The sequence below is a fragment of the Haliaeetus leucocephalus genome, unplaced genomic scaffold (genome assembly GCF_000737465.1).
Source record: "Haliaeetus leucocephalus isolate CR32 unplaced genomic scaffold, Haliaeetus_leucocephalus-4.0 Scaffold932, whole genome shotgun sequence".
Classification (NCBI taxonomy): Eukaryota; Metazoa; Chordata; class Aves; order Accipitriformes; family Accipitridae; genus Haliaeetus; species Haliaeetus leucocephalus.
The window spans coordinates 6,385,214-6,457,302 of NW_010973368.1; the positions used below are offsets into that span (position 1 = coordinate 6,385,214).

Sequence of the window (72,089 nt, forward strand, 5' to 3'; positions counted from 1 at the left end):
CAGATAACATAAATATACATATGAAAATATGGGAAATTCTGATTTAAAGAGTATTTTTTCCTGCTTGCTACTTCTTCTTCAATTTTTTTATAATAGGCACTATCTTAGAACTAAAACACTTGACGTATTCATGTTTCATGTATATGACCTAAAATGGATGCTCCTTCTCTAGTCAAGTGACATAGTGAGGCTCACAAATCTTTAAGGCCTTAAGGATTTGGACAGGATGCTCACTCAAGTGTTTCCACTTCACATTAGCTCTGTAAGACACATTTAAGCTGGTTGGATTCATTAATACGAACATTAGAAGCACACAGGTATATACAGTGAGTCAAAAAATGCATCAAACCATGGAAGGGATATTCACTTTAGCTGAAGTTGACTTGCCTGTGATCAAAGTCTTTAACCAACATTTAGGTCTTTTGTTTGAAGTTTATATTTGGGAAAGGTTTATTATGCCTCAGGGATTCTCTTCTTTGTTAGAAAGTAAGATCTTGAGCAATAGTCAATCCTCTTGAAATACTGCTCTATAAATAATCCATTTTCTAATTTTTTTTTTCCTTCTATCATGGACACTATCCATTCCAGAAAAAAATACAAATCTTTGGAAGTAGTCAGAGTCTAATTTTTGGTAACAAGTTATTTATTAATGATGCTATTTTCTAATAAAATTGTTATTTTATCACATCTTCTTTCACCTGATTTATACAGCTGTGAAATAAGAAGCAAGTCCTGAAAGGTTTTAATTTCTTCTAGAATACTGAGTAGCTCCTTATAGCAACAATTGATATACAGGTCATAATCACTAATGGCCAGACTACAGGAATATTCACACAACTCAAAAGTCTCCTTTTAGTACTTTTGGGGGTTATTTCTGTGATGTGAACTGGATAATCTAGAGAGAGTTATTTGTCTGGTTGTTCCAAGGGCTTGTCAAGCATGCTGTAATGAACATTTCTGCTTGGGACACTTAGATGTAACATTTTCCATGGCTTTCCTTTTGGTGATTTGTTTTGTTCTTTCTTACCTATACTCACAAGCAGTTTTCAGATGTAGGGTCCTATAAAACTTATGGTAACAAAAGATGACAAAGAGGAGGAAATTTCTAAAATACAACTAAGTCACAAAGTGAGTTTGTTTAGGAAGTTGCCGGACATTCTTCCATTTAAATATTTTTTTTGCCTGTAGCAGCTATTCAGCTGTCCTTTTAATTTTTCACCTTTTGCCTTTTGCCTGTTCATTGAAACGGGAGCTGCATGTATAACTGATGCATTCACAACCAATTCATTCAGGGTTCATGTGCTACATACAGATTGGCATGCTTTCTTCAAGCACACACTTTTTTTGAACAGTGCAATACTGTGCAGACTCAACTGCTGTTCTTGTAGCTCTCAGTTTCTCTCTCCCTTACCTTTCTTAAAAGTTGAGGAGCAGTCAGATATTAAATTAGTCCCACCATTTATAAAGGGATTTGCTCATATTGCTTAAGATTTCGTCAGGGTAGCGTAGGCTATTGTATTAAATACAGTTTTAAGTTTCCTTGGTCTAATGTAAAGATTCCACCATGTATTAATAACCAACATTAGAATAAGAAGACACAGAAGAGGTATATTTTCCTTTATTGTTTATTGTAATACAAGAAAAACAAATCTAGAAAGCACATTTCATGGAGCACCATATTGTAACAAAATTTTGCTGGCTCTCCTACAAAGTATATTTTTGACATTTAAACAATGACACACACATAGTCAGTACACACAGGCATCTACACCCTGGTGGTCTTATTAACGGCCCCAAAGAGACCCCTCTTTCAAATACAGAAACACTAAGGTGCACAGAGGAATGCCAGTGTGAGGGCATCTGAACGCCAACTGAGTTAATTACTCTTTTGTTAGCGATCTTCATAAGCACACAAGCCTTCATTGTCTCACCCCAACCTCTCTTCACTGAAGCCTCCAAATTGGGCCCAAAGATCACTGAATATGTATCCAGCACAGACGTGGTGTAGAGTTGAACAAAACTGGCCAATATTCCCTACCTGATATCTCTTATTGCTTTGGTTATAGTACTGAATGAAAGTCTTAAAAACTCTTAAACCTACACTCCACATCACAGAAAAGCCACTTTCACACATACAGAAACATAACCTCTGTCCCCACACACACCTGAACGCACAGCACTGATACCTTTTTGAGAAGCTTGGTGGGTTTCCCCACCAAGATCACCTTCATAAAAATGATTGCATTTTGTTTTTCAAAGAGTTCAGACAGTTGTTCAACAATATATTTCATAATATATTTCTTTCTTTTTAATAGACAGGGCATGTTTTCCTGCTCCCTTAAATTTATGTCATTGTCTACACCAGCAAGAGCAAAATGCTATCGTTTTCATCTAAATAATGATGCTAAGCACAGAACAATGTAGAATGATAGCCCAGAATAGCTTTTTACCTTGCTCAAAATAAAAAAGTACTGGAAGTTTCCCATACTAATGTTGAGACACAGTATTGGGGTCTCTATTATATACAGAAGCCTTCCAGAATACTTTCAGGCACCTATTTTCTGAGCTATTGCTCAATATGTATGTCACACTGAAGCACCTCAAGTAATATGGTTTAGTGCCCTCAAATAGTGAGAATAAGAAACAAAAGCAAATCTAGCCTCACAGCAGACTAGACAAATTTGAAGTATGATGCTAGCTGGACCCAAAACAACCCGCTGTTACAATAATTTTGGGTATCTGACATATGGCCACTTATATCATTAACTGAAGACAATGCATGTAGTTTAATTTAAAACCTTTTATATAAAATGTTTTAATTTTGTCAACAAAAAAAAAAAAAAAGAGTTTGTATTTCTATCAGCCACTTATAAAAGATATTTTTTTCCTCTAAACCCATTTCTCTTTGAAATACTTCCCCTGCTTTCTGACCACAATTTTTTCTGGGGAAATTTAAGGATTTGCAAAATGTATTTCTGTCTTGATAATCAGTGAGGCCGAACTATCTTTAAGTTTTGGGCAGGGTAATGCATTCATGTTGCCAAGAAAGAAATTAAGTTATTGTGTATTTTTTCTTGTGGAAAATCCTTGTGGATTTCCCATTTACAAGAGCCAATTTTATAATTCCTTTATACTATGTGATAAACAGGCATCTATGAATAACAAGACAAAATAATGGAAATTCAAAAGGAGAAAATGGACTTGAAAAATAACTGTAACTTCAGATATGCAAAGGGGTATTAACTAACTGAATTACTCAGACTCTCTCCTCCAAGCTAAAGGTATGTTTCAACAGCTGTGCTAAACATTTGGCTAGCATTTCCTGGATAAACAGTTCAGACTTGAAGAAGAGAGAAAGAAAAGACTTAATAGTTTAAGTTTTACAAAGGCTATGGAGTTGCTATGGATTAATAAAGTTTCAGGCAACTGAAGAATAGGATATAATAAGGAAAAGATGTGCTGGGTATATCAATACATATTTTCACTTGGAGTAATGTCTACAGCTTTACTCACCTGAGTAAAAGGACAGTGTAGTAAAAACAGAAGAGATACAGAGACAGGCAAAGAATATGGACCTGTATAAGACTGTGAATTATTGTTTGGCTTAAGAAAGAAACAAGGTATGTAAATTTCTGTATAGAGTATATAATCACTGACATACAGAAGAAAAATTAGGATCACTCCTGTTTATACTGTTTTAACGTACAAGAGCAAGAGATGAGAATGACATTGAAAAGCAGCCAATTCAAATCTGAAAAAAATCAATCTGGTTTTATTTGGTTTTCTTTGTTCTTAAACATGATGTGTTTTGATTTTAGTATTCCCCACCTCAAGAAATATTAGATCTCAAAACTCAGGATCAGCCTCTCATAGGGATTATGAGACATCAACAATCGCATTACACAAGACAAAAATAATAAGGGCTGAAGCTAATGAAAATTCCAAGAAATTATTGCACCTTCCCCTGAAGCATCTGATACAGTCAGAGGTAGGACACCGGATTAAACAAACCACATAGTTTGGCTATGTTACTGTTTCTATGATATTAGGTTTAGAAATTTCAGTTATATATCCCAGTTAGTCACAAAAATGTATAACAATCTTTCACACTGAGCAATGAGTTACAGTAACATTAATGAATGAGAGGACAGAATTATTATTATTATTATTGGTCTTAGACACCACTTATATGTGCATGCATATGTATATACATACATAAAAATATATAGTATACATATATATGCATATGTAAATGCATACATACATATATATATACACACACACACACACACGCAGAGACATATGCCTTCTGAGAAGTGGGGCTCACCAGAAGGTCTGAAGACCATTCTTTACACCCTTCTCTGATACACATTACCAAACTGTGTAAGTGTGTGTGTATATGTTTACCTGTGTGGAGGAAAATGTGAGAAGGAAGGGAAGCATGAACCTGAATATGGGAGAAATCACTCATGTTACTGTCATTATTTCAGATCTGTGCTTGAAAACACATTTTCAAATGCCTTGTACATTGGCTAAGTTGACCAACAGCCAAGCAAGAAGAAATACACAATATTAAAGGGACATTGTGAGAATGAAAATATTTACGTATGTATTTTCTGTTCTTTCCTGTGTTAGTATTAATATGTCATGTTCCTGACAACTGGCAGGAGGAGAAAGTAAAATAACTAATTTGATTTTTGCCATTTACCCTGTTTATCTGTTTCATGTTTCTGCCAAAGTTGAGAGAAAACTTGGATAGTCCATCTCCTTATGGGTTTTCATTTATCAGCTCTAATGGGTTAGCTCATTGTAAACTTGCCTTTTCATCAGGCTCAACTAAATCATTTTAGTTTTAGAAGTACCTAAACTTAATGTATACTCTAAGTTGACAGTATCTCTTTAAACATAATTAATAATTCAGACCCATTCATAGGAAAATTCTGCCATCTTTTACACTTATTCACATTAATTCACACTATTTGTCTTCCCTGTTTCTCTGGGAAGGCTTTCGAGAACAGAAGTGAAACAAACTATCACCTCATCTGATAGCAGAACTGCAGCTAATCAATTCTGAGGCTGCAAACAACTTAACTTCCAAGGAAACTAACATAGCTATAAACTAGTTGCGGGTATCTAAGATAGCAAAAATCAGCATGACTACATTTAACAGGGTAAATGACAGGATAGGTTTCCATTTCAATGAGGTAAAGTTGTGTATAAGTTCCCCCATCCCCCAAATACATCTGTAAGGTCATTATCTCAAATAAAAATAAAAGAGAGAAATAAGTTATTTTTTTAAAAAGCTAAAAATGAAATTACCTTCAAGCCTATTGCTAGACAGAAAGAGATTGAGGCAGGTAAAGAAACAGAGAAGAAAACCAGAGAATATTGATAAATACACATTGTCAGCTCTGAGAACTGAGGGTTGGTTGGGATCAGCTTTTTGTCTCATGATGCACGCTCTAGGTGGTTCTCCCTGTTTTGTTACAAATAGTCCAGGTGTTTTAGTTTTCAAATTGTAATGGGCTTATTTGATCACCTTTGCCTTTTTGGTCCAACTCCATAGATTTTAACATCTTTCTCAGCAGGCACAGGCCTGCATACTGAATACAAACATATAGATAGAATTACTTAGTTAATATGCTGTCCAGAGGCATCCATACAGAGCACAAATACCAGCATACAATGTTTCACCTTGATCTGAGCAGCCAGTCTGCATGCAGGATGAATTGCATGGTGGTTCCTGTACTCTCTGAACAATAAAATCTCTAGGAGAGAGGACAATTTCCGCACTTTACTGCATTTCTATGTAAAGTAATTGCAAGCCCCCGGCTCCTCCCAGGTTGCTTGCATTGGCTACAGGAGGGTAAAGAAGGCTTTCTGATGAAATGCACAGCATTGCCCTTCCATGGATTGGCTCAGCCCAGGGCCAACACTTCATGAGTCAGGTTCCTGGGAGACAGGTCTTATCTTACCACTCTTCCTGCTCGCCAGCAGCACCTTTTCACAGAAGCATTCACCTCTTCTGTCCCGTAGCAAGCGCAGGAGTGGGATTTTTTTCATACAATAATGTTTCTGTGGAGTTAGTTTTTTGTTTTGTTTTCTTAATGTTCATTTGACCTTGTTATCAAATGTGTTCTCCTGCAATCATCTGAAAGGCCTTATGCAAACCAGCATATGTTTTCTTTTTTTCCCTTTCACATCACCTTAAAGGGACACTTCTGTTGACATAGCTTCGGCAGAGAATGGTTTTCATCTTTTGCTGAAGTTTTGTTCCAGCCAAAGCCGAACCTCCTGCAGATTGTAGAAAAAGGGGCCTTTGCCTCCCAGGTAGGCGATTTTTTGTCTCTGCACAATGCATACTCGCTCAAATGAAACCCCGTAGGCCACATTGGCATTGTTGTCCATGCAGTCAGCCACCACTTGGCACTGAGGTGGCAAGGAAAAGCGCTCTAGGAGCTGGTGAGCAGCTGCACATCGGTCTTCCTGGTTCCTGTGTTTCTTAACTTCAAATGAAGAGGGAGAGATTCCAGGGGCAGCCCAGCCATCTGACGGGTGAGCCTCATCGATGTAGACCAACAGAAAGTCAGCCACACCAGAGAACTCCTCCACCAGCTTGCTGAAGGCCGACAGCTGGCTTGTGAATGGTGGTCAGGTAGCTGAACCAAAGTTGACCACCAGTGGCCGCTCGGAGTTGGCAAAATCCAGAAGGTGGCATTTGGTTCCACACTTGCCACCGACACTCTGCCAGCTGCTACTGCTGCCATCACTGCCCTTGGCTATGTGGATTACACTGGAGTTTGGGGCTTCTCCTCCCAGTTTGACCTGACGGCAAAATAAATTAAAACATAGCAAGTTAGTGTGACTTGCTTGTCCAGTATCCTTACAACTATAAATAGAGTCGTCTGTTCAAAGAGTATACCTAAATACCTGCATGGACACTAGCATGGGGATATAGCAAATCATCAAAAGTAGCAGCTTCAGAAAGTTCATCTAGTCCATCTCCACTCACAGTACAGGGAAATGTGGCATTCCAGACAGGTATATTACTTCGTTATTGTTAGAAAACTTCATCTGAGATCTGTCTTGTCCTGTCCACTACACACATAGTCCTGTCCACCTATATGTATCTGCAGACTCTTATTTGCTTTCAGACAGACTACCTCTAATTTCTTCTAACTTTTCTCTGTGAGTCAAATTTTCTAGACATGATTTTTTTTCACTGCCATCCTGAGTTCTCTCCACTTGGTTCACATCTTCCTTGAAGAGCAGTGTTCAAAACTTCAAAAGAGTTTTTGTTAATTCTCAGAATAATGAGACAATTACTTCATGTATCTCACAGGCTACACCTGTTTATATATTCCAGATGTTTGCTTTTTATGAAACATCATGACTGTTTTGGAAAAACAGTAGCCTGTTGACTAGGGGTTAGCTAGTGAGAAGTTATAATGCCTAGGTCCCTTTTTCTGCCTTTCTAGTTGCTCCCCATCATAGACTTGGGTACTTCATCAGTCCAGCCTGAATTTGGTGTTTTGCACTTGGACCCATTGAACTGCATCCCACATTTCAAGCCGTTTTCCCAATTATCCAAAATCATTCTGCATTGTATTCCTGATCTTCACAACACATGCAGTGCCTTTCAATTTTGAGAGGTTTGCAGGTTTCATACAGGTATATTCTCTTCCATCCTGCAGTCCAAGAATGAAAATACCAAGTACCAAACACAAGAGAGATCTCTGCAGACACCCACTCAATATTTATCATTCTGTTTTGACAGCGGACCATCCAATGCTGCTCTCTCCAAAAGGTTTTCTAACCACTTTGCAGTAATTTCATCAGTGATTGATTGACACTGCTCCTTCTACTGCAATGTTTCCCTAGAAAATGATTGGGGAAAAAGCAGCAGGAAAAGGGGAAAGTTCATATGATGGTGTAAGTAGGATGAAGTGAAAACGAACTGTTCTCAGCTCTAACCCCAGATCTAACTCAGACCCAACAGGCAATTGTGGATAAGTCATTGTGCCTGACCATTTCCATTTCCCTGCCTATAGAAAAAAGACAGAATATAAGCATCTCACAGAAGGGACTGCCAGAATAAGGTGGAGCCTGCAGAGGGCTCCAAGATCCTTAGCTGATAACTGCTATAGAACCACAAAATATTATTACATAAGACAATTAGTTTTTAATGAGCTCTGCCACAGCAATTCCTATGTCTCTTCAACATCAAGCTCTAGTACAACAATTATCCTTTTATATTTCCCTGACTCTTTCTATCTCTCTCTGTCTCCTGTCTATTTGATTACGTTCGGAAGTGTTGCTTTGAACGAAACTTACAGGGCCAAATTCTGAAGTCTTTCATATTTTATTTACTTCTTTATGAACCTACACTCCCATTGAAGTCAACAGAAGTTAACGCTGAATAAGAACTGTGTAAAAGCTGAATAAGTAACTGATTTTTAGTGCACTTCTATTCTATATTACATTACAGGGTATCCTGATGAGTCAGATACAGTAAGAAGCTGAGTTAACAGCTGAAAAGTTAGCTGATACAATTACTGCTACACACAGATCCAGAGGCAAGTATATTGTAGATACTGGATCCTCCATTTCTTCCTGGGAAACCTGGCTGCCTTGAACAAATCTACAGTTATTCATGACTCGGCATTATTTCATCAGAATAGCAATAGAAGCAAGAGTCTAACCAAAGCAAAGTTTGTAAGACACTGCCCTTAAAGTTGCCAGACTTCACAGCCACACGAGGTCTCACAGCATGTTGGCACATGCTATAAACATCATTTTGACTATTTTCTATAGGGCAAATTGAGACACAGTTGTGCTGCCATTCACTCAGAGATCAGCAAGGAAGAGAGCTACAGAAAGAAAGACTGTCCGAGACCCACAAATCTGTCCAGGCCAAGCACATGGTGATCATGCCACTGGGAGCAGGGGATGTGCAGCTGCGGCTGCACCACAGGCAAGGGAAGCAAGTGATGTCCCAGGAAAGCACAACCTCTTGTGGCCCCTCTCCCTGTAAACCTGCATCTGCAGCATTGCTGTCTGCTAGAGCCCTGGTAACAGTTAGAAAAAAAAAGCCTTGTGCTCATTTGCCTTTGAAAGCAAGCAAGGCTTGAAATAGCTGCGTTTAGGACCTGCTGTGTGAGTGTGCTGTCCGTTGAACTCAAGGAAGGAAAAGAGCCATATCCAGTTTTTGAGAAGAAGGATCTATCTGGAGAGAGGCAGGCTCAGAGACTCAGGCTGTAGCATTTAAGAAGTAGCATTAAGCATCTTGCAGCATTTAAGAAGTGCTGCTACAGGCCACCTACACCTTAGCAGGTCATAGGTACTCTTCTGTGCAGCTGTTGAACATCTCATTTCTCTCTGCCATTCTGTGCAGTAAGATAGGCAAAGCAGGAGTGAGTAAAGTAAAGGGCCAGACTTGAGCAAAGAAATACACAGGTCAAGATCATGTGGCAGCCATATAATGATCCTGAGGGCTGCATTCAATCCATAAGCCAGCTAGACAACTCAGCATTTTGTGACAAGTTGGTAACCACCAAAAAAGGGCACCTCTCAAGAAACACATCTGCACTTCTGCACAAACACTAGATCCCTCTTTACCTAGAAAGCTTAACTGCCCTTACAGTGCCAAGCAAATGCTTTTTCAGAGCTAGCTTGCCCAAAATGTGCCTTCTGGGCAAAGTCTGACATGTAAGTATCTGTGCTGCACCCACTCCCTGGATGAATAATGGACCTCAGTATTTAGGAGCGTGCACTCATCTAGTCAAAGAAAAAAAGCAATAATGTGATTTACCTCATAAATCGCAATTAAGCAACACACCTTGAATTTCTAATATTTGCTGGCACTCTTCAGAAGAGAAGAAAAATAAAGGTAAAAAGGATAGAAGCAACTAAAACACAGCAATGTACAGGGCTGCTTAAGAGACAAGAAACACGTGAGCAGCTGTTTCACCTCACTCTTCTGGTTTTATTTTAACAAAACTATTATGACTGAAAATACTCTAACCAACACTCTTGAACTGGGAAACCATAGCCTGCTTCTTGATCACATTTAAGCATAAAGAGAGGCTACATATTGTAAGCTCCTGATTACCAACTTTTCACTCAGGTCTACCAAACGCTTCTTTTTCTAGGCAAGTTTGCAAACCCTGAAGGAACAGACTAACAAAGCAACTCCCACTGAACACCAGCATGGGAATGCCCTTCAAGTACTATTTAACATTGATACCAAGGGTGGCAACATATTTCGCTGTTCTCCAACAACGCAAGTTTGCGTTCTGTCTCATACTCCTTATTAACCAAAAAATAGATGGATTTAGGAAGTAAATTACAAATATGCCCTACGTCTCCTTATAGCAGTTTCTCTTCATTTACCACAGCCATGAAGTAGGTCTCGTGGCCGCAGGTTACCTATTATTTTAATTTTTGTTTCTAGGAGTGCTTGTGTTGGGTTTTTTTTCCCCTTAATGAGACATCCTTGCCAAGCAGGCATTCACAAGGCATTTTCTGCTCTTGTAGAGGAGTAATTAGGTCGGTGCCTTGTTCCATGCCAGTGTCAGGCACTCCAAAAAGCAGCCCTGCCCAGTCGTTAATGCTTAAACATAAGCAGCGGCATCTCCACTAATTGGTCTTGATGAAGCGCTGACGTTCCCAAAGGGACTCTTTATTTCACCAGGCTCGGGAACCGATTGACACAGGATGACAATATCATCCTTGCTGATCATCTGCATTGTAGGCCTTGGCTGTCTTCTTTGTTGTTATTTATTGAAAGAAAAAATAGCTCTTGGAAAAGAAAATCAACGCAATGGGAAAACAAACAAAAAACCCCATGTATTCAGCCAAACCGCTTTTGAAATCTTACACAAAGGCAGGCAAAATATAAATTCTGAGAAACAAACTAGCAGAATTCCCCTCACACGCAATCCAGCATTTCTATAATCACGTACTTCTGTGCATGAATATTTGGGCATTCGGTGCCAGCCTTCTGGATGAGGTGGAAACTGGGCAGCGTGCAGGCACCCCCTCCCACTCAGCCTGCATGCAAGGTAGGTCAACCAAATCTGAGAGCCAGCCCAGCCATCAGCAAGAGCAAGCACGAGCCCGACACCAAGGCAGTGACTTGTATCATTTGTGCGAATTTTGTGTTTGCTTGACAGCCTTGGTACTGCATCTCCTTCTCTGAGTCTGCACGCAGAGTGAAAAGGGAACAAGGCTGCCGATGCTTTAGCATGCAGACTGCAAAATGAAGGAGACTTAGGAGAGGGAAAGAAAGCCCTATTCATAAACTACAGGCTAGAAATAGCACATACTGCTAACTTTGTTGTACATTCTCCATGAGGACTAGGAAAAGCCCCATGGACAAAACATCACCTCCTCATTTACCTGTTCTTTCTTCTCATTTTGCTTTTATCAGCTTTAGCATAACCCTCCTGGGATTCTGTGCACTGGAATACAACTTTCATTCCCTGCATGAGGGATTTTCAAACAGTTTGGCAGACTCATGAGGCTGGGTCAACCCCCTAAAGAAAATAGGTGTTGCCAGACAATTAGCAGTCTGTGATATTAGCCATTTAAATATGGACATGCTGTGTTTGGGACTGGAGTCCAGTGATTGGTAATGAACTGAATCCCTGGAGCTTTTTGCTCCTTTTCAAATTCTCTGCTTTGATTTGATTTGATCTCATTCAGCTAAATATACCCTTTGAACAGCCCGGTATTTCTCAGTGCTTCATCCAAATCATAATCAGACTCTGACTGGAGAATTACACAAATTATTATTTTTGTTTTCTTTATTTACATGACCCAGAGTTGTGCAGTGGATAAAAATTACAGGAGGCCCTTGTCTGGAGTAGCATATGGGAGTGGGAGCTCTTCATTTGTCATAGGGAGGTGGCAGCTTGCTTTAAGAGACTCTATTACTCAAACTGGAAAGCAAAGACTAGAATTGACTCAAGTTCTCCCAGAGTCCAGAGTCTTTTATTTAGGATCAGGTGTGTGAAGCTGAGGGAGGGAAGCAGGAGACAAATTAAAAGGGCACAGTCCGGATAAAAATAACTAGTCAAATGCTGGTCTCTTTATTTAAAAACTGCCAGTCCCACAAACGAGCATAAAGGAGTCTTTTGCCGTGCTCTCTTATAAAAGAAAACGAATAATTTTAGTTCCTCTGATCGGGGAGCCTACAGCAAGCTTCTTAAGGGCTTATGTTTCCCTCAAGATGGGAGCATGGCCTACGACATCGTGGCCTCTGGGCCACTGGCTGCCCTTGCGGACTCTACCTAGCGGTGACAGAGGCCTTCACCAGTTTTTGTTAGTCAGCACCTGGAGGACATTTGAAATTAATTTGGATGTTCGGTTTTGGGGGGTTTATTTTTTTTTTTTAACTCAGCCGTAGCACTGTATGAATACAGTGATGGTTTTGTTGGAGAGGCTGAGCTGACGTGCAAGGACCATGTACGATCCTTTTCCTGGGTGGTGCCCGTTAGCTAATATTCTGTATCTACCACAGCCAAAGGGGGTTTTCACAAGGGTTTGACAAAAAGGCAAGTACTCCTTTCAGTCAGTTTTTCACATATGAGGGTGAAAATGGAAGACTGCAAAGAGGTGGTGTGGCAGAAGTAAAGTTAGATCCGCAAAATGAAACAGGTAGGATGAGACCCCAAGTGGGATAGGAGTCATCATATTCCTTTTCTACCTTTTGTCTGTCTTGAGTGTTTGAACTGTAACCTCCGGGGGGCAAACTGTCTGCTCTTCTTGTTTAGGACACTGCCTAGTACAATGGGCCCTGGTCTAGGTTGGTCCTCAGACACTACTGTAACAAACATGATTATATATTAATAATAATGACAATGTTTTAATAATAACGACAATGACAAGCCCAAATCCTGTTGAACTTTTGTTCCAAACACTGCAGGAAAGGTTTTAATTGTGGTTTTGTTTTGTTTTTCTCACTTCTTTCAAGATTGTTTTCATTTGCAAATGTCAATGAAAACAATTCTGCTAAGGCTGAACTCTGTAAAACCAATAAAATATTTTTAATACCACACAATGTCTAGTTCTAAACCCTGAAACTATACAACATGCTCTCTTTCACAAATTCCCTTTATCACTGTCAAATGCAGACAGAGACCCTTCCTTACCTTGCTAGACAAAATAAATACAAATAATAAGTATAGAGGCTATGTCTTTGTTCCAACCTTTAAAAGATTTCCACAGACAGCAAAGAGTCACTGGACAGCCAAAGAGCAAGTAAAGGATCGTGCCATTATATTACTTTCACATACAGCTTTGTGATAATGTTGTGCAGCATGTACTTAACAGGACAGTTTTCAGGCTGTCCTGCTTTGCATGCTGATTTATTTTAGGAATAAAGGTTGCACCTATCAAGCAGGCAGAAGTAGCCAAAGGTAATTTAACTGTGCCTCCCTGAAATCTCAGAAAAATCCCACTGGGTGTTTACTGAACCAGTCTACTTGCTGCTACATCCAGAGCTGGGCCTATGCTGTGAAGTTGGGATCCTGTGCCAACCGTTCCCTCCGTGCTGGGTCTGTCATGCCAGAGCTTGCTGCTGGCCCATTCTAAAGACAGTAAAAAGCTGTACAAGTACATATACACACCCATCACCATCATCACTTGAGATACCAGCATCCTTCTGAGGGCTGTAACGTACATTTACACACATGTGCGCATATGCAGACGTGCATGTTACCCCCATAGGTGCATCACGGCATTCCTAAGTATTTGGCTGCTTCAGGGAGATGCCATTAAGGTCTTCCCCCTAACTATGCTGCACTGAGGTAGAGAAGAGGGAGGATTTCCTCTAGGATAACCTTACAGCTCTCTACTGGAGACCAGGAACGGTAGCTCCACATTGCTGAAACACAAAGCTAGTATCTGGCACTGGAAAGGCTCCGAGCATGAGGCCTCACCACTGGGCACTGCTAATGGGTGCAACCTTTTTTGTACCTATTTTAAAAGCATTTTAAGATAATGATTTCTCACCTTTGGAATCTTAGAAAGCGGATTCATCCCAGTACTAAATAAAGCATGTAACTTAGCAGGTAAAAAAAAAAACTTTTAAAATTTAATACAATGTTTTTTTCAAAACTTCTCTAGATTTTTCTCTGGATTTCTGTAAGATATGTGACACATTCAGTATACATGCTGTGGGCTAAAACAAATGCCTCACTGGCATTTGTACAGATCGCCTATATAAATCATGCAGAAGGTACACTAACACCCTCTCAAAAATCTCTGTTGTTTTTTCTGTCTTATCAGTAGGTGTGGTTGCATTCATATCTATACGTATGTATACATATATATATGTGTACACATATACGGAGAAATGAGAGAGGACTGACTCCTGAAAGAGCAGATTATTTATGCCTATGTGTGTGTATTTTTGCATTTATACCACATATATGTACATATATAAAGACAGATACACACACATATATATGTATACATACAAACACATATGAAAGTGTAAATACACACACATACATACATACATGATTTGCTCTTCAGGAGTCAATCCACTCATTTCTGTAGATAAACAGAGCACAACAGTAAATTAGAAAAATAACATTTAAGTAAAATAGTTGCACTCTTTCAATTATATGAAGTTGATGTAACTTGGTTACTAGCTCTATTTATCTCTGTTACAACAATTAATCTGGTCCTAAAGACTCCCTTGTTGTAATGTAAGACACACTTGCCTCTCAGAAAAGAATAGGAGGAGGATGTTCTATAAATCACAAAGCTGGTGCAGTGTAGACAATATCAACACTGAGTGTGACAGATACTGAACTCAGAGCTAAGGAAGTAAAGAGAAATATATTAATCATTGGTAAAATTTACATAAGAAAATAAAAACAAACAAAAGATCAATCATTTTTATTCCAGTAGGACTGTAAAATGTGGAGAAAACAAGTCATATAGAATGTTCCAATAAAAAAGAATACTGAATATACTCTATATACAGCAAACTCTGCATTGCTTCCCCACTGAGGATGTTAAAATCTTCAACTGTTGCTAAGAAATCTTACCTATGAAATAATTGCCCTAACCAAAAAGTCATGTGCAATAATACTTAATAACAGCAAAAAGCAGAACAAAAGCAAATTGAAATTTGGGTAAGATATTCAAAAGTTTTTCTAGAAGGGAAAATGCATCAGAACAGCTATTTTCAAATATACTCTAACTATTCCATGATCATCTCTTGTACACATTAGTTCTGGAACAGAATCACTTAACTCTGGGACAGACTGTGTGCTTTCAAGGCAGAGCTCCTTTCTTGTAATAAATTTACTTTAATCCAGAATCTACTATCTACCAACAGAGTTTTTCTGGAATGGCTTCCAGTAAATTTTTCTGTGAAAAGAAATTTCACATCATGTACTTTTATGAAAAACGTTATGAAATGTACTCAGGAAGAGTTCTCTGTAAGTGACACAAAACATAGTAAAACCAAGCATAGTTACTGCTTTAATCCAGTCTTTTGCTAACTGGCAGTCTAGCTTTGGTTTATCTCAGACATCTGCAATTCTGCTATTCTAGCTGAAAAATGGTGATTATCTCATAAATATTTTTCAATGGAATGAGCTTAAGTACCTGCTTAAGTACTTTGCTAATACCTGGCTTCAGCTAGCAAATTGGAGCAATAAGCAATCACAGTTGTGATATCGACTGCGTTTTGCCATGATGTTTAGTATCCTGACTCCCAAGTATTTTCATTTCCTACCTTCGCTAATTGGCTAAGATTAAGATATCACAACTGGACAGTCCTATTCAGGATTTAGAAAAAGATAATTTAAGGAAAAAGATGCTTTGTGGGACAGTCTTTAATATATTTCACTATTTATCATGCTTTCTAAACATGCCACAAAGCAGGTGTGTATTACAAATTTTTTCGATTCTACCAGTACAGCTTTCCAGCTGAAATTTTTTTCCTTTCTCTTCCTTACAGAAGCAGCAGAAGATACTCCTCTATTGTGGGGATGATGACTCTTCTTCTCCTAATATTGCTTCTCAGTTTATTGTGTCCCCTCTATAATTTGATATCTACACTTGTCAACCTTTCTGTGACAATCAAGGGTTTCCAATGACCTTCTGTCCTTATGGCCCATAATTCTATTAAGGAAAACAGAGTCTTTCCATGAATTGTTGTCAATGAGTTTTGTCTTAAGATTAGCTGGCATGAATTGATTTTTTTCCCCCCTTTTTGGAACAAGGTGATAAAATCTGGTTATGTTTATATGCATTTTTCTGCTGAGTTCACTGAGGCCCAGAATTCATTCTAGCAACCTTAAAGCCTGATTGGCCTTATCAACCTAGGTCATTTAATGGTGATAAGGGAGAGTTTTTAATGACCAAAAGTCAAGGTATGAGTTTCATTGCCAAAACCAAAAATAGCACAGAGTCATCCTCTCTGTAGCTTCCATGGTTGACATCAACAGTACTGAGGAAAAGGCAAAGTATGACTTTGGAAAGTACAGAAAGGCATGCAACATCTTTATTTTAAATCATTTTGTGTTATTTAAACAAAATGAGATTGAAAACATCTCATGGATATATATCCATGCCTTCCCCAGACCCTGGGCCACTACCAAATTCCACTGGAGCCTTGACCAAGCCATGTGTTAACTGTACTGCCTTGCCTTGTCTGTAAAATGGGAACAATTGTGTTCATCGGCCCATTTAACAAGGCCACTGTAAAATTTACTTACTTAATGTCTGTGAAGAGACTAAAAACAGAAACTAGAAGGGCTAGGAGAATAGTGAGCTTCATTCAGCGTTACTTCATTTGGGTAGCCAGCTGGCTGATTCCTAGGGCAGCAGTAAGAGGTTGACCCATTTGGCAAAAGCTAATGTTATTTATATTTGTCTTACACTGAAAATTAATGTCCCCGTGGCTTGGGTTTCAGGCTAAGCAGCTTGTATTCCATATCACAAAGCCAGCAAACACCAACACCACCAGCTCTTCACATCTCTAGGTAAGAGCAAATACAAAAGCCATTGTGAGGGAGCGAAAGGGGTCTGGGGGGAAGGCAATACAAAAAGAAATATTTCAGAAGATATAGACCTATCATTTGGATAGGACCCCTATAACCTCATGACATCACATGGGGTATGTTAAATTAGATGGTCTAAATAAGACAACACATTAACAGACTAAGCACTGTTTTGGAAGCCACAGAGCTCTGAATCCAGTTCTTCTACTTACTAACTGGGTGGCCTGTGCAAGAAATTTCATCTTTTTGGGTCCACCTTTTCAGTCTATAAAAGGGAACTATAACTACCTCATGAGACCCGGGCAGTACCACTGGGTAATGTTTATACAAAGCTTAAAAGGAAAAAAAAAAAAAAAAGAAGAAGAAGTACATGTTGCATAACTGCTATTGGCTTTATTAACTTAAATCACCAGGCAGCTGTCCCTCAGCTAGTCAAGTTCATTTTTAATCTCTGACATGTCCCTCTGTCACTGTTTTCATGAAGAAAAAAGGCTCACTATTTCACTCCATGCCCAGTTTTACTATTACTTGGATGCTTCCTCTAATATAAAAATTAACATATGGGCAACAGAAAACGCCAGCGTAATGGCAAAGGTTCATTTCTATCTTTTACTCTAATTAAAACAAGTCTGTCTATGTTACATAGATGACATCTACCTCTGCAGAGCTCTACCTGAAGATGCAGCCTCTGTGTAATCTCTGAGGATCTCACACGGCGAACGATTAAACGACAGCTGTGAAAACATCTAGAGCATTTTACAGTTATTCTCATACAAAACTCTTGAAATACTCTGTCAACATGACCCTCATTACTCGTCCCGGCGGGGAAACTGAGGCACGGCTCAACGAAGTGCCACGGCCACGGCCGCACAGAGAGGCAGTGGCGGAGCAGAGGCAGCAGCTCCCGAGTCTCGCGCCCCCTCAGCCCCCACTTAAACCCACCGCTCCTCTCCGCTTATCCCTCTGCCACCACACTTAGCGCCAGCCGGGAGACAGCCAGCACGGCACGGAGTCATTCCCTTGCCTCCTCCGTCGACAGCCGGGCCGTCCGCCAGGGCTCTCCCACCCCGACCCGGCAGCCCCATCCCCGGGCACCCACCTGCTTGTAGGCGTCCAGGAGGAAGCTGTTCCAGACGCAGCGCAGCCCCTCCGAGGTCAGCATCCTCCGCCACTCGCCGCGCCCGGACTTGGAGCGGCTCAGAAACAGCACCATGTGCTTCAGGAGGATCACCGAGTCATACAGCGCGAGGAAGAGGCAATTGGAGAAAAAGACCGGCAAGATCTGAAGCGTGATCAGCAAATCCACACTTAGCAAACCCATCTTCCTTGCTGCTTCTCTCCAGCCGGGTACCTTCAGCTCCCTTCTCCGCTCTGTACCCTCATTTAAAAAAGTAAAGTAAAAGGCATTTCGAAAGCCTCGTTACCCCTCTCTCAGCCACTCTCGTTAAAATGAGCAGAGACAGTTAAATACGAGCAGGCTGGTTGAAACCCTAACTGCATGATACTCATTCAACTCGGAGCTGCTTATTTTTCAGAAACTAAGATTTTAACAAAAATTCCTCCCTTAACCAGGAGACCTGATTTTGTTGAAGAGAGAGGCAGCTGTGCTTCCAGTTCCCTGCAGTTACAAAATTTAAGCTGAGACTGTTAATTGTTAACTTTCCTGCACTATCCCATTGTTTCTCAGCTATTTAAGCACTGAAGAGACCTCTCATTTCTGTGTCAGTAAAGCTAGCTACCAGGTGCAACAATACTTTTTTTAAAAAAGGTTTATGTACATAAACTTTCTGTTCCTTCCTCCCTCCCTCTCTTTCCCTCTCTCCCTCCCCCCCCTCCCCCGCCTCTCTGTATTCCTGCCTTCCTCCTCTCGCCCTCTCTCTTGCTATCTGCCTATGGTGCAAAGTGCTTTCCCCTCTGGAGTCCTAGCTTGCTTCCCTGAAGCCTTTTATACATTCCCTAGCTAATTGCTGCAATAGAGAAATGAAACCCTAATCTTAGTAAAGATCTTGACGTCAATGTAAAAGAGGGCTTTACTTTGGCCAGGACTGCAGTGAATAGAAAAATGAAATTCTCAAAAGTCTTTTTTTTTTTTTTTCTAAGAGAGAAGAGAAAAAAGAGAGACAGACAGCAAGGGTGGAACTTTGCTTTGCTTTGAAAAGGAAAAAGAAAAAAAAAAACACAATATGCTTCTGACTGCTCTTACGAAATGCTTTCAAATTTTGGAAAAAGTATTTTCATAGGACCTGGAAGGTGACACAGCCACGCAGGCTTCTGTTGTCGATGTTTTGGGGTTTTTTTCTCATGGCTGGTTTTTTTTTTTTCTTTGTTCTTTTGTCTTTTCCAGGAAGATGTGTGAGTTGATGCATCCCAAGAAAGGGCACATTTCTGTACGTTTTTGTCCCACCTCCATGAAGTTCAACATGTATAGTGTTTAAATATCTATTGCTGTCTTCTTGGTACTTAAGGAAACATAAGTAAACACCCAGCACTGACCTCATCTACTGATGTGTGAGAGAAGAAGATAAGAAAAAGAAAAAAAAGTTTTTGAAGGATTTGAGGATTCTAAGCTAAAGTTCCCTCCTTAAAAATAATATGCTACAGCCTTAAATGCTGTTAATCAACTGAGCTTCAAGGACTTTAATACTCCCATATGAGAACTATTTACATCTACTAGTCTAATAAGGATACCTAACTTTTGGTTAAAAGCTGATTAAAAAAAAAAAAACAAACAAAACTGAGAGAAAGAAGTTTCCTCTGGCAGAGCCATGTGTGCTTTAACAACCACAAGCATCCCCTGCAGCCCCATGCTGAAGGTTTGCTTTGTTCGTTTGCACTTCTCTTTGTTTCACTTTAGTCTGATATTTAGTCCTCTTTACACGATTTTTTTTTTTTTTTTTGGTTTGATAGAGAAGACACATTTTGTTTGGGAGATTTTTTAGCATGGTTCTAACTTCCTTAGGTAAATATTTCATATATTTCATGTTGCAGACATCGATGTTTTTGAGTGGATGTCTTCCCTATGTGCTTATGTAGGCTCTCCTCACCAAATATGTTTCATTCCCAGAGATGCCAGTACAGTATCTAACCTCTGTCAACTCTCATCCTCGATGAGTAGTACAAGCTTCCTTCATTAATATATCTTACTCTTCACCAGTCATCACTATCCTTTCACTGCTAGCAACTGCAGAAGGTAAACACCATCACTATTCCCTACTCTGGGATCTTTCATTTTCAGATATTGTAATATCACTTGGGATGTCATTATACTAGGATGCATACCTCTAGAAAGGCCACCCCATGTCTTGTCTTGGGCTCACCAAATAAAAGTTTGTTTAGGTAGCATAATATCAGGCGTTTGCAAAAGATATCACCCAGACAGGATATCTTCCAGCAAATGTTTACTCACAGAAATAACTTTAAAAGGTTATGCACATTAAACCAGTGACCTTCTGTGTTACTAGCATAAACAAAAGAAGGAACTGAGTTTCTTTTTCAAACTATGACAACTTTTAAGTCAAAATGTTGGTGATGACAGTGTTCTGTTGCCATGGAAAGGATTGCAACCTCACAGATCTGGCTTTATTACTAAAACTTGCAAAAACATGTTATAAGCAGGCACTTGTATATCCCCACACATGGATGAGTCAGTGTGCTCATGTCATGTGAGCGCAACACAGGAACAAGGGTCCCCAGAGCTGCTAAACTAGCTTACTGTCTGACCTCAGGCAAGCATATGTAATCACTTGATTACAAGCACTCTTAAGCCTAGATTACTCTTCTGTAGATCCACCACTAAAACAGACACGATTCTGCCTGGGAAGGTCCCCTTCCTTCATTTTGGGAAGGTTTGTTAAAAGGCAGGTCTGGAGATTGTTGATGGTGATGCCAGATGAATCATCAGCCATTGTTTCTGAGAACAGTTCGCAAACAGCTCTGAGGACAGTCCAGCTCCGGCTCTTCCTGGTTCCCCGGAGGTAAAGTCAGTCTGGAACCTACGGTGGGAACACAGAGTATTCTGGGCTCCTGTGGAACAGCTGCCCCTACCCACAGCCTGCTTCATGGCTGAAGAGGTTGGTTTGTATGACAGCTGGAGACCAGACGACTATGGAGCTTTGAAGTGCATCGGGAGCTGAGCAGGAAGGCCATGGAGCACTAGTGTGAGACGGTATTTCGTATTTACAATGTCACCTTCCTTGCCTATAAGGCAGACCGTGTGTATTGAGTTAAGCAGAACTACCTCAGATTGTGTGTTTGAGAGCTTGAGTCAAGAGAGATTGATAACTACCTAATCCAACCATAAAGACAAAAATCTTTTGACTAAATAAAAATGTAAAAAGACAGCTTTTGCCATTGCTGTCTTCAGAAGCAGTCTGTCCCCGCAGGGCACAAGCACTGCTTCTCAGCTTGACAGTCAGAGTACAGCAGCCCTCAACAGAGAAGGAAAGCATAATCTCTGCTGCTTCTTGTTGATACCGCTTCTCTCCTTGGCTGAAACAATTCATTCCTATGTTTATTTCTCTCAGACATAAAAAATAGAAGTGAAACCACTATTTGCATCTTCTGTGATAGACGGGTATCTGCAGCATAATCTCAGTGTTGAAGCCAAGTCTCTTGTTATTTCCCTGTAGACCTTCATGAAGTAAGGAATAAAGGCTAGATCTTTCAGACCTCAAGTCATTAAGAGAGCCTTTACTCTCTTGAAGGAAAACTGGGTGAATTTGATACGCAAGGAAGAATTAGGCAGGGTTGAAAATACGCATGAGAGAACTGAGATAGGGTTCAGCTAACACTCGTTTCTGTTACATGCTCTGCCATACCCACCTATATAATTTGGGCACAGCCCTACAATGTACCTCAGTTCTCCATCAGCAAAAGAAAATAAAAGTCCTCCCGTAATCTAAGGAGCAGTCGGGTTCAGTAATGGGAAATTAAACATATCATCCATAATTTGTCAAGGTGGAATGAGCAAAGCCAACAACATTAAAGCATTCACTGTTACTAGACCTTGTATGTGGCTAAAGTCAACAGTATCGGTATAGATGTTCATATTCTGTAATGTTTATAGAAATCAGTGCCATCAAAACCATATCCATGCATAGCTTCATGTTTCTTCGCAGTTTCAACCACAGTAGCATGAAGATTAGGACACGGGCAGCCAGTAAGTTTCTTTACTGCAACTCTCTTGATAACTGTGCCTAGACACAGGAAATTTGAGGTGGAGTTACTACTGCTCAGGCCGCTTTCTCTGATCTCATTTTATAGTGGATCCATACTAGCTTTCTGCATGTCAGATAGTGTATTTTACAGCCTTCACTTGGTTATGTAGGTCTTTACCTGTTTGTGGCTAACTACCTATGTAAGCTGCCACGGCACTCAATCGCACTGTATCTAAGTACCTAAATGCGAGACCCTAGAGCCCAAAACAAGCAGACTGATTGATATTTTGGTTACTCAGCCTTATTTTCTCAGACTAAGCAAGACCATTTTGAATGCAGTAACTCTTTGCAACACGGCTGGGAAAGGGTACCTCACAGTGACAGGCACGCAAGGCTGCTGCTCCAGTCCTACCCCCAGGAGGTTCATGGGAGAGATCATCCCAAAGGATTGAGCACAACCTGTGTGCCTGCCTTGCTGCTTCTCATTGCTTTCACTGCCAAAAAACAAAGAATGAAGCTTTTTGTTTGAGAGCTATTTAGTGTGTCCATGAGCTTATCCCTGGAGAATTATGCAGCTGCAGAGTGATATGGCTAGAGATGGGGAGGAGAAAGTTTAGCTTAGCTTTGCCTCCCTGGCCCTGGGCAAAATTTGTTTATTACAGCCAAACAAGAATTTGTACCTCTCATAAAACTGCATTTTTTCTCTTTGCCAAAAGAGAAAAATCTCCCCCTTCTCTCAGCAACAATTCCCTCACTTAAAATGCCATGGGGCGTTGACTGACAGTCTATTTCCAGCGTATTTTCGTAAAGAAATAATATCTTCAATGAAAAATACAAATTTTCAGGCAAGTCTCAGTGATACCTGGATGGATTACCCACAGCGTGGATTCACCAGGCCCTGCCTTCCTCCGTCACTCCTGGCCGCAGCACCACGTCTGAATGGAGCAACGTTCATCCCGCTGGCACCCAGCCCCATCCTGCCTGCTTAAAGCTGCCTCTGTTCTCTACAGGAATCCGCTTACCAGCCTTTCAAAGGTGAGTGGACTAAATATATCCTTACTGCCTAATTTATCTACCTTTTGTATCAGCTTTGGGTTTGTTTTATTTGGGTTGTTCTACCACTGCCATTAGCATGCATAATTGAGAGTTAATTATTCTGTGAAACTGGCAGCTGTGAGACGTGCTGATTTAATATCTCAGAAGACCTGATTCCTCAAGTTTATCTGCAGTGGGGCTGAGTACAGGTAGTGAGAATGTAAACTGTCCACAGGAGCGGCTCTCCATGGCAATTTGGAGGGGAGTCCCTGGAGCAGGAAGCCAGCCTCACTGCCCACTCAGTCCACAAGGCAGCGCTACAATTAGAGGTCATTTCATCCAATAGATGCCAAACTGAGGCAGTATTCCAACATTCATATGAACTAAGGAAGAAAAAGGTCATATCATTGGGACACTTCTGGATAGGGAAAGAACAGAATATCCTAAGAGATGGCAAGTTACACCTAGATTCTGAGTATAACTGAGGCTGTCTTATAGTCAAGCCACAGTGGTTCAGAAAGATCGAAGTGTGCGAGGAGAACTGGGACTGCTGTTGTCTCTGCAAAACCTGTTCTGTGGACTTCAAAGCTGTCAGTCTGGCACCTTCTAAGAGCCTGCATTCATTGTATGACAGCAAAGTGAAATAATTGACTCATGGATGTGGGTGTGTCATAGTGACAAGTTTGAGGCTAGAATTCCCCACATCCCTTGACTAATGATCCCCCAAATTTCTATGCAAAACAAAAATAATCTCCCTGTTTCAGTAAACTCCAGTGAACAAACCTGATGCTAAAACACACCTGGCTGAGTCAGACTTAATTTTGGAACAAAACAAAACACCCTACCCACACTAAAAGATAAGGTAGTTTCTCTTAAGAAAAACAGGAAAGCTGATCTATGAATAAGGACAATCAGAAGACTTCATCAGAAGAAAAATCAGTCAGCCCAAATACTCTCAATATTGCACAAGAAGAGGAAAAAAGACCTTAAATGTATTGAACATGAGAAGAGAACAACTGTTTGTAGATTCTGTAAATTACCTCCCAAACTCCCAAGAGAAGCTGGGACTCGAATTTAAACTCTTCCGCTCATATGACTATCCAGGTGAAGAATATGTATACAGGAGTCTCATATAGCTGTCAATAAGTCAGGATGTTAATGTATTCCTACCCATCTTAAACAGCAGAGCGATGGTGGGGGGTAAAATTTTAGTAATGGCTCTGTAGAGGTTTCTAAGTAAGTTGGCTCAAAGTTCTAGAAAAGCCCTGCAGCCCCAAATTTCCCAGCTGAGAAGGGGCCATTTCCTTCTTGCCACCAAACCACTGAGCTTTTTTCTTCAGTGTGTACCTCTGGGGAGCTCCTAATCCAGCATGTTTCAGTGGAATTAAACGAGGTGTGTGTCCTTGTCATTCTTGTTGCATGTTTGTACATGAATTTCAGTTGCTGATGGTAGCTATGCACGGCCCAAGCTTTCAATCTCCCTCCTTCACATCCTGATGTGTTTTAAAGTTCCACCTTCTGTGGATAATTTTCTGTCCAGGAGTGGAGGCAGAAATCCTGAAATATCATAATAAAGGTTCTTATCATTGTATTTCTAGTTAAGTCAGAAATAGAAGTTGCCAAGAATCCTGTTTCCTTGAACTTGAATCCTATTCTCCAACCTTTTCTTGCCAAACCAAGACAATGAGATAGGTCAGATTCTTATGTGGATCGAGAACTGAGGTTTCCAGTCTTTACCAAAAGATATCCAGCTAGAAAAAAAAAGGCAGTCACAGTACCTCCTTATAGAAGATCTAGCAGAAAAATTAATGTGCTTTGGAAGGGAATGGAATATTTGGGGCAATCTGGAGCACTGGAATACAAAAAAATTAAACATCAGTGGCAGTAAATTATGCAGCAGTTTGCCTTTCTAAGTGGAGGGCTTCTTCTCAAGAGGAGCCTCTTAGATGTATGAGATTAGAAACTGTATGCTCTAAGTATTAATCAAAGTCTAGGAAGTGGTGGGTGCTGAAGTAGAAGCAATTAGAAATCTATTATCATCATCCTGCTCACATTTGATATTAAAGCAGTACTGTACTCCCCATCTTTTTTTTTTTCAGCTTAAGGTACCAGGAAAAAATAACAAAAAATAGTGTTTTAAAAACATATAAACAAGCTGTCTTATTCTCAGATTGACCTGGTCTATACTATAAGTGTAAGCAGTAAACTTTTGTATACTCCTTAATGCCACTGCCAAGCTGAAGTCAGTATTAACAGCCTGTCTCCTAGGTTCCTTAATCTATAAATCAGATCCTTTAATCCTGTTACACTTTTAATATCTTACAAACTGCCATCCTAGTGCCCTTCCACACCACTTAATTCAGTTCAACCCCCCTCCGTCTTGCCAGGCAAGAATGTGGTGGAATGACTATCCCAGCTGACAGCGATGAGCAGTTCCACCAGGGCTTCGTTCTCAGTGGTAGCTCACCTAAATACCATGCACACTTAGTTTCAGATCAGACAACTGGGTTGGGTTTTTTTCAGTAGGATTCAAATTTCCAACCTAACATTGCTTCTTATAGTTTTGTCAGATACTCTATTATCATGATTTGTATGCCATTTATAAATCATGAGTTTGCAGCGAGAATATTAATCTTCTTATCCTTGGGAACAAGGAAAATACCTAGGCCTTCTTGGTTGAGGCAGTAAGGAGTTCATGGGCAGTTTACTTTCTTAAGTAAGGACAGGGAACTTCTTACATCAAAGACTGAAAGCCAAGGCTTCTTTTTTCATTTCAATATTTTCAATATTCGTGACGGAAACTACAGATCTTTGGATGAAACCATATTGCAATGGTCCAAACCTCCTTGTAAACAACTTGGTTTTACACATTTGCGTTCAGGCCATTTAAAGACTGGCATTTCTTTAATTAACTCCTTCAGTTTCCCAGATTCTTTATTAAAAACTATTAAATCTACATGGGACACAGTTGCACAATATTGCCTCAATGTCTGCCTTAGCCACAGGGCTCTAGCTTTTTCCTAAACTGCTCAGAACATCTGCTCATGCTTTTTTTTTTTTTTTTTAACTCTATTTCCTTCAGTTTGAAAAACTGTCCATACAGAAAATTTTCTTTGCTACATTAGAAAAAGTTAATTCTATCATCCTAAAACAATCTAAATAATAATGTAAGAAGTGTCCACTGTGCTTCCTATAGTGGGATGTTAAATATGCACAAATTTATGTGGGTTTTTTCCCCCATGAGGGTATTTTCCAGACCTCTGGTGACACATGAAATGGAGCAAAATATTTGAAGTCAGTCACCGCTCAAAAAAAATATCCCCCTCTTTTCAAAAATGTTTCATTTTTACATAGAAGACAGCACTTCTCACATTTCTGAGCTGTATTTCCACAGCTAATAGGGACGCTAGGCAGGACACTAACTCAATAACATGACTAGTAGAAAGTACTCGAGAACTGTGTACTGTAAGAAATAAGAATACTTTCTGTCTTCTATGCTGCTGGCACTGACTTCAGGTTTATACAGAGTGCAGCTTTATTGAAACCTCTGTCTTGATTCTAGTGAAATTCAACTTCTCCATTCCCACTTTGGGGTGTTTTATTTAATTAATTTTAATCCCATTACCCTGTTTTGTTTAGAAATAATTTAGGCCTAGGAAGCCTTGTAAAAGCGTGTTCTTTTAGTCTTCAGTTTCTAGGTGGTCAGAATTGTGCGATGCTTGTACAATCCCATGGCTTGTTCCATCCATCTCCTGCCACAGTTCCCCAAACTAGGGACATGAGTCATGCTCATTTCTTTATGGTCAGTGCATTACAGTAGTAAATATGATGTCTAGGTTAAATACTCAACTATGCCAAGCCTTGTATTAGTATATATTATAGGCAATCCCTGCCTTGAAGGGCTTCAATTTAAATAGAAAATATTGAAGGAAGGAAGTGGAGGAAGGGGTGGAGAAAGTCCTTAATGCCTTGTAGGAGGGACCTTCCACTTTTGACTTTCCCCTGCCCTGTACCTTTTGTGATCACTGACACCAGTACAAGTTAGGTGTATAGTTGTCATTTTCCAAGGGTGTACCAGTTTACATGCACAGTGTGCATCAATGTTGGTGACTGTAAAAAGAACAGAGCAATGACAAATCATTTTCAAGAGACATTTTTCAAGAGACAAATTCCTTGTCTCTAAATTGGAGAGATATGGATTTGACAGATGGACCACTTGTTGGATAAGGAATTGATTGGATGGTCGCATTCAGACTCACAGTGAACAGGTCGACGTCCGAGTGGAGACCAGTGATGAGTGGCATTCCTCAGGGGTCAGTGTTGGGACCGGCGCTGTTTAACATCTTTGTCAGTGACATGAACAGTGGGATTGAGTGTGCTCTCAGCAAGTTTGCCGACAACAGCAAGCTGTGTGATGCGGTTGACATGCTGGAGGGAAGGGATGCCATCCAGAGGGACCTTGACAGGCTTGAGAGGTGGGCCTGTGCAAACCTCATGAAGTCCAACAAGGCCAAGTGCAAGGTCCTGCACATGGGTCAGGGCAACCACAAGCACAAATAACAGGCTGGGTGGAGAATGACTTGGGGGTATTAGTGGATGAAAAACTGAATATGAGCCAGCAATGTGCACTCGCAGCCCAGAAAGCCAATCGCGTTCTGGGCTGCATCAAGAGAAGCATGACCAGCAGGTCAAGGGAGGTGGTTCTCCCCCTCTACTCCACTCTCGTGAGACCCCACCTGGAGTACTGCATTCAGCTCTGGGGTCCCCAGCATAAGAAGGACATGGACGTGTTGGAGCAGGTCCAGAGGAGGGCCACGAAGATGCTCAGAGGGCTGGAGCACCTCTACTATGAAGTCAGGCTGAGAGAGTTGGGTTTGTTCAGCCTGGAGAAAAGAAGGCTCCAGGGAGACCTTATAGCAGCCTTCCAGTACCTAAAGGGGGCCTACGGAAAAGATGGGGAGGGACTCTTTATCAGGGAGTGTAGTGATAGGACAAGGGGTAACATTTTTAAACTGAAAGAGGGTAGATTTAGATTAGATATTAGGAAGAAGTTCTTTACTGTGAGTGTGGTGAGGCACTGGAACAGGTTGCCCCGAGAGGCTGTGGATGCCCCTCCCTGGAAGTGTTCAAGGCCAGGTTGGATGGGGCTTAGAGCAACCTGGTCTAGTGGAAGGTGTCCCTGCCCATGGCAGGGGGGGCAGAACTAGATGACCTTTAAGGTCCCTTTCAACCCAAAACATTCTGTGATTCTATTCTATGATTCGTATGTGTCTGTGCTTGCAAATAGGAGCATCATGATCAAGTTCATCATGGCAACTCATAAGTGTACAGTTTCTTAAAGAAGTGTAGCTACAATTGGTCTCTGCATTGGTTCAGTTAGTGCTCATACAATATCATCACTGCTGTAATCAGCAGCAGTAGTAATTTGCCGTGATTTAAAAAAAAAGTCAAAGCATTTTCTAATGTTAATTTTCCTTGAGAACTAAGGAGCTTAACAGCAGCTAAGTCATAACTAGTTTTATGGAAAACGTAAAAGATAGTAATAATGAGTTGAATAATAACAACACTTTGCACTTACGTAGCTCTGTGTACTTTCAAACTGCTGTACAAATACTAAATAATTCATTTTAATTAAAAAGGCCTTGAAAAGATTAAAGGACCCTTGAAATAAGTGAGAAGTGTTGCTCATTAGCTCAACAAGAGAAAGATCTGGCCCCAAATACCTTTATGTTTGAAAATTATTAAGAAACTAACACCGCAACCTAAGCTTAGGGAAAAATAATGCTTAACCACATGGAATAAGCCTTTGGAAATCAGTCAAGCTACTTGCACAAGTAAAAGCTGTAAGATCAAACCCTAAATTATACATCACAGCTTTTTCCTTTTTTTTCTCTTTTTCTTTATTCCTTAGATTTCAGCCTTTCAACATACCAGGCAAAAAGTCCTGCTGACTTCACCAGGAGCAGTCCCTCAGCAATTTTTATGTGCTTTCTAAGAAAGTGTTTGTCCTTCCTGAATTGCTCCATTTCACATCAGCTGTGGCGCTCATAGCTATAAAACGAAGAAGCTTTTTTTTTTTTTTTTTTTGTGGAAAACCACACCTTTCTATTTCTAAGAACAGGGTTTGTTCTTGGCGGTCCTGCCACCTGCCATCGAGAGAAATGCTGCTCTTCCTATTGGAGACCTCCCTTTCGTTCCTTGTAAGAAGGAAGTTGCCAGTAAAAGGGCAGTACACATAGTACACTGCACCAACTGACTTTCACAGCCTCATTGTACTTCGTTTTTTTACACTTTGCTAGGTGCTGCTCGTCTAGAGTGACAGTTGCATACCAGCTGTGGTTCTCCCCATCATACTGGCCAAAATGTCAGGGCTGCATGCAGCAAGCCAGCGAGAGTACAGTTCGGCTTCTTCTCACGACTAAAGGCCATACCACCTGGTGTACAAATTTTCAGTCTCTTTCCCCATACAACTTTCCATCCTTCCCTCTTCTGACTCACTTTTCCCTTTCATAACGTGGACTTGGGATGCATCTCTCAATCTTGCATTTCATTTTCAGGCATACTAAATTTTGATCCATACAGCATTAAACTCTCAAAGGCAATTTTTCTAGTGCAAAACCAATTTTGTACCTAACTGATCCATGTAGTGCTACAATAAGCCCAGCCAGTCATTGCTATCTCTACTGAGAAGCAGGAAAAGATCCCTGTGGCTATTAAACTCCATTGGTCTTCCTAATAATTTTCAGCAATCTGTTCCAAAGATATTTTAACTAAATTTATATAAAACATCCTTTCTGTTTTTCAGAGGTATATTAGTTTCTTTGTATTGTGCTCTCAGAGGTCAATGGTGATACACGGATCTCTGGGAGCATACCATACCTACAGCAGGCATTCTGTAAGTGTGCAAGAGCAGTGAAGTCCTGATTTCTGGTCATCCTCAGCAGATTTTATGAGAATGAACAAGAAATTGCTGCTTGCGTCTAAGACCTTATAAACTTGTCTATGGAAAAGGTAGGGAAGTGTACCACTTAAACATGTTATGTTCCCCTTTGGAGCAGGAGGTACAGGAGAAAACAGTAGAGTATAAATTAGAGGTGGCAGCACATATAAAACTAGAGGAATAGTATACCAAAAATAATCAGCAATTCTGGATTACTTTTGGAAGCCAAGATACACTGTTTGTAAGGTTGGGCAAAATTGGGTGAAAGTGTTTGGTGGAATAGCTTGTCTACATACGTTTAGGAGTAGCTTTCATTGCAACCACAGCCTGAATAAGAAAATACTATTCAGGATTTCAGTTCTGCCTATTCCAGCACATGCAAAATGCCAGGGCTCTGGGTTTGAGCATGAACCCAGTATTTTTGGAGGACCAAAACTTAAGCTCTGGAATACAAATACAAACAAGCCAGAGATTTTTGCAAGAGAATGGGAGTGACAAAGGGGCAAAATGGGAGGTGCTCTTGTACTTCATGCTTGCAATGGAAACATGAATCCCTTTTTTCCAGTCCATGATCTGCAGCAGACTCACTGACTTCTAAGAAGCCTCTATGCCTCACCGTCTCCATTTTACAGTGTGGGCAATGACTGACTCACATCAGAGCTAAATGAAAAGACAAGTAATGCAATTAATTTTTTTTATCATGCAGTGAAGAGGAGAAAAAGAATCAACTCTGCGTAACAGATTTGAGAAGAGATGACATATATTAGGCAGCTGTGTTTAACATTTTTCACTAGATAAAATTTACATTATCTGCATATTCTTCCTCTTTCACAACCTCTGATGAAGGTCAGGTATGTTGCAAGTTTAGCACCGCTCCTGCAGGCATCTTGTGGCAGCTGGAATCTGGCTATGGATCCCCTCTGTCACTGATGGCCTGTATGACCTTGAGTGAGCCAGAGCAGACCTCAGGGAAATTATTCCTTGTACAGAGGATCAACTCACAGCCATCAGACTCAAGTCTTCTTCTGCTTTGTCTCTTGTGATTTTGCCCTTTGGACCTTAGTGATATTTAATACATTGATATTTCTTAGACACTTTTTTATTATAGCATTTCAGGCCATAAATTGACAGATCTGGTGGGGTCACAAGCAAATTAGAGCTGTCTCTTCAAGATGTATGAAGTTCAGCCATAGTTCACAGTCACAGTGACTGTATTTTCCAAAGCATCCTGTGCAATGTGATAACATGAGCTTCTATCAGCCAGCAACAAGGAATAACAACATGTCATTGTGGATGTTATTTCTGAGAGGCAATGATAATGCACTAGTATTTGCGCAGATTACTGAGAACAGGTGTGCAGTAAAGTTGATTCCACTCATTTGTATTAATAGGTGTATAAGCAAGGACTATTAGGGTATTGTATCTTATCACGTTAATTAATTAGAGTGAATTGAGTTAAAGAGTTGACTAGCAACTAATTAAAAATTAATGAGGGGCCATGCAGTAAAAAGTAATTCTTTATGCTGCAGCAGCTAAGCAGAAATACTCGTTTGCTGCTAAAATCAGAGGCCTTTTGCCTTTTCCCTGCAGTAGCTGAGTGAACTTTCACAGCATGCTGGGAAGGCATTGCTGCCCCAGCTTTCCCTAAAAGTTTTAGGCATATTTGAATGTATGAACAGCAACAAAAGCTCCATTTTCAGGTCCTGCAAATAGGCAAAAGATGTAAGGAAAGGATAAGCATTCCAGGCACCTGGAAGAGCACAGCTAGACTAGCAAACCTGGCTTCACTTCATTTTGCTTTCCTGTGGCCCATGTTCTTTACCCAGATAAATCCCTGAAATGATCTAGAATGTAAGAGCACCAGCTCAAAATGTTCTGGGTAACAGTACAAACTGAGTCACCTCTCCTTGATGATGGCTTCTTTTTTTTTAGCTAGTGAATTTAAACTGCAGTTTTAAGACACTGTCATGTACATCCACTTAAAACAAAAAATATACTGCTTTAGTAACATGTGTCCCTTTGTGTTGCAATAACTGAATCACAGAAATTTGCATATACAGGCAGAGACCTGTGCAGTCCACCTCTGCGCCAGAATAGGCTTGCTCTCTACAATTATTCTGAAAGGATTGTCTCAACTGGTAGAAGTTTCAAGTCATGGGACTTCTGCCACTTCTCTCAGGCAGAGGATTTGACAAACCTACAACTTCTAGAGTTCAAAAGGCTTTTAACCTCTGTATTTTCTTCTCAAAAGGTCACTCCATTGACCTTAGTTTTGCTGAGGAATGCAAAATATGGCAGCTAGTTTCCCCCACTGTTTATATAGTTCAGTTACCTGTAGACAGCTACACAGAATCACAGAGTGGTGGAGGTTAAAAGGGAGCGTCAGAGATCATTTAGTCCAACCCTGCTGCTCAAAGCAGTGTCAGCTAGAGCAGGTTGCTCAGGGCATTATCCATTCACGTTTTGAATATGTCCGTGATGGAGACTCCACAACCTCTCCTGGCAACCTGTTCCATTATTTGACCACCTTTACAATAAAAAGGGGTTCTCCTCTGCTGAAGTTGACTTTCCTGTGTTTCAGCTTGTGTCCATTGCCTCTTGTCTTATCACTGGGCAACACTGAGAACAGTCTGGCTTCATGTTCTTTACTCCCCCAACATCAGGTATTTAACATGTGGATATGGGTGACAATATGATACACACTCCCCTGTCCCCCCAAGCCTTCTCTTCTCCAGGCTGAACAGTTCCAGCTCTTTCAGACTCTCCTTGGATGAGAGATGCTCCAATCCCTAAATGAGCTTCATGGTCCCTGCTGGACTTGCTCCAGCATGTCCATGCCCCTCTTGCACTGGGGAACCCTGTGCTGGACATGGCTTCACCAGTGCTGAGCAGAGGCGAAGATCCCCTCCCTTGGCCTGCTGGCAATGCCCTCCCTCATGTAGACCAGGAGGCTGTTAGCCTTCTGTGCTGCAGGAGTACGTTATTGGCTCATGTTCAACTTGGAGTCCACCAGGACCCCCAGGTCCTTTTCTGTCAAGCTGCTTCCCAGAGAGTCAGCCCCCAGCAAGTACTAGTGCATGAGGCCATTTGTCCCCATGTGCAGGACTTGGCACTGCCCATTGTCAAACTTCATGAGATTCCTGCAGGCCCATTTCTCCAGCCTGTTGATGTCCCTCTGAATGGTAGCACAACCATCTGGTGTATCGTCCCCTCTGGATCTTCCTTTGGGCAAAGAGTATGCATTGGGCCATGCAAGTCTGTAATCCAAATTCTGTTGAATTACATCTGAGATCAGCCTTGGCTTGGCCCAATTTGAGTTGCTCCACTGGCACAAAAATATCATGGTAAGGTTTTTGACAACTGTGCTAGGCATTGCAAAGCATGTGATGAGGAGAGGGGCCCTGCTGGTATAGATGCATCTTATACTTAGAATGGGATAAGTACCCTTTTATTTATTTTTTAATTCAGAATAACAAACCTCTTCTAAAATTGCACAGAAAGGGGGGGAAAAACAAACTGTTTTTCAAAAGTACAGCAAAATCAGGAAACTAGGAAAATAGTGTGCACTGATCATTGGCTCACATTGTGGCTGTGGGTAAGCCTTTCATCTTCATGTCTCCCATTTGACACATACGTGAAAGCTGATGAGAAACAGTAATCTTAATAGAAAACAGACAGAGCAGAGTTGATGCTAATTTATATTTAAAATCTTATTCCCTGGGCATCCCACCCATCCTGATCCATATCCTCCACTTCTCCTATGAGTGGTCAAGTAATTTTCTCAGTCTTCGTGAATGCCTTTTTTTTTGGCAGCAACATTTTCTTCAACACAGGTGATTCATATTAAAGAAGCCATCTGCCTTTACTAGTCAGCTTACTTAAGTAGCAAATTAGTTATACACATAGTAGTCTTGTGCACCCACTCTGTCCTGGAGGAAGTGCGATGTGTTGGTATATTGGCAGCAAGGGTACTAGTGGTAGGCCAAGGGATTTATGACCAAATACATCCTATGTGACAAATCACCGAGAGAGGCCCAGGTAGAGCCACAACAGACTAGTCTTGGGGCTACTAAGGGGCAACAGTAAAGTAGCACAGTACAATTCATACAAGACAGAGAGGCTTCCCACACACAAAAAATAAAACGAATCATAAAACTGAAACCCTCAGGATTCATGCTGAAGAGAATGACTCAGCTTTTTCACCTCATCAAAATACAAAAGATTAGATTTATTATTTCTGAAGTACTTCAAAATGAAGAGTCATAATTTTGTCATGAATCACTAGTGCTATTTCCTGTGCAATATTGACATATTCTTGGAAGGCATTCATCCAGATACCACCCAGACTCAACTGTGCTTCGTTTTTGAGATCAAACAACATATTATCTATGATGGCATAATGAAAAAATACATTGTAATGATATGATGAAATAGCTCAGAGCCAATACATACCAGATCCTGCTCGGGATAAATTTCACGGAGGACTAAGGAAAAGGTTTCTATGGTATGGAAAGGACAAGTAACAAAAGGCTACAAAGAACCTTTTACTCTGACGTCCTCATTTACAATGTATATTATACAAACATACTCCTTGCTTACAGACATTATAACCACAGTATGTGACAGAGCACTTGAGGAGCCTTCTGTATTCCAGGATAATCCCATAACCCAGCCAGATATCCAAAAGCCTGCTCTCAGTCTGTTTGAAATCAGACTGCAAATCCCATATGCATCTATGGTAAGCAACATCAGAATCATGGTAGGAGAGACTCTGCAGCTTTCCTTTTGGACCAAAGCTATAAAAAAAGAGAAGACTGGAAAGCTGGAGACTGCCTGGGCAGGTAGATATACTGCTAGGGCTGCTCTGAATATGATGTACATCCACACTTCACTGAGAATACCAGGTAAGGAGCCTACAGCCAGCCTCAGTGGCATTCTTGCAGGAACGTAACACTGAAGGGCAGTTATTTCGGTCCCATTCTGCCAGAGACCTCTCAGTACAGTTTTGGTATCCCTTTTACTCCAGGAGGTCACAGCTAAAACGTCCTGTTGCAAGATCACACAAGGACCTCATGTGTGCAACATACTCTCTAGTGTTCAGCCTGTTGTCATTATTTAGCCAATAATAACAGCAACCAACAGCCACAGCTTCATTTTTTAACAGACTAGGATAGCAGCTTTCAAGCTTTTTTTCTGGAAACGCCTCTTTGGGCTCATGATGTGCTTGTAGTTCTGAATTTCACTTTTGCAACTGAATTTCCAGTTGGCTCCTGCATTCTTGCATCATTGCCATAATCACAGGGTTTGGAACTGGCAAGTTCAGGAGTTTGTCTCTAAATGTTCAAGGTCATAAACTAAGAGAGATCTGATAAACACGAGGCAGAAGTCTGAAACCACACTAGAAATATGAAAGTAAAGATCCTGGAGTATGTTGATGAAAAAGTAAAGTCATAATAGCTCAGAAGATTCCAGATCTTCAGCTGGCTAATACAACTGTACCTGCTTGTCAGCACCTTGCAATCTCGGGATGGGGCAATTAGTAAAAGCTTTTCTATATATTTGCTTTGTTTGTGGAGAGGTATATGATGTTCAGAGCTCAAAATTCTGCCATGGCCCTTAAAAAGAAAAAAAAATAATATCTGGCTTTGTTGGAAAACAGCGCTTTGAAACCAACCAGGTGTCTTCTTGGCACAGAAGCCCTTTCATGTTAAACATCAAGCTGGAATATTTGGGTGGGTTGGGTTGTTTCCATTTTGTTTTGTTTTTAATAAGTCAGTAAGACTGCTAGCCAAGATTAAACAGTGAGAAAGAGCCGACGTATTCTATCTAGCTTCACAGTGCCTGCAGGCTATGCCAGCTACAATACCTTTCAACACCATGCTATGTCCTATTGTGAGGAATAAAAAACTAAAAAGCCTTTTTGGCAAAAGTGGCTGAGACATTAAGGATAAAATGAATGTTTTTTAGAGAAAAAAAAAAAAAAAGCCATGGTGAAACAACCTGCAGCTGACACCATCTGCTCTAAAAGAGCAGGGCCACTGAACTCCATAAAAAATATTTGCCGTAGTTGCCATCCATAGGCAATGTCTGTTTTCTTGTATTGTGCAGAAGCACTGGCTTTTCTTTGAATACTCAGGCTTCTACAAAGGGCAGGCAAGCCAGACATCAATGATACAGACTAAGGGATTTCCTTCTACCACTCAAATATGGAAAAGCATATAATGATCATTTTTACAGGAGGTCTTCCAGTTTATCTGGGAATTAGGAACAGCAGACTTTTAGGGGAGAGGGAACCCTGTAGATTGAGTATATTGTTTCTATTGACTCAAGATAATCTCTGTTGATGCTTCATTTCCCCAATATTAATCAGTCAGAGAATGGATGACTAAAACACAATGACTAGTGGTGATGGATGCAGTGTGATCTAGTTACCACAAGGAATTGGGAGTCAAAAGATAAGGACTAATCCTAGCCTTGACAGGCTTTAGTTTATGTGTCTTACTGGTTTCTTTTTGTGGCTTTTCTAACCATTTACCTAATTTTTCCCATGTGTAAAAATGGAAGAGTAGGGGGGGTTGTTGTTTTGGTTTGGTTTTTTAAATCACTGCTAAGACTTTTGCCATAATTCTGCACTCTATTTTTCCCTCACCTCTGGAGCTGCAAGAAGGAATTCCCATTGCTTTTAACCATTTATATGTAGATTCTTCTGTGTTTCTTTCACAGCGGAGACGTGGAAGCCTAACTTCTCTTCACTACTGAACCCAGTGTTTGTGCAGCACCTCACACAAGAGGAGCCCTCATCTAGTACAACAATAATCACCACCACCACAGCAGCTACCACCACAACAGCAACAACAGTGTATCTCCATATGACTTAACAATCACTTATATAGTTAGGATTTTTGCAATTTTCACTGAATTCCTTTCTTCAGATTCAATAGAAAAAGTGCTTAAGCAATGATTTGACTGACAGAATAATTACATTGTGAGATTAAAGGCATTTTGAATTTTTTTAATTGTCAGCATATATACACTATGTTCTGCTGCCCGTGTGGTTCTCATCTTTGTATCCTGTCTACTGCTAAAATCTTTTTGATGTGAACAACAATGATTGTTTTAATGGATATTACTAATTTCTTGTTTTCAGCATAATTGAGGTTATTTTAATTAAATCACTTGCATGTGCATTGATTAATGGCAGGAAGGTTAAGAGAATTTTTGCAGTGGTAGAAAGAACAGAAAAATGGTGGCGAAGAGGAGAACAAAACACCCCAACACATGTGGGAAACAAGCTCCAGGGCATTGTCCCTTCCCTGCCTAGGCACTTCATCATGATTTTGTGAGATTGTGCAAAGAGATAGCACCCCTCAGCCTGCCAGGTCCTAAATTATTAGACTTTCTCATTATTTATTTTTCTTCCATGTGCCCAAATCATGATACAAGTGTGAGTGAGAGAGACTCAGTATGTGTATATGTACACAGACACATTATTAATAGGATTATTCATAGTTGCATCATAGTAGTACTGGAGCTACAAATAAAGTCTCTTCACCCACATTCACCAGGCCAACAGTGCTAAATCCATAACCCACTGAAACCAGGAAACCTAAAGTACTGGCTGATAGAGGCCTGTGGCAAGACCAGGAACTAAGCCTAGATTTCTGGAGGCCCACTCAAGTGCTCTGAAGGTGACACTATTCAAGAGAAAGAAGAAAGTTAAAGAGGAGAGAAGGGTTAAGGTATGATGCTGTGTGAACTCAAAGAGCTGAAGTAAAGGCCACAAGCTCAGTACTTGAAGAAATCTAGGAGACCAAGGATTCAGCCTTTAGAATTAATAAATTTTCTCTGAGAGCTGGTTTATCATTCATCGCTCTAAGGAGAATGATTTCTTGCAATGAATATAAGCTGATGCAATGTGGCAGATCTACAGCTGCTGTCAATTGTCATAGTTTCACATGACTTTGGTGGAGTCAGGCCAACATAACATCAGCCGAGGATCTGTCCTGCACTATGCTCATGCATTTGTTGCTCATATGTTAAAAGCTAACCAGCACTTCTATGCTAGAGAAGAAATTTAATTCTGGATTAGGAAAAGTACAATTTCTCCCTTTCCAACACAGTGGAAGATCATGCCAGAGCTGCACATGAATCCAACACCTGTGGACTTAATTTTTATCCTGACACAGAGAGACTATGTCATGTTGGAAAGTTGCACAAGTTCAGACCTTAAAATGGGGATGGTAATACTTGTCTGTGTCACCAAGGCACTGGAAATCCATGCATTTTTGAGACACAGAGTTGCTAAGAAATTAAGGACAATAATAGCACCTGGAGAAGCTCTTCAGTGGCAGTATTTTTACAAATGTAAAGTTCTACACACAGAAAATAAAACAGTAGTTCAGACACCAGAGCACAAAAAACAAATAAACATGGGAATGTAATGAAAAACAGCCAGCACACGCATGCGCCTTCCTTGTCCTCCTCACACTCCCCAAGATCTTTGTAACATACTATGCCAACGCACTCTTCAGTTGCCAGCCCTTCATACATTGGAAGTCTCCTGTGGCATTTAAAGTTGAAACAATACTGTGTGGTTGAGTAAAATTTCAAGGCTCATAAGAACTCATTCAAAACTCATTTCTGTACCATTATGTGAAAGAACAGACTTCTGAGAAAAATAGTAAGATCTGATCCCTGGTATCCAGCATAATTTTAAAATATTATTACACTTAGCTGCACTTTTCAGGGTGTTAGATATATCTGGTATTGCAGATTACTGCCTACTGAGGGAGTCCACTGCTGAAGTTTCTGAAATAAAGATGAGATACACTCCCTATTTGCTGAACATCTATGTTTTTCTGTATATATAGCTTTACTCTGGTACCTTATCTCAGGGGAAGGAAAAAACCAACAACAACAACACAGGTTTGCAAGGCAGTTCTGCTTTTCATTAATTTAAAATAGTAATTTAAATAAAACTGCTGCTTCTTTTTAAGAAAAGGTTTAAATAGCAAACTTGGTGGAAGAAAGAAATGAAAATATGTCTCCCTATCTTCCATCCTTCCTTCTAAACAGCACAAGTCAAATAGAGTTTATCTGCTGCCTAAGGGCAAGTCACCTCTATTAAAGGTGATTCTGGTCTCTACGTTCACTGACCAGACCAGTTTTTATTCTAGAATTTGAAACACCTGGCTAGTTTTCATACTAGTCTCTTCCATGAATTCACCCTACCAAGCATTTTCAATAAATTCCTTTGCACACCTACTTCCCTTTCACCAAGCTGCCAGACCAAACCAGAAAATTGTTACATTTACTGAAATGGAATCAAAACATGGTGTAAAATAATCTCAGCCAAATTTGAGAAAATTGTATTGTTCTTCATTAGCAGTTAGAAACTAATTCCACAAACAATGGCCAATTAATTAATTTCTATACTACTGCTCTGAAACAGTACTATCTTGTGACAGAAGGTGAAGATTGGCACAGAGGAATTGAAGTTCTTCAAAGCCTTGATGGCAGGGCAGGAATCTATTAAGGCACTTCTAGTTCCTCCTCGCTTCTACCTCCTGCCCACAAATTAGTGACCAAACAGGAGATGTTCTGTTTTCCTCACCCACATCAATTATTTGTTTTTGTCTTTGCTGTTAAGAAGACTGTACCCATAATTTTCAGAGGCAAGAGACCAAAGCTGTGTGAATTAATGCTCCTTCCTCTTTTTTTTTTTAAATGTTTTTAATTTTTAGATAAATATTGTCTAAAGAATCCACATACAAAAGAAAGCACAAGTCTGCCCAGAGAGTGAACCACCCAACAGTCAAAAGCTAAGCAATGTAGTTGCCAGCATACACTAACACTGTGTTCACAAATCTTGATGGATACAATTACATTTTACTGTCTCCATTGACTAAAGCCTCCTACACAGCAAGAGCAAAATACAGAAGAGTCAGTATTGTGGTCTTTTGGCTCATTCAGAAAGCAAGTCCCACATTTTAGTGTAGAAGCAGGTGAAAAAATGGTGAGAGAAATGCACAGACAGGTCAGGCAGAGGTGACAGCATGACAATAAGATAAGGTGCAAAGAACAGATAGTTTGCAGTGCAAGTGTTTGAGCTCTGTGGCCATCTTCCTAAATAGCAGCTACAGCTGTCCTCACCTGTAGGAGAGTTAAGCCAAGAAATGCCCTGAGGGTGAAGACAAGAATCTTGATTTTTAAGAAGCTGTGAGAAAAGAAGAAAACAAGTGGTGACATGGTCCAAGAGCAACAGGAGAGAAAGACATAAATAGCAATATTCTGACCCTTATGTAAGGATGGTTTTGTGAGTACCATCCTTGGCAGAGGGAAGAAAGATACCTGATTAATGTGATCGACCTGACTGACAAGTTTTAATGGTGTAGCCAAATCTCTAAAAACATCTGAGACCAAAACAAATACGGAAATGCTGGACACCAGGTGCTCAGAAATTACTTTCACCATAAAGCCATCAATGTTTTGCCAAAGAAGTTGTTAGTTGTAACGATTGCCATCTTGGCCCAGGCAAAAAGACCTCAGCAGTGTTAAGGCAGCTATACACCCAGCAGAGAAGAATGATTTGCAGTGAAATGCAGGTACGATAAGCTGGCAACCCTCAAGGGGCTGATTATAATCCACAGTGTGTTGTTTTGCAGTGTAAGCAGTACAGGACAGATCCTTTCAGTCTGTTCTTGCTATCGAGTGCTCTCAAAACTCCTGGGGTTCCCTGGCAACACTGTCTATGTTTGCTCTCGATACAGGTAGCCCTTATACACGTAGCTCCATGGAATATTCCCAGCAGTAATGACTACTTTCCCAAGAAGGTTTGTGGAATCACATGTGAGCTTGGCCTCAGCTGAATTATTCATGCTTCCCAAGTTAAACACATGCAGAATCGTGTTTGCAAGAACTGACCCCAAGCGAGTATCTCTGTGTAGAGAAAAAGGATCTGTTTGCAGCTCTCCTATTTCTGTATTACAGGATACAGACTTCACAGGAAGTACCAGTGTCCCCTTTTTATTCGGCCAAAATCAAAGCTCTTCTATACACTTTATTATGAAAGGAAGCATAGGATTTTGAGGAAGGAAGCTCTTATTTCACATTATACCTGTAGGAAACTGGAAACATTTGAGATTTTTTTTCTCAAAGACATGATTTTCACAGAAGGTACTAGTGTCTTTTCTTATCTGTAAAAAAAATTCTAGATTTTCTTGTTGCCACAACCCTCCACCCCACCCCAAAACCTGCTTTTTAAACACATGCGTTTTCAGGCCTGTGTTTACCAGATAATAAACAAGTGTTGAACTATTTGCTTTAAAATTAAAATTTCCAAATGATAATGGGTCCTTGCTTATAAGAAAAGAAGAATGTTAAAATAGTGAATGCAAGAAACAAAGCAAAAATATGTGCATTTTGAGGTATCTTAGCACACCTACAAAAAGTGCACATATGGGAAAAAAACCATTAACAGAGCCACAGCTGATCTCACCTGCGTGTCCAACCTTTCATTAACTTATGAGGGAATTCTATTAGCTGGCTATCCAGAGGCTGTTTACATACTTCTCTATTGGTCTGCTTCCTTTAGGGTATAAAGGAGGAGCAACCTTAAAGCTAGAAGCCAAAACAAGAACACAAGAAATATTTCTGTTTGACTGCATCAGCCCTTTCCACCTGTCACCACAGGTGGATGTGGAAAAGGTGGCAGGAGCAATGAAAAGGTGCCCCTTGCTTGGCAAGATATAATATTGCCAAATCCAAGGACAACACAAAATAAACTCAGGAGATCTGTTTCTAGCCTGAAAAGTAAACAAGTCCCAGTCCCAGAGCATGTGCCCTTGTGCCTTGCACATTCATTTATCACAGGAGAGAGTAATGTATTCAATGCACCAATAATGCTGTGCCCCAATTTGCTGTTACTAACCCCACTCCCTACCATCTCCCTATTTTCCACACTCAGATTTGACTTCCAAAGTGCACTCTGGTTCTGCCTAAACCATGGCCTGCTTCAGCTGTAGCCTTCACTCCCCTGAAGAGCCACTGTTAACCGTCCTTTGTCTAATGAGAGGTAATTTCGTGGACACACCAGGGAGTTTTCTCTCTCTAGCTGATCCATGCACAGGCCTCTTCAGAACACTAAAAAATAGCTGACAAAGTTCAACTATTTCCTATTCTTGCACTTGCTCAGTCATTTCCCTTTGTGCCAAAATCAACATTATGGATAGACACAAATTTTGCTTATAGTTCTGTTGGCTCTCTCCAAGTTTGTCTGTAGTCACTTCAGACTCTCTGGAGAGTTAATCACTTCCTTCACAAAGTTATTGGACAATACTGGATTTGACTGTCACCACAGTAAAAACCTACTAAAATCCTGATCATTCTATTTTCAGTGTCAACATTAGCACAAATAGGAGCGTTTGCATTTAAGATGGATGACCAAGAAGAAAAATAAGAAAACTGCTTTCCATTAATCTTGTCATGCTTGGCACAATGCACAGCTGTGACTCCCCAAATTTATGGGTTAAGTTCTATCGTCTTAAAAAATACTTGAAAAATCATATCTCATTTTTGTGCACATTTATTTTAGGCCATAATACATTTAAATATTACCAGATTCTATAGAAAAATAAATCCTCAAAGGAACCTCTGATGCTTGGTCATAAAAAGAGAGGAAAAGAGAGAGCACTAAGAGTTTCTAGGATGTTGGAGATTTAAGTTTAGGTTTCTCATTGGAATTAGGCAGAAGGCTTTGCGCCCTGGGCTATCATCTACTCTGCAACTGCATTTCATCTTCACTAGAAACTGCATTCTGGATCTATAACACCTTCCTACAAAATTACAACTGAAAGTAGCAAAAGTCTGCAAAAGGCTTTGATCACAACAAATTAATTTCTCAAGTTATTTCTTAATATGAGAGCAAAACATCTCCATTTGTTAACTTTTCAAAAATGTATATGATTTCCAGATAATGCATCAGAATGAAATACAGTGAAGGTACCATTAACATTTCTCCTTGAGTATTCCAGGTTCCAAAAATTACAATACACAGGAGATATATCATAACTCACACCTTCATCTTTTTGGTATGCCAATGGGCTATGCTGACAGACTTGACTTTAATCCAACTCATTTAAGTCTGCCATGCCTGTTAATTCTTACCTGGGTTACTATTGACCATGAGACAAATTTCACCATTCAGCCTTTTTAGAAACAACCTTTTAAAAGCACAAGATATGTTGAGAAGCAAACAGAGGAAGTGGCATGAAAGGTAGATGGTGCACAAGAGGGTGCTCCAGACAGAGGGGAATAGTCTACAGTTCTGGCTTACAAGGACCATGGTGACCAGAAACCCCACAAACCAACTAGCTACTGAAGTGCTCCAGGCCATTCTGAAGTTCCAGATGTCTGCAAGGTAGATAATCTGCTCTGGGTTAACTTTATGCAAATGTTTCTTATTGGATAGGAAAAGCTCAGTATCCTGGTTTCAACTGCGATAGAGTTAATTGTCTTCCTAGTAACTGGTATAGTGCTATGTTTTTGAGCTAGGTATGAGAAGAATGTTGATAACACACTGATGTTTTCAGTTGTTGCTAAGTAATATTTAGTCTAAGATCAAGGATTTTTCAGCTTCTCATGCCCAGCCAGCGAGAAGGCTGGAGGGGCACAAGAAGTTGGGAGGGGACACAGCCAGGACAGCTGACCCAAACTGGCCAAAGGGGTATTCCATACCATGTGTCATCACATCTGGTATATAAACTGGGGGGAGTGGGGGCAGAGAATCGCCGCTCAGGGACTAACTGGGTGTCAATCGGCGGGGGGTGAGCAATTGCACTGCGTATCATTTGTACATTCCAATCCTTTTATTATTACTGTTGTCATTTTATTAGTGTTATCATTATTAGTTTCTTCTTTTCTGTTCTATTAAACCGTTCTTATCTCAACCCACGATTTTTACTTCTTTTCCTGATTTTCTCCCCCATCCCGCAGGGTGGGGGGGAAGTGAGTGAGCGGCTGCGTGGTGCTTAGTTGCTGGCTGGGGTTAAACCACGACACTTGGTCAGCATGACATTGAACTTTGCCTATCTACCGACCTCAGTAGCAGCAGCTATCAGAAAGAACTATGATACTTTCTGCACTGTGACTGAGTACAAGACACTGCTCAATAAGTTTCTCTGATGATCTGGAAGACAAGCACAGGTTCCTGCAAAAAAAGAGAATTGCTGAACTGACCCCAGAGCTCTCCTCCCACTCTGATTTTTTAAGTACACAACTGAGCAAAGTTTAAATGTTCAGGAGACCCATAATGTCTCCTCAGGAATTGTTGTCACCTGTTCTCATTGAATAACAATGTTTCATTTGGCAAATGTAATTTCAATAAGTAAAAATACTTTTGTTCCTCTGCCATTATTTCTTAACCTCTCTACCTCACACTTTCTGCAAAGTCAGCAATGACAACTTCTTTGGATCCTTCCCTCAACCCATTCTCTGACCTTCCTAAAGGCTATCCCCACCTGAGGGAGTTTTCTGACATCCCAAAAACACTCCATACTGCCTTTTCCTAGAAGGTCTTTTCTACCCAACTCACAAATACAAATTCCCATCAGTATTGTCATACCATGCCTCTTTTTGTAGCACGTACTGCTGCTATTCCTGATTTCCAGCTTGAGGGTTTTGCCTACTTTTTAAACTTTTAGCTTTTAGGTTAGGGAAAGTGTGTTGGTTTGGATCTTGGACAGTTTCAAACTCAGAGTTGATATTTAGCAAGATAGAAATAACAGTCTGCATTTTTATTGTATTATTATGGGAAGAATGCACACAAAAGGTCAGAGTCTATTGCCCTGCATCTTAGCTCAAGTCTTCAGCTGCCATAGGTTTGCAGAAGCCAGAATCAGTCTCACCCAAGGATGCGGTAGAGTGGCTCACACTGAGTTCCAGACAGGACTCCATCCTGGGGCAGAGAAGCGCCTTTCTCTGAGTATTTCAGCACTTCCTCTTCTGTCTGGAACTTCTAAAGCATCATAAAGAAGGAATGTAGTAGTGGCTGTGAAAGCTGACTGAAGCTTTTTACCTAAAAATGACTTGGTGTGTCAATGCTAGCTATATTTGGTACTTTCCTTACAGCCCAGGTTATTTGAAGATGTGGCTACATGGCACCTCAAGAACTGGAAACTAATTTTTATTTTAAATACTGGAGGGGGGGGGGACAAATGTCAAAAAATGTTCCCCAAACGAACACCTAAGGCTCAGAAGACAATTAAAATCTCTCTTCCATTTTTTTTTTACTATTTTTTATAATAAAGTCCTGTGTCTTTTCCACAGTTTTGATCCACAAGTGACCACAGTTTTTGAGGACTGATGCCTGAAAGCTGGATGTTTTGAGCTGGCAAGGGTATACACCATAGACAATAAGTAGAAGTTTTACATATGCACTGATGTGTAGTAGGCCTCCATACTGCCATGGCCAAGGATCCACTTTGGCATTAGAATGGGAAGTACCTACATAGATATTAAAACTCCAACAACCAACTATGTATGCGTGCACATGCTTATCTGGATATATTTATTTTCTATAAGAGATGCCCACATACTAAGTAATGGGTACTTAATTTGTATTTCTAATGGAGAGATATTATTGTTGCATTAGGAAATCCCAGAATGTTGAGGAACTATGATGTAGAAATATCTGTATGTTGGCCCTATTCTGAAATTCTTTTTGCAGCCATAATTGGCCATAGTTAGAGGCATGACACTAAGCTAGTTGGGCCTTTTATTTTATCAAATATTTTCATTGTTATGTCCTTAAATAAAATTACATTTTCTGTAGAAGAAAAGTGGTCAGGAATGAATCAGGTTGCAAAAATTAAGTCATATGGGGAGCATTGAAACTAATCCAACTAATCCTTCTTATAGGAGATGCTGTTAGGATGCTCAGTGCAAAAGTATGACTGGTTGTACATGGATACACCAGTAAAGCAAAATACCAGAAGGACTTGGATGGACAGAATTCAAATTCTTTTTCAGATGACGAATGCTGTCATTGTATATACATACACCATAATATGTAGGAGGGTGAAAGGCTTCCTTTGCTCTTCTCCACTTAAGCAGTATAGCACAGAGTATTTAGCTCACATTTTGAGAATGGTTACAGCTGTGTCAGATTTTGATTTGCTGAGAATGTTAAAAGGAAAATAAATGAGGTTATACATGAGGAGGACTATCAGTTGTTTCCAGTTCCTTGGGGCATTCATGACTTATTTCAGAAGACAGAGAAATAGCTTTCTGTTTTGTACCTTAGAAAATTATTAATTCACCTAAGGATTCCAGCTGTCCAGCTGGACCTAATGTGAGTCACTAGTTATTGTGGTTGTTTCTCTTTGTATAAGAAGTGGAGATTATTGAACCATCTCACATGTTGGATTCTGGTCTGCTGGCACTTCATAGTCTATTTCAGTAACAGTATTAAGCTTAGCTCTATAGCTCCCTGACCTTCCTTTGAAGAATATTTGCAGGAATGAACAAATAACACAAAAAAGGCTTGCGACAATGGTACTTGTGGCAAATACTACAGGGTAAAGCAGCAGGAAATACTCTTGTTTCACCCTCCTGTTGCATATCCCTCTAGCAGCCAGCTCAAGTGAGGTCATGCAATCTGCTGACCAGCTGGCATTCCCACATCAAGTTTCTTTTAAAAAAGTAACATTTCGACTCATGCCAGCTGCTGCTGTCATTACTTTTTTACAGTCATTGCAGTTCTGCTTCCAAAGCAAGCCTGTTAATTCAAAAACACTTGATTTTGATTAAAGTATAGAATTGTTCAACAAATACATTCATAAATTCAGAGGTAAAATTGCAGAACTTAAAACACCAAGCAACAGCTAAGAACTTTTAAATATCATTACCAACACTACTGTTCCATACTTGTTAAATTACTGGAAGACATTGTTAAGGAGCGTAATGTCTGCTGCTGGGATTATGTGAAGACTTATTTAATGTCTAAATGTAAACAAATATATTCATCTATACTGTCTCTTTGGTTTCAAAAATTCTGTTAAAGAATAGCCTGCCTCTTGCAAATGGAACTCTTCTATTTTACATATAACTTTGACATTCTTCACTCACAGAATGATGCTAGTAGAATAAAACTGAAAATACATTCCAATATACAAGGAGGGGACAGTTTACACCCTGTTCATCTCATCAGTGCTACTTTGTAATGTCCAGATACCTGTAAAAATACATTTTTCTTTCTTTAGGCATCAAGACTTCAGGGCATTTCCCAGTATAATTTCATGTTAGTATCAAAGTAAGTCAAGCATAAATATTTTGCATATAAAAGAGGTACCTTTTTAATTACTATCAAATATCAAAGCAAAAAGGTGTAGCTGATGGCTTTCATGAAGATGACAAATCTACTTCCATAAATCACTGGATGTGACTAATTTGATATTTGTAAAGAGTCTACCACTTTGATTGTGTATAACTTTCTGTGGAAAGCACAAAGCTATGACACTTACTAGTGATATTTATGGTAGTACAGTGCAGACTTAAAAATTATCTTCATGACTATTTTCATTAGCCAGCTGCCAAAGATTTTACTTTGATATAATTATGCTGTATTCTGGTTTTGTATTTACTTTTGTATACATTTCCGTCAAGTCAGTGATTCATCAGTAACAGATTAGTGAGACAATATTTGTATATTGTATCCATACAGTAGGGGCACGATAAAAGAGAGGGAAATGTACTAAAGAGGTAGAATTCAGACATGGATTAACATTAAGCTTCAGACTGGAACTGGAGTTCAGTTTTGTGCTGGAAGCTAAGCTCTGAGTAGAGTGTAAAATATTACCCAAGAGTAGCAAAAATGTGATGCGATCAAATGAAAGCAGGTTGGATCGGAACTGATTAAATAGAACTGAAATGCCATTCTTCCCCATTTCCCTGCCTTGGGAATGCCCTCTTCCATATCCTGCTTGAGCATCCTGCCCTTAACAAAGTCCCTGAAATACAGAAACTGAGGTTACAAGAACATCCTCTTTTGTGTCCTAGAACAGCCCTCAGAAGGTGTCATCACTTTTCCACTTTCAACTGAAAACACTGGCCTTTTCCTTGCCTCTCTCTCCCTCTGGAATATTTTAATTCCATAGCTATGTTATTTAACTTTGTAAAGTGTTTGTTTGGGGCAGTATGTGGAATGAAAGACATAATAGAACTTACCATTCTATACTATTGCCTCATGCTTCCCTGAATAGATAATATCATTGACACAAATGGCTCAACAAAAAAAAGTCATGAGAACTGAAGATGTGTGGGCAGTGAAATATTTCAAGAATTGAATAATGCTTTCCTTTCTCTGTTTAGTCTGACAGATGACAATATGTCTTGAACACTTCAGGACTGAATGATGGAGAAGATGAAAAAGCCGTTTGGGAAATACCTTTCTTATTCCAAATACTTCACTTTGCATTTCAAGAGTGTGCCCAAGTTGGGCATAATGTTTCTTTCACTTTTGGCAATGTATTATCCACAGAAATGGTACTAGTCACAATTCAGTCCTATCCTCCCTCCCCTGCAAATAATGACTGCAAGTTTAAACTTGTCTTTCGGAACAGTGATCTTCAGGAAATGTTATTTTATTGTAACTTCTAATTGTGAATTTCAGTGATATTTGTAATTGGAGAAGCCTGTGGTTTTTCTTAGGATGGGGAAATCTCTAGTGTTTCTAGTAGCCAAAAATCTTCAGACTTCTAGGAAATGTCGAGACTTCTTTAACTGTGCAAACTAGGGCCAGAATATGAAACTCCTCCTTGAGTGAAGCCAGCAAGATTCTGCTCACAACAGAAAAGTTTACCAGTGTAAATTGCTCAGAGCTGGTCTCTTAATTGTGTAGAAGTTCAGCAAATAAGAAGATAAACATTTTACTTATGTTTATTGCAGCCCTTGTCCTTCCCGTTGGAGACAACGGTCTCCTTATGGTGAGCAGTGGGATGTGTGTGGTCCCATGACCATGGTGCATGGTGCACCATGACCTGGGAACTCAGTGGCTGCCTGCAGCACCCTGTGCACCAGCTGTCCTGCGTGGACAGCCTGCAAGGTGAGCCAAGGCCAGAAGTTGTGGGTCTTGTCCTCACTCATTGAAGATAGATACACAGAGCAGCAGCCGAAATGAAACACAAAAAAGGCAGTTTACCTGCTGAAAGTGCAGCAGCAATGGCTGGAGAACAGTCATTAGTGGATGTACCAGATGAAGAACTCCATCCTCTCTACCCAAATAGCAACCTGTTTTATGGGTTTTTTAGCATTATCTTTCTAACAGAAGATAACACATTATACTTTAACAATGACATGTGCAATGATGTGCACAAACTCACAAAGATCTACCTAGAATGAAAGACTTTGGATTAGTGAAAATCTCATATTTTTCAAATATAATATTTGCCTGAGCCACACTGAAACCAACATCTTCTTAGGTTTCCCACAAGCTCAAGAGTCCAAACAAATGTGTTTGGAAAACACATTTTCTATGCTGCCTCTAAAAGCACCTTTCCTGAGCTTGCAGCTGCTAAATGAAATTGGTATTCCAAGCAGTGCCATCAGCTGGCATAGGCTGATCCAGATGGGTGGATTGCACTGAAGTCTAATAGTCCAGAAACTTCTTTCAGGGATGCCCCATGAGAGGGAATCTGGAAGTCATGGGAATCCTACTAGAGATAGTAGTCTCAAGGTCCTCTGGCTATCTGAAATCAAGGACTTTCAGACGTATTATGGTCAATTTTAATGCAAATTTTCTGTAGTACAGGCAAATTTTAAGATTAAGGAGAGGGAAATGTCTGAAAAATTATGTGAATTTCAATTTCAAACCAAATATGTTTTGTCCTTGATAGGTCATTTACTACACTCTTAGCAGATCTTCCATGTCAAAAATGTTACAGAAGCCATAAAAGCTACAAGTTATTTTAAGAATCCATCTTCAGTTTGGCTAAGAATTTAATTTCCTAACGACCTACAATATATCTCAAGGATGTATCTCTTTCAAGATATCATTTTTTACAAAAATGGCAGCAGTGCATTTGCAAGAGTTACATGAAAAGGCAGATCACCTTGCTTGAGATATGTCTCGTAAAAACAGCTGCTTTTCCTTTGCAGTGCAGCATGCAACAGGGACTGGGTGAGTCAAGTTATAGAAATTTTCCTTTCTAGTAAAACTGAAGCTTGATGTGGAAAATTATCACATGAACAAATGAGAGCTTAGAGCTTAATAGAAAGATTTCAAAGAGCTCCAGGAAATTGCCTATCCTACTCCTGAAGACAAGTGACTAAAACCAAAATAATAAAAATATTTTTTCTTTTGGCCCAATTTGTAATGATTTTACATTGCTTAAAAATGCATGTATAAATCCTATTTAAACAAAGACATCTCTAAAAACTTTAGACACTTAAAATATTTTAGACACCCTTGTAGTCACTTGCGACACGTGATCAATTTTAAGTAGACTATGTTTTAATATGACCATGCCCGTTGCTGACACCTTAAAAGCACTGATTACAATCATTCTCCCTGACATTTCAGCAGCATTGACAGAATTTTTGAGAAATACGACGTTTTTATTTAAGGGACAATTTAATCCCAAGAAGGAAATTTTTTGCATTAAGGCAGGGGCTTACAAAATAGCGAATCTAACACCCTTTTTTTCTGTCCCCACCTCTGGCTCCACAACAAGAAGCCATGAAGAGACTCTGCCATGGGACAGGGGAGCCCATGCCTAGAGCTTGTGCTTGAGTGGTGGCACAGGCCTGCGCTGCAGATCCAAAAAAACCTTTCCCAAAACTTTTTCAGCACTGTAAGTTTTGGCTCCACAGTAGGAGCCCGAGACCCCTTCTAGCAGGGTGGCGAAGTCCAGTCAGGCTGCAGACCTGGAGTGCATGGCCCTACCCTGGAAAGGCTCCTGCAGCTACCTAACCTAGAGCTGCAGATGCCGCCTGGCAGCATTACATCTGGCCATGTTCAGAATCCAGGTCAGGTTCAAATTCTCTGAAAGTTTGTTAAATCTGAGACATTTTGGACAAGACATTCAAGACTCAACAAAAAGGCATTTTTAAATTAAATTCTTTCACTGTGCAATTCACAACAAATACTAACCTTGAGTTAGCTCATTATGTAAACAGCAAAGGGTTGAATTTTGGCTGCTTTCAATTCTTCTCGTCTATTGCTCTTTCTAACCATAATATCATTTAGTGTGGTGCTAATTAAGCATCTTCTTTCTCTTGATACTTATATGAGTGTTATAACATCTGATTTTTTTTTTTACAGTCACTAATAGATATTATTCCCCACAAAGGCCTCTGACACAGGAAAATTATTATCCCCACTTTGAAGCCAAAGGATAAAACACTAGCTGTAACTTACATGATTGGTACAGGATACCTGTGGATGCACCAGGACGTTAACTGATTTCTGGACTCCCCATTCCTATCAGCTATGCTGACCTTAGAACTTCTGTTTCCATCTTTTTTCCCTTTACTACAGCAGTACAGTCTCAATGCCACATTTTTGTCTTTCAGCTGCATGTATTTAATTATGAGTCACTATCCCAAAAGAAGAACAAAGTGGTTATACTTCCATGTGAATTTGCAGAATGTTTATCTGGTTATAGATACATGAATGAAAATAATGTATGAGCATATAAATAGAAAATAAAAGCTTTATTGTGGCTTCTTTGAAAGCCTGGAATGCATCTCAGAAGACAAAAAGGAAACAAAAAAAAAGTCTTTATTCCAGCTGATAAATGTTTATTCTCTCAAGTTTTTAATCCATGGCAGAGAAGGATAATGAAAGAAGCCCACCACCAGTGGCTAAATCGATTAGCTCCATTTTTATTTTAGGCATAACAATATTCAAAAAAATTAATCAAAAAATGAGGTATAAAGGTTTTTAATCAGCATATAAATGAAAATAGCTAGGATTTATGAGTGTTAAATGCTGAATTATTCTGAGAATTAACATGATCCTTAATGCTATTTTTTTGCCAGAAATATAACAGTTTTTTCATTTCTGTTAGCTGAATGTGGATTTTGAAATAGGATCGCTTCCTACAGAGCTGCTTTTGAGGGTCAGAAAAATATAAACTACATTCTCAGACCATCTTCTCTTTCCTTGCATTACACAATGTTTCCCCAGCAGATGAAGAGTCCCCTTGAGGGACTTTCCAGACCCGTTTTCTGTGATTCTGGCTTCAATTATCCCATGCGCCAGATAAGCAGTATCTCCAAAACCTGGAAAAACTTATTCTCATTCTTAGTTTGAGAGTAGAGGTAGAGAGGACTTCCAGAAAAGAAAAAAAGCCCAAGTGCTGAACCACTGCTAGACTATTTCCTAGTAAGATGCAGAGATGGGGGGGCCTAACATGGCTTTGTAGGTACTTGCACTTTAGTAGTTTTAATACAAGTTTAATTCCTTATTCTATTCACCCAGGGCCCTCTGGGGAGATAAGCACATCATTGCCACTTGTGTAGGGTGGGGGATTTTATGGAGCTTCAGTACCATCCCTCCCTGGTGACCCTCACTGCTCCCCTTGCCTGTACTGCAGGTAGGACATTCAGAAGCAGAACCTTTTGTTCTAGGAGAAGGGCTACAGCAAGCCCTAATCCTCTGTTTGTGGCATCACAACAGTATCCACGGCAACTAAATGTGAAGTGATACAGAAAGGAATGTGACTTCAAGTGCCAGCAGCTGATGAATGACTGAGGAGCAAAAATCCTGTTGTCATGCGGGTACCCCCAGCGATGGCGTATGTATGAGGCAAATGAAATACACACATCTGAAATGCAGACAGGAAAAGGTTGTTTTCTGGCAAGTGTGATTTCTGCCTCAGGATACACTTTAGTCACCAGAACGAAACACTCCGAGGGATGGAGCAAGCCAAAGATGGCAACAGAGTCCCCAAGGCACCTCTGTCAATCCCTGGCTGGCTATTTATTTAAAAGGGCAGTGAGAAATAGAACTACGTAAATTTTCTGCATTTTTCATTGTGTTTTCAGAGTTCCTTTATTATCTGTGTTGAATAAACAATACGGATGAGAAAACCAAGGATAAACCCAAAGTCTGGAGTGCAGTAAACTGCTTAGAAGTTGGCCCTGGGACTTTGGATTCAGGGAAGTTCTTTTCCCAGACCCACCTCAGATTTGCCTTGAGAGTATGACAAAGACCTTTTTGTTGTGTCTCTACAATACCTAGCACAATGGGGCCCTGATCCATGACTGGAGCCTCCAGGCATTGCCACAGTATGAACAAATAACAATAGCTAGCAGCCAAAGACATTGCTGGGAATTGCTTAGTAGGCAAGCAAGCTTCTTATAGAAGTGTGTGCTCTGAGCACTTATTCAGTTCACACAGCCTGGGGTTTCAGAACATTCTTTGTTGAAAAAAGCAACCGTTGGAAATACCCCCTTGATCCTGAATCAGGGCCAAAAAGGTGGAAGATATTAAAGCCACTTCTCCTTGCATATTACAGCACTGAAATGGTCTTCAGGGAAGTGAGTTTGATGTGTTGACCAAGGAATGCTCCAATAATGTCACAGCAATTTCGTAAAACACCCATGTTTTGAGCAAACACATAGTATGAAATCTTTACATAACACGTCTACCTATTTATGTGGTGCATAAATAGATATGACTGAAAAAAATCTGCTGGTTCAGGCACTGGGCTGGTACACTGAAAACTGTACACTGAATACCTGATTCCTGGCTCTGGCACAGATATTTGCATGCCCTTTGGCAATTCACTTCACGCATCTTTCTTTTCCTCCTTAAAACAAAAGGAAAACAAGAATACTTTTCCTGCCTCACAGGCATCATGAAGATTCCCAAGCACTGTTAAACATTCAGATGCTGCTGAGATGAGGCCAAAAAGATATGTAGAAACCTAGACAAGTCCATCCCTGAACTTTGGGATGAGAACTCAAGTTGGGGTTATACAGAAAATAACTCTCAGATTGCATTTCTTCTACTGCATTTTTTCTCCTAAATATGGATGGGTCTGGCTTTAAAAGTATTACATTATTTCAGCAATTCCCCAGCTCCATTGATTTTAGCTGTTCTTCAAAAGTTAGAAAACAGTGTCAATGTTAATGAGTACAGATTGTGTGAAAGCTGAGCAATAATCTTGACTTTTGAAAAATACAGCTGTCTTTCTGTGTCCAGGTCCATGCCCACAGGGAGAATATCCAACTTACTCTTCCCAGATCGTTAGATATATTACACAAGTTTTTTAGTTAAATCACATCAGTAGAGCCCCTTTCTGGAGTGCCTTCGGTGCTGGGTGTAAGCACTTCAGTTTTGCCAGTGTTTTTCATACAAAGAAAACTCTGTCTTGACATTAGATTTTACACCACGACTCTTGTTTATTTCTACCTAGAACAACGTCTGTAGACAAAGTCAATATATTTTATCAGACTAACTAGCAGGCAAGCTTTCAGGCCCACAAGTCATTCTTCAAGCCTCTTTTTTCACTCTCTCATGTTGTAGACTTCATCTGACTCTGTCATTTCTTACAGGCAAAAAAGACGTTTCAAGAAAGTCATTCTCTGCTGCTGCAGCTGCCATCCACTGGGCCAAAAAGATGAAAATGTGGCAAACGTCACTTCCCTATGTCAGAACTGGAGAAACACAGAGGCACAAGTGGGCCAACCTGCCTAATGCTGCACATACTCAGCTGTAGAATGGGGTAGCAGCATCCTTGCTCTAAGCACTATTTTTCACTGTCTTGAGAAAAGAATTCCTTACATGAAAAACTATGAGCTTTGCTCATCCTGTTTTGTCATACACCAAGAATTTCTTTGAGGCATATGGATATACATAAAAAAAATTTTTTTTCCTGTCTTACCGAAAGAGACACCAAAGCTGCAATTATTTTCCCAACAGTTAGCTGCTCTCCCACCCACTCAGCTGTTCTTCCTGTCTCCCTCTTATTTCTTTCACAACAGAGTTATCTGACATGACTGATTTCCTTTGGGTATTGTGCCTCTCTCTGCAGCTATCTCTGTCCTTTATCTTCTGCAGAGAACAATTCAGGTATTTGCAGGATGTTCAGGCAGCAGATGGGGAACCTGGTTATCAGCAGAGTTACATACAACGGCAATGGCAACGGTGATGGTAGGAGTGAAGAGTTGCAATGGTTCTCCTGTTACGTATGGGGGACTGCCCCACTGGGTAGTAGAAATCTTTAACACTTCTGCCTGCTGGCAGTATTTCTGTCTCTCGTACTAGAAGGAGGAGATGAAGTAAGGGAAGAAAGTAAGGATCCAACCTGTCTCTTCAACATGGAATTGAAGGGAACTATGTCTTCCATATAGACATAGGGGTAACAATAGGTACACAAAGCAGACTGTTAGAGGATGTAAGAGTACCTTTAGCAGTTTAAAAGACACAGCACATTAATGATTTTTTTAAAAGTCAGACCCAATTACAGCTGTTTACAGAGCCCTTTCCCTCTCCCTCAGAGACTTTGGCCGAATTCCCATAATTTCCGGGACCGGACCCAATTATGCCACTGACCACAGCATTCTGACTACTTAATGCAATTCCATGGCAAGGACAGGGAACTCCCAGGAACAAGAAAGGGCTTGATTTGCTCCACACTGTACCTGGAAACAGCTCCCAAAGCAACATGTTATGCCAAATAACTATGCCTCAGAGTAGCCAATTAGTTTGTGCAATTCTAGATTAAAACAAAGACTATTCCTTATCTTTTCTTTTTGAAAAGCGTTTTTTTTCCAGGTAAAAATTGTTGGCAGAGTTTCCCCTTGGCTGAAACTTCAGAGCTCTGTAATCTTTGTTCTAGTATTTCCATGAACACAGTGCTAGGAGGCAATTAAAAGGTGGTGAGGTGGGGGAAACGGGTGGTAAGGGTGAAGGAGGATATAGCAGGTTAAACTTACAAAATACTTGTACATATCAGGGAAACCTTCAATTCTTAGAAAAATCCTATGTTATCTCAGGTCTGACCTGTCTCAGCAAGTGTACTTACTCATGGTGGCAAACAAAAGTGTTTGAAATGCACTGCAAGATGATTTATTGACTTAATTCATACCATCATTTCAGTTTATATCAACACTTGGAGAAGTGCTATATTATTCGCTTTTTTCCCTGGCTGATCTCCTCTTATACTTAATATTGTTATGAGCTTTTCTGTCATTTACAGAGTACCATAAGTTATTAACAACCAAGGAAAAAAAAAAATACAGGACAGAATAGAAACTCTCCCTTGAAAAAACAGTTGAGAGGCATATGTGAGTACAATGCAGTTCAGTAAGTACAGAGCAAACACAGTGGCATGTGACGGCTGTAGAAGGAATGCTCTGCGGAACAGATAGCATTTCAGGAGGGCTTAGTCAGAACAAAGTGAGGTGAGATTTGTAAGAAATAGCATTTCTAGTAAAACCTTTGGCAAACTCTGAAAAGAAGACACTTTGAGAGACTAGGTTATGAGAAATCCAATCACCGGCTAAAATTATCCAAAGTATGTGCAAGCCAGCAGGAAAGTAATTTTAGCTTTTATGCAATGTATAAGAAGAACAAAAAGGCCTTCAGGGACATAGGGCAACTATGAGAACGTTTGATAGTTTTCAAGCCTTCTAATCAGGTTACAGAAATGTCATCACATTAAACATGGATGCTTTTCAGATGGGCAATAAAAAATGGGCATTTGCCAATTAACCATACCATTGACTCTTCCTCCAAACATTACTTTTCTGAAGTTAACTTTGGGTTTTACCTTACATGGCACAGCACTTTTGGGAAACTGTATCACCATCACTAATGTGGTCAAGGCTTCCTGATCAACTGCAGCATCTCAAAACCTAGTGTCATCACACAGCTTTGATTTTTCTCATCTTGAAATTTGGTCTGACAAAATCAAATAAGATGACAGAAGCAGACAATATCTTCTCCTCCATGACTATGTCCCAAGAAAGGTTTAAACTGTAACTGCAGTATGCTTTCTCTTCCACTGTTTCTTTTGGTTTCTAAATCCCATTTTACTCACTCAGCACGTACCTCCTCCTGTTTTCATCCTCTCTCTAGCACTCAGAAACAAATACCCTGTACAGTCCTAGGTCTGGCCATCATAAAAGGATTCAGTCAGCCCAGCCCAGGATTCAGATCTGAATTTCTGGGAAGACTAGGCCTTGAAGGCCTAATGTTTAAACAATTAATCAGGTTTTTTTTCCAGAGATTAGGAAATCCTCTGAAGGACCCTAAACCAACTAAACACCTAAGTTGGTACCCTACTTTAAACATACGAGTCTCCTTTGTTGAGTGGAACAAAGAAATATATCTGAAAGTATACTCTAAGGCCACACAGGAAAACTGAAAGATGAGGCAGGAATAAGGTACAAGATTCTGATTCCTAATTGCCTGTTAGGAATATTCATTCCCTACCATTTTCTGAAGGTACTTCACTAATAAGCAGCACTGAAAAGATAATGTACACATAATAATTTTCTGTTGGCTTTTGGATGTAAGTGGACTAGACCTCACAGAAATCTGAGAAGAACAAAGTCTGTTGTTCTTTAATGAATTCTCACCTTTTTCCAAGAGAAGATGTAGTTTGTACAGAGAATAGGGATTTAATTTTCTCTGGCCTAATCTTGAGGATTTCCAGTAGGCACAAGAGTATTGTCATTGTAATCAACAGTGACATCAGCACATCAGTGCTAATATTACTAGGGTGCTGAGCTGCTGTAGCCTGATGTCCAGTACTGCTCATCTGGATACCACATGGGCTTGTGCACTTCACCATTACCCAATATGTGGCCAAGTAATTTGTCGCATGGAAACTGCCTGAGTTGGAAAAATATAGATGCCCCTTCTCACAGTGGTAGAGAAATTGGATATTTCTCCACTGTATACTTGTTCCTTAAACAGGAATCAAGTTCTTCATGTTGTAACACTCTCCCTGAGGGACTGCCTGGGAGTGATAAGTCTTATTTGTTTTTGCTTTCTCCACATCTTTATTCCTATCATTTTCTTTTCTGTTTCTCTCTCCATGTCCATCCTTTCTTTCTCTTTCTACTCTTTTTTTTCCATCACTCCTTTTTGCTTCAGTTAAAAGCAAAGAAATTGTCCTGGTTTCAGCTGGGATAGAGTTAACTGTCTTCCTAGTAGCTGGTATAGTGCTATGTTTTGAGTTCAGTATGAGAAGAATGTTGATAACACTGATGTTTTCAGTTGTTGCTAAGTAGCGTTTAGTCTAAATTCAAGTATTTTTCAGCTTCTCAAGCCCAGCCAGCGAGAAAGCTGGAGGGGTACAAGAAGTTGGCACAGGACGCAGCCAGGGCAGCTGACCCAAACTGGCCAAAGGGGTATTCCATACCATGTGATGTCATCACATCTAGTATATAAACTGGAGGGAGTGGGGGCGGGGAATCGCCGCTCAGGGACTAACTGGGTGTCAATCGGCGGGTGGTGAGCAATTGCACTGAGCATCATTTGTACATTCCAATCCTTTCATTACTACTGTTGTCATTTTATTAGTGTTATCATTATTAGTTTCTTCTTTTCTGTCCTATTAAACCATTCTTATCTCAGCCCATGAGTTTTACTTCTTTTCCCGATGTTCTCCCCCATCCCACTGGATGGGGGGGAAGTGAGTGAGCAGCTGCGTGGTGCTTAGTTGCCGGCTGGGGTTAAACCACGACAGAAATATACACGTCTCCTTTCTTCAAGCTGAGCTCTTGCACACTTCTGCTCTTATTAGGACTGTGTCATTACAATTCTCTGTGACCAGAGGCTCCTATGGCTAAAGCAACACTCATGTGCCTCCACAGCTGCAAGGCCAAGTACTTCAAAGAAATTTGACAGGGAATAACTAACAAAGAGGAGATGCATCCTTCTAACTCAACGGCAATGAAAGTTAGCTTATAGACTGATACTAGCAGTGTCAATTCCTTTATATACCCTCTGGTTTTTAGACAGTATCATAAAATTGTGGATATTTCTATCATGTATAGTTATGTTTAAAGATTTTGTTGTTGTTGTTTGGCCTAGGTCACTACATTTAGGGATGTTTACCCCATCTTTATCTCCTGTTTGTTGCTCTAGTGCTATTTTATCTGATCTCCTAAGAAGAAACACCTTCCAATATCTGCCCGTCCTCCCTCCCTCTCCCTGCAATTTCTGTAATCTGTTTGTTTACCTTTTACAGACAAAACCAACCAGACATTACAGCTCTCTGAAACAGATCTCCATGCATTTTGTGAAAACCCAACAGCAAGAGAGATGGAAGACACAAATTAAAAGCTACCTGAAGGAAATGTTACCCTGTGTGCGTCACAGCTATTAGTTCTGTTTGATGTGCCAGGATGGTGCACCAATAGACATAGCTAGCCATCCCACATGGCTAGCCAACCAGCACAGTTAGCCAACCCACACACCTAGCTGACCCATACGGGCATATCTCCAAAGCAGCCACAGGTGATGCTGTCTCTTGCCCAGCCTACAGTGACGGGAGTGTGTGATCACTTGGCAGATGCAGATTGGGAGAGAAGGGGAAAACTGGAGGTACTGGAGCAGGAGCTGACTATCAGGTGGGCATACTGCTAGCTAGAGTCTTCACAGAATCTGCTAGGTAAGGAGCAAAGGCTAAAAAGACTCTGACATGTCTCATTTAGGTGCCTAAAATTATGTGGGGTAAGCCCATATGTAGTATTCATTGCATCATTTGTTTTGTAAACATTTATGATGAGTGTTCACTTTCCACTTGCTGGAAGCCCATTCCTCTGGCTGCCATGAAGTTCAGCCATGAGTTTGCATTGTGTATGTTGCACACATACATAGCACAGAGCACTTGCATCTATGTTTCGGGAGGTTATATTCCTCTCTGCATTTCTGCTTTTCAGAAGCTTTCATGAATCTGTCAGGGGCCAATTTAAGGGGCCAATAAAAGGCAAGCTCTAGACTTTTCATGGCATTTCAGGTCACAGATATGACAAATAATTTAAAAGACCAGTTCTCACGTTAATTCACCTTCCTAAATGAAACCCTGAGGCTACAGAAGACCACAAAAACCAAATAGTGATTCAACATAAGACAATGGGTCACTTCAGGTTTAAGTGAATATTAAGATACTCTGTTTATTTTTCAAACCCTCATACATATCGTGGAACTTGTTTTTCATGTGCACTGTAGAATTTGTATTGTGTACGTTGAAAGACTTTTTTTTTCCTTCCTGGTAATGGGGAGCCTGTGTTATTTGCACATTGCAAAACTTGTTCCACAGGTATGTTGTGAAATTTTATTGGGCATTTTACAGTTTGTGATTCATGTCATGTAAATGTTGTCCAGCTCAGCTTTGTGTTCTACTGATTTATGATTACTGCATGAATGTGATTTGTTGTTTGATTTTCCTGGGATGCAAGGATAATATTATCATTTAAAAAAGTCAACACTAACTTGTACTTTCCTTTCTAGGCCTGCAAGAGTTTTTAAGGCACAAACTGTATCTCTGGGTATTCTTTAGCATCTACTACAATAGCACCCAAGCCTGGTTGTCTGAATTATGTGCTTATGCAACAGAAGTTACTGGAAAGAGAGTTCCCACTTGCTTTTATCATAAATTTGTATTTATTTTTGATACTGTCAAGGGAGTCACCCCAGTAATTGTCTGATTACCATGTGTTTTGAATGAGCAGTGACCACTGTTTGTGAGTTTGGCACAGCAAACTGACATGCATTGTATCTGAATGAGTGTATAGCCCAAGAATATGTATGGACCAAGATACTATCAAATTCAGTAAGTGCTCTCAAGGATCCTCAATGAAAGTGAAAGCATCTGTTTCTCTTCATGAACATTTAGGCCTATGTTCATTTTCCAAACAGAGTAAATCATGCCAGCCATCTCCAGGCCTCCCCTGCTCCCTTTCTATTCATAAGTGACAAAGTAGTCACATTCACTTACTAAAGAAAATTTAGAGAATTTTGTAGTTTAGGGTGAAATATGTCTAAGTACAGTAGGAGTTGTTAAACTATCAAGAGGAAGTCACCTCATGAGTTATGGAACCTGTCTAAATTCTTTACTTGTCTTTGACTGTCTCTATCTCTGTGTGTAAAATTCAATGAGACAGGATAAGACATGATGTACCACCCATCCCTCTTTTCTGTAGTCCCAAGCAAGTCTAAGTTCTAGGTAATTAAAGTCACCTAGCTTTATTTAAAAATTGTCACACTTTCATTATTTTGTGCTAAATGATTTCAGTGATTGAATTAACAGCCTTTTCAGTTTCATAAGCAGCTACACCTCTGGTCAAAGTATACCAGCCCTAGTATAATTAATGTCTTTATCTCCTTTTCACCACTTCATTTGAAACACTGTGCTTCTAACAGAGCCATTTTACCATGCTCACTCCAGCCACAGCCCCTTATTGTTAGTATCTGGACCACTTTACAAATGCAAACTATTACAACTATTCTTCATGTCTGTAATGGCTTCTACATTTCTTGGTTCCAGCTGGAGCCAAACAGGAGCACCAAAATACTGCAGAAAATGCTTTCTTTTAGTATATTTGGGCATATACCAAAACCTTAATTTTAGGAGCATCAAGTTGTTTGGAAAAGCAGACAAGCTATTGTGTCCTGCTTCACCGAAAATGAGCTTGAATTTCCTTGAGGTTTGTCTGCTGCTGTGCTACTAACAAAAAGTTAATTTACATGGGGAAAAAAATGAAGGTATGTCTGTCTAAACTGGCTTCCCTTTCAGAAATTAAAATGTATTTTATCTTACACAAACCAATTTTCTTATAATAAATCTCCCTGAACAAAGTTCAGAGAAGGTCCAAAGCAGGTGGGCAGAAGCAGACATCTCTTCTGTGGCATCCTGTTATCTCCATTGCATTGGCATCACAGTAGGGGTGGTCTTTGCCCAGCGTTTAGAGAAGCACTGAGATCTGGACCTCGACTTAGGAAAATGCTCCCCACTCACCTGCAGAAGGGAGGGAAGAATGACCACTACCTGAAAGCATTAATTTGAAGATACCAACCTACCTATTTAATGATTTCAGAAAGCTAACTCTGAATGCACAATTTTCTTTCCTTTTACCACCAGGCTTCGGTTTTCCACTCCCGGGGAAGCAGTGGCTGCCAGCCACGCATCGAGGAACCTCGCGCTGTCCTCAGCTATGCCAGGTCACAGCAGGCAGGAAGCCATGCTGGACTGTCTGAACCATGACTGCTTCAGGTCAGTAGGTATTTGACTTGCACATACCTGAAGTAATGTGCACAGCGTTATAATCACCCTTCTCCAATAAGATTCGAGTGTGGGTTTTTTCCTCCACATGCACACATTCCCGCGGGGACCAAACCTTTTTCTCAGTATGTACATAAGATCTGCTGCCAGTACGTGAGGGATGATGAGCAAGTTACTGGCAGAAAATCCTATTTATATATCATGTACTTATATATACATACACATATGTATGTACATACCGAAGAGGAATTTAAGCTGATGAATTGCAACATTTTGTCACGATCCCTTTACCAGATCCCAAACAATTTTCACAGTCAGTACAAAAACTTTGTACTTATCTTCAAAATGATCCCTTGCAGTTCAGTCAGACCCATAATTTGTGCTGTGCTGTGCTTCACTTAGATATGTGTGCCTCCATTGGCTAATGTGGCTTACATACCCCAGGATGTGAGACTAGGCTAAAATTCGACCAGTTGAAGTATGAATAGGTTTAATTCTGCACAGGCTTTGGCCCAAGGAACACCACTCTCTTTTATTTTTATTTTTAATGAAGGATGATGCAAAGGAAGGAAAAAAAAAAATCCTACTCCCTAAAAGCAAATCTTTAAGCAAGTAAAACTTGTTATGAAATTCCAGTAAAGCAGTGTTTCATCTTAAAAGTGTCTACTTGTTGAAACTGAAACTCTTCTTAAAAGTAGAACAGCTTCAACAAAAGTTTCCCTCCAGGATGGAAACTTTGATCAAAACCAGAGAGAGGATAAGCCCCAAATAGGTGCCTGGCTGATGGGCAGTGCTTTTAGACAGTGTAAGAAAGATTCAGATTCAGTCGCTTTTCTGTCAGACTCCAGTCAAACACTTGAACCTCACCCTGATATACCCACTTGTTTGTCCTGCTCACTAGGATACTAGTTATTCTATGAGTATTGTCTCCTATTCTTGTTTTCTCTGAAATGGAGCATATTTTTCTGATATTGGTGAGAAATAAATATATGCAATGGCAATTATTCTGTCATTTCTCTGACTAGGACAATGTTTTAAGCATAGACTTCAACAGAAGAAACTATTGTTTAGTTTCAACAGAAGAAACTATTCTTTAGTCAGCAAATGGATAATTATCTTCTAATTAATCAAACTGATCTTTAATCTGAAGAGGATTTGCTTTAGAATGGAAAAGTGTTGGGAAATAAAGTCAACTTCCTCCCTCCCCAAAGTTCTCTGTTTTTCTCAGACTGAACCAAAAATAATTCATTTTGAAAGTTCAGAAATGGTTGGTGAACTCTTGTTTCTTCCAGCTCTTCTGTGTTGTGTCTGCACTTCTGGGTTCCAGATAAATCTGGAAGCAAATGTGAAATAATGGTCTCATGGCATTTTGGCAGGAACCTCTGGAAACCTCACAAAACAGCTTTTTCCAGACTCAAAGCTGATTTTAAAACAGCATAACTTCAGCTATTTAAGAAATACATTCTTTCTCTCAGAAAACTTAATGTTTCATGTGCCAATAGGCAGGATTAAAACGGATCCTCATTAAAAAAGCCATGAAGAACAGATACAGGAATCATGAAAAATTTGGAGAGACAGCTCTGAGGCTACAATGTTACATCTGAATCTAGTTTGATATTGAGGACATTTAGATACAGAAATAGAACCTATGTTGTGGTCTTATTTCCAGTGTGAATCTGAACTAAACAATCTTTAAAAAACTGCCCTACCCCCACTCCCCAGTTAATTTGTTGATCTAGCTGTCTATAACATACATATTGCCAGTAGACATATAAGCTTTAGTTGCTGTCACTCCAGAATAGCCTCAGGGGGAACCTATACTTTCACATATAAAACCAGCTTCAAAAACAAAGTGTGTATCAAGGAGGTTATCTCCTGGGGAGAGACAGAGGATTTTTAGGCGAAAAAAGGGGGCCACAGCCTTTCAAGTGGAAGGGACAGTTATGCAGCAATAAAAGTCTTATACAATGGCGAGGCAGGAGGGCCTCATGTCCTGCTACCTGCCTACTGCTCACAGTAGCTGTTCCCAGTTCCCTGGGATGGGGAATAAAGGCAGGTTGATTCTAGCTCACTTTGCTTATTAATTTTCTAGGTGATGTAGGCAAAGCATTTATGGTCTCTGTGCCTCATATTCCCATGTGTGTATTCAACATAATGATATAAATTTATCTATTTGTAAGGATCTGAGACCTTCCACATTGATATAAATGCTGGGATTCCACATATTTTTACATTAAAAAGCCATGAGCATGAGGGTTTTTACTGGGCCCCATTATTCATTTTGGTAAATGAAGACCTAAATCTGCAAAGTATATTTTGATAAGTAGAGTCCCTTGAATTTCCACTGAGTTCAATATTCATTGTCCGTCTGTTGTCACTGCTTTGGACCTAAAACAGCTGGTAAAATCATGGCTTTGTTGAAGACAAGGGGAATTTGATCTGGCTCAGTGCTTAACAAACATCATGTTCTGGTAAGATCTGATTGTTTTTTCCCAATATTTTTCCACTGCCTTATTTCTGAGTATTTAAACACATGTAGATTGATTTGACCCTGCTTCTTACAGGGTCCCTAAATGTTATGCAACAGTGACACCAATCAATATCAAAGTCATGTTCTGTGCCACTGACCATTCTTTCACTGTATTTACACAAAAAATTCTACCACAGAAAGCCTGAGCAGGAGCAAAACATTTGCATATCCCTGGCAAAGGCAGGCTCCTCTTTGGTGCAGTACCACAACTCACTTCACATGGTCACCTCAAACAAAGCCAGTCCAAATGAAAATCACTGCAGTGCTGCAGGACCTGACACACTGATCTCTAACCACAGGTAGTGCTGGGAAACAGAACTTGTTCTGTCTTCTCACAAGGGTGTGTACAAAAGTAAGAGCCCTCCTGACCTATACATCAGGAAATCAGAATCACACTTCACTGGAAACTAAGTGGATTCAAATTTTTAAGCTGTGCAAAGCAAAATTGCATGTTTTTAGGAACTCAGGTGTCAGCTAAGATTTCTGAGTTTCTCCTACAATGTTTGGGGAATGTTTGTCCCATGTTTGCTCTGACATCCATTTTTCAAGAAACAGCATTAGAAAACAGTGTTCACTTGATGAAATGTTCAAAGGAATAAACCTGCTGCTCTGAAGGTGAAACAACACAAAGCCATCTGTGTCTTTATAGCCCTTAGTAGGGCTATATGTACATGAGGAAATGCAGATGAGTGACTTAAAAACATATCTGTTTACATATATAACATGCCAAGGGCATATATGCCAATAGGACATTAAGGGCCATGGAGGACGTATCCCAAAAGGCACCAGGGAGAGGCGGCAGAGAGATCTTGAGGACCCTTATAATAAATAATCCATTAAGCGGATGCAGTGACTATAGCTTGCTGAAGCAAGCTGCTGAAATTATTATTCATGCTGAAAGTTCACCTAAGAATAATCTACTATGTGCAGTGTTTGCAGAAAAGGCAGAGGTGCCTGGATAAAAATAGGTACCCTAAAATTCTCTACAGGTATTTGACTTCTTAATCTCCACAGCAAAATGTCAACCATGCCATATAAACACAAAAACACATGTATCTACAAACGTGAGGGCACAAACAAACTTCCCATCCAAGAACCAGTTCCACTAATTCACCCTTCTATTGGGGAAATGAGCATGCTCGTGCTTTAACCTTTTGCTGTGGGGAGGAAAAGCGAACTGCTCATCAAGAGTGCCCAGCAGGGCTGGAAGGGGGCAGCCTGGTGTCCTAGGACAGCCACAGAATGCAGCTCTGTTCTCTTCTGCAATCATACTGGCAAAGGGTCACTGTCTCTCCCAGGCGAGCACGATCTTCTTCTCCTAGTGAGGTATAATGGTAAAGGCCACTTTTCCAGTCCCCCATCCTCCCCAGAGTGACAATGGGGCTGTTCCTACCTTCTCCCTCATCCGAAACTGACTTACTGTCATTTCCCCTTTCCTACCAGAGCTCAAGTCAGGCTCTTCCCATGGACGAGCCCTTAAGTGATGTAACAAGGTTCTGACATGAAGGTTAATCCTTCTAATTTATTGTGTCTTAAGCCCATATGGGCCACCAGTGACAACCTAGTGTAACCATCTATTTGACTCTCCTACCTCTCTTTACAGCGAATTGCTGGCAAGACTTCCTTTTGAAAGTAGAAGACATAAAAAAAAAGACAAAATACCCTAAAGTAGCAAGTCCCTTAAAAAAAAAAGAAAAAAAAAGCCTCTTGGATTCAGTTGCTGCAAAACTGCTGGCTGCAACTACTTTCACTCACAGCCCATGCTGAGCCAAAGCTCTAAAACCGGGGTGTGGAAGGAGAAGAGCTCACTGCAAGGCATTTCTGCAGGCAGCCTAATTGCCTGGGACAAGCAGTGACAGCTGCCATGTGCCTGCCTGACTTTCAGTTGTACAAACCCTCATCAGGACGCACACTTGATCAGGAGTAAAGTTTTGGCTACTTCTTGTGTCCACAGAACAGAACAGAGTTTGAGGACTTTGGTCCTCACCTCTGGGCCAATATCCATATGTGGCCTGAGTGAAGCAGCCCAGTTAAATTCTGAGATTTTGGGGGGCAGTGGAGGGGGCGAAATGTGTGCATGCAAAACACTCTAAGGCACTTTTTGAGGTGAAGAATGTTGTTGCATTGACTTAGCCGATTAATCCAGAACAGGTTTTCTATTAAGATACAGTTCATACCTCTCAGGGCTGTTTGTGTTTTCAAATGCTGCTTCCTCAGTTACACAGTAGTTGTGTTTTTAAAGTAATTTTTTTTTTCTCAAACAAAAGACAGAAGCTTGAATTCTGTGATAATCACATGACTCCAGCAGCTGGGGCCCTTGGCCCTGGTGTTTGTGATTTAACCCACCTCTGCATGGTGAATTTTATGGGAATTGTCTTCATGGCTAGCACTCTGTACTTAATAAAATGGACAGAACATTTTCTCATTAGAGCACATTCCTTCAGAGAAACTGTGGGAGCAAAGACATTAACAGAAGATTGTGTAACCAGAACCAATTAAAGGCAATATCCTAAATTATTTAAATCATAGGGCTCTTTGCCATTAACATGAATGGGGCTGGGATGCCAGTCCAGCTTTCCGTTGCATTTTTCCTCTTTCATCCTCTTAAAGCAAGCATCCGCATCAGAATATCCTTCTAGAGGTGTACTGGACTTTTTCATGTTGAAAGGGATCCAGAAAGCTATGCAGAGTATGTAAGTTGTGGGCATGATATAGTTCTGAGGTTCTTCACATCCACATTGTGGTTTTCCTATGTATCTCATTGATGTGCATCTCCTTTGTAAGCACCTAACAAATTTAAATTGCATCAGTCCCTGCTTTACTCACCACGAAGGTGGAACTTTGCAGCTGTTTAGTTGCACAGAGCACAAGCTAAGGATTTCTGATCCATGAGCATATTGCACAGAACTGAAATAGCACTGAGTCTTTTCAGGTCAGCAGAACGTGCTGACCCCCACTGGCACCAGCCCGCCCGCTGCTGCCAACACTCCTACTCACACAAGTGCCATGAAAACATTGGTAACCACAAGCGGTCAGGGCTCTAGTTTTGTATTTCATTCCAAGCTCACCAGAATCGCAGAGCTTCTTAGGTCTCAGAGCTTCCTACAGAGCAACTTTTTCTGTGGGTGGTGAAAGTAGAAGTTGTGGTGTTTGCCCCACCTGCTGATTGTTTATAAGGTTATAAAAAATTGGCAGATAGAAAAATGTCAGCAGGCATGTCTGCCATTCAGACCTCATCATCCATGACTGTTTTGGTCCATTTGAGCTGTTCTTCCTATGCTGGGAGTAGTTTTGAAGTTAGGACCACTCCTAAATGACCCCATTTGTGTTCTACACTAGAACTGTGTTGTCTCAGGTAATATGTACTCTTCCATTCTGCCATCACAACTGTGCCTTTCTTGAGTTATAAACTCTAAATAGTTCTGATATTTTCTTCATAAAAATATTTTGCTACCATGTATGTGCTTTAGCAAGGAATTAGTATTTTTCCCTTCAGGCTTTGTAATGGCATACATCACTTTTTCAGCATCTACTCGCCTGTTCTGCTACTCAGCCACACACCAGAATTTGCATTAGGGCTCTTCTGCTATAATTCTATTCTGTATTGTTTTAGGTAATCACTTAATTTTTTTAACATATGGACTGCTTTGTAATAACACAAATTAAACCACCAAAACTACAGTGGGAAAGATTGTTCTCTACTGAGTAACAGAGGAGTCTTCATAATTGTTTTCTTCTAATTTTTCTGTCTATTACCTGTTTATCAGTGTGAGTTACCTAACTTCTGGGGATGAACTGATCTGCAGATGTGAGTGACAGTATTTGGGTGTTCCTCAAAAGACACATTTACATCGGCTTAGGTTATCAGGGGGTGGCAGCTCAACTTTTCCCAAATAATGTGTCCTTTCAAGATGTCTCAAGATAGGAACTCCACAGATGTGATAAATAGTGACAGCTTTGAGGAAGCTGGTGCTTCATTCAATATCTGAACTCATGGAGGAGAACAGGGAAGCTCTGGCAAAGACAGACAAATCTATGTCTACTACTACCATGCCATAGCTTTTTAGCTGCAGAGAATTTCTATTCAGGAGAAATTAAATTGGAGCTGGTAACTACCATGAAATTCACTGAGAAGCACTAATAGAAGAAAACACCTTTCAAGAAAACAAGATTTACCCTGAGGTCTATTGTGTTCTTTTCATAGCCCTGTTGTTGCTTCCCTGTACATTGATATAATCACATTTCTTCAAGGTTACCCAAGGAACCTGATACATGGGACAACAAACGGAATCCAGCTGGTAGTATGTAACTACTATTTCTGACATTGCAATGGAATATCTTCCATTTGATTAATCTATTAATAGTAAATCACTGTTTAAAAATCACAACAGTTTTCAGCATCAAAGCATTTAAGGAAAGCCAAACCAACATTTCTTCTCCTTTTAGGTGGGCCAAAAGCATCTGTGATGTGTTGTCTGCCTTTAGATGTAAGAAATAAAATCTTAGATGTTACATTTTGCCCATGTTTGTATTTTGGTACAGACATAAGAAACAACAGCAAAATAGAAACAAACCCCATAACTTTCCATCTGCAATCTCAAAATAAACACAAGAAACCCCAAATGCTATGTCATCTTTGGCTACCATAAGGTAGTAAATAACAGGTCAGCCTTGCTCTCACAGAGTAGTGGTGGCATTTCCCTCAGCTCCAGTGGGAACAGACCAGGGCTAATATACTCCAGGAATTCTGAGAAATTACTTGGAGCAAGACCTCCCATGTCAGGAGCTCATTAACTGTTCATAGTCCTAAATGAGTTAGACATTTCAGTAACATCCTTCCCTTCCCCCCTCATTAAATCTGGTAGCACTGTTGATAATATTTCCTTCAGAACCGATGAACCTCGTTTAAAATTGCTTACTAAATCACGTGCCACCTTTGAGGATAACAAGGTAACGTTTGTCATTTTCCAGTGGCTGGAAAACTGGCTTTCCATCAAAGACGTTTCCTAAAATGTGTGTGTATTTTAAAAACTTGTCCTTGGATTGCCATTATACATGTCATTAGGGAAGTGTTTGATTGGCTCCAGATGCATGTGATAAAACTCTGTGTGTATATAAACATTTTTATTTAACTTCTGTGAGTTTTAAAAGTTTGGCTCCAAGAGAATGTACTCAACACAGTAGTTACCTTAGATGAGTGCTGCTTAAGTTGTCATTCACAGGCCATGGGGTGGCATCGGACCCTCTCACTTCACCAGCAGTGTGAATTTTTTCTGTTTTAGGAGAAGAATGGTCTATGGAGGAAGCCACTACATTTAGGGACCCATTGAAGTCTAACGCCAGGTCAGCACATGTTCCTTATCCATATGTTCTATGCACCATACTTGCTGCTCTTTTTACGTTTGTCTGTATTCCAGCAGTATAAGTGATAAGAGAGTGCTGCTGTGCCTACAGTCAAGGAAAAGGCACAAGGACTGCACAAGACAGGTGCTGAACTAAGCACGTGTTCCTGTTCTTACAGGCAGCAGTCTACGCTTAGAAAACAGGTCCAAGAGGGAAGGCAGAGCTCTCGCTGTCTCAGGGTCTGGGACACTGTGCTAGGGAGCTTGGGCTCCTTCCAGGGGTGGTTCCCCCCCCCGCCATGTTCTCTGCTTGGAGATTGCTCAGAGGTAGTCCAGACTAAACTAGCAAAGTGCTGCTGAGCAGACAGCACCCAATTAATTTAAAATTGAACCTAAGGGAAATGCAGTGGCCAGAGCTGATTTCACCATGCCAAACCAGAGGATGACAGCACAGAGCTAAACTTCATGGTCAGTGGGACCCACCGGTTCCTATGCCAGGGTTGGACCCTGGAGCTCCTCATCAAACAAGGCTTGGCTGCAGGGCTTGCGAAGAGTGGTGTAGAAAACCACAGCCCAGTGGCCTTCACTTTTGCTAAACCTGTTTGGTTTTACAGGTGGATTTTAAGAGGCTCAGGGTTGCTCTGTGACAGTTTTCAGCTTCATTTCAGATAGTTGCAGCTGGGAACGCTGAAGCTGGCCAAATTTCCAGCGAAACCATTTGTTAGTTTTCAGTTTATTGCACAGATGATATACATGGTTATCATGTTTCTTGTGGGTTTTTGTTTTCCTCCCCACTCCATAAAACTATTTTATCATTTCATGTTCCAAAAGATGCCTGAATGTTTGCAAGTTGAGAATAGTAATATTTGAAATGTGACATAAGAACGTGTACTTTTATTTCTTTGACTCGGAAAAAAAGAATATAGCTCTGGCTTGTGCTCTAACCATAAATGTTTCTTTTAAGAAAGGATTTATAGGACTTGAACCCAACACTTTTTGCAGCTGCTGACACCTACAGAAACCTACACATAGGTCTTGTAGGGCACATTATTTAACAGTGATTGTGGTTTATGATTTCTGACTTGGCATGCTGTGTTTTGTATATTTTACTTTTTAAATAAATGAAAGTGTAGGGAGTATGGGAGGCAGCACTAGGGATGTGAATAGGACCCAGAACCTTCAAGAACTGGGGGACACATATATCAGTGTCAAAACCTGGGTCAGCAGAGTGTGACAGATGAAGTCCCACTTGCCCAGAGACCGTGAGAGGTGATACTGCACTTGGGCAACGTGGCAGGAAGCAGAATGCCAAGCTGGTCCTGGAAAACAGAGCAGCAAAAGGTACAGAAAAGGCTACACTGGAGAGTGGGTTATAATAAATGCTTTGGGAACTGACTGCAATCTAAACAGTCAGTTCAAGAGAATCAAACTGAACTGGTTCAAGCACAGATTACAGAGCACAAAGCCACAAAGGAACAGTGCTTGGTGCTCTGCAAATAGACACAACTATCCTTCCTTGGGAGCCAACAGAGAAATTAAGACAGAAAACATAGTTCAGGCCTATCCAGTAGATGTTGACAATTTCAACTATAACTAAGTAGAGCTCTTGGAGAAAATATTTCAGAAAGGAACTGAAAAAAAATGGTACTGCAGTTGTGTACATTGTTTACACGTACGAGGTTTCTGGTCTGGTCTTATCTCAGTTGTAACGCATGTCAAGAGACCACATGCCTTATATGACTGTTTGCCCTCACATTCTACACAAATTCCAAACTCCTGTTCAGATGAAGGGCAATCTGGCATGGGAGAAACACAG

General features: G+C 40.3%; 1 protein-coding gene across 1 annotated transcript; it reads right to left on the minus strand.

Annotated features, from left to right (window-relative positions):
* Positions 1–6,207: 6,207 nt before the first annotated feature.
* DIO2 (deiodinase, iodothyronine, type II) lies at positions 6,208–18,348 on the minus strand. Its single transcript, XM_010583790.1, is given in 2 exon segments — positions 6,208–6,825; positions 18,127–18,348. Coding segments are annotated over 2 exon segments (840 nt in total).
* Positions 18,349–72,089: the final 53,741 nt, after the last annotated feature.